The 72089-nt window shown below is 31.6% G+C and overlaps 2 protein-coding genes and 1 non-coding gene across 9 annotated transcripts; all 3 read right to left on the reverse strand.

The window, feature by feature from the left end:
* Nucleotides 1–13686: 13686 nt before the first annotated feature.
* TRNAF-GAA (transfer RNA phenylalanine (anticodon GAA)) lies at nt 13687–13759 on the reverse strand. The gene has a single exon. It is a non-coding gene; the product is annotated as a tRNA-Phe (tRNA).
* A 1304-nt stretch (nt 13760–15063) lies between these two features.
* Nucleotides 15064–20969, reverse strand: LOC110648843 (uroporphyrinogen-III synthase, chloroplastic). 6 transcript variants are annotated; one of them, XR_009142975.1, is made up of 10 exons: nt 20632–20969; nt 19302–19389; nt 18816–18882; nt 18013–18131; nt 17776–17859; nt 17610–17665; nt 16841–16926; nt 16285–16481; nt 15684–15750; nt 15064–15564 (listed from the first exon to the last, which is right to left on the reverse strand). XR_009142975.1 is itself a non-coding variant. In XM_021803205.2 (10 exons), exons 1-9 carry the CDS (start codon nt 20872–20874, stop codon nt 15730–15732), a joined length of 927 nt encoding a protein of 308 aa, XP_021658897.2. In that variant the 5' UTR covers nt 20875–20960; the 3' UTR covers nt 15064–15564; nt 15684–15729. The 6 variants fall into 6 exon arrangements, 2 of the variants coding, with proteins under 2 accessions (XP_021658897.2, XP_021658895.2); XR_009142974.1 differs by having other exon boundaries at nt 17764–17859; nt 20632–20965; XM_021803205.2 differs by having other exon boundaries at nt 16331–16481; nt 17764–17859; nt 20632–20960.
* A 1148-nt stretch (nt 20970–22117) lies between these two features.
* Nucleotides 22118–27476, reverse strand: LOC110648842 (polyadenylate-binding protein RBP47). 2 transcript variants are annotated; one of them, XM_021803202.2, is made up of 6 exons: nt 26722–27476; nt 25454–25922; nt 23339–23406; nt 23130–23260; nt 22922–23018; nt 22118–22553 (listed from the first exon to the last, which is right to left on the reverse strand). In XM_021803202.2, exons 1-6 carry the CDS (start codon nt 27079–27081, stop codon nt 22398–22400), a joined length of 1281 nt encoding a protein of 426 aa, XP_021658894.2. In that variant the 5' UTR covers nt 27082–27476; the 3' UTR covers nt 22118–22397. The 2 variants fall into 2 exon arrangements, with proteins under 2 accessions (XP_021658894.2, XP_021658893.2); XM_021803201.2 differs by having other exon boundaries at nt 22118–22563; nt 26722–27475.
* Between the last annotated feature and the right edge of the window lie 44613 nt (nt 27477–72089).

The raw sequence follows: 72089 nt of genomic DNA on the forward strand, positions 1-72089 counted from the left end.
TTCTCATTCACTAATGGAATCATAATCACAATTTTCTTGAATTTGGCGTTTATATTTATTTTGTCATTTAATTGTGTTGATTTGTCTATAAGAATCTCCAATAAATATTAACAATATTAGTATTTAATCAAACACCAGAAAATATAATTCTGTTAATAGCTCTTTTAATAGAAACAAAAATACAAGTAGTAATTGTTACTGTAATTAGTAGTTAGGTGACTATGTTCATTGAGTGGCAATGGATACAATGGTGATTGCAGCAATAGTTAAACGGTGGTGGCAGTAGCATGCCAATGGCCAAATGATGGTAATAGTGGTGGTGGTAGTCGGGAGATTATAGTAACAAGGCAATGATGATCGGGTAGTGATAGTAATTATAGCGATGATCGGAAAGTGATGATAATAGTAATAGGGATAATAATAAATAAAATAAATCAAAATAAATAATCGTTACTATATTTAATTTTTTTATGTAATGATATTATGTTAAGTAAAATATAAATAATTATATTATATTATTATCATTACATACATTAAATTTTTTTATTATCAAATAAAGTAAATTAAATATATAATATAATCACACCTTACCTAAGAATTTTACTTAGATCCTAATTAATGGCAATGTAATTGAGGTTTTATTTTAAACTATATAATCAAAAGATAAGCATTTAATGAAGTAAAAAAATAATAATAATAATTTCAACTATTTTAAATTGGAAATTATTATTATTATTATAAAGTATCTTAGCATCCACATTCCAAAATCACTAATATTCTCTCATATTCAACTTGATCACAATCAAAGGGTTATAATTGTACTTTTATTTATAAAGTATTTAATGCTATTTTTAAAGTTTTTATTTAATATTTATATATATTAAATTTGAGAGATTTAAGTTTGACTATATGCATATAATAAAATTACATGAGAGAGGAACTAAACTCATAACCTAAAATAAAATACTTACATTTCTTATCATTAGATTAAACACTCAAAATTAACATTTTAATTACATAATGTTATTCTATTTATAATTAAAAAATAATTTTGATTATTATAATTACATTTCATAATAAATTATAAAATAAAACTTATCAAGTTGATTTAATTTTCATTAATTTAAATAATTTTATTGTGATATAAAATTTTATTGTAACTATTTTTTATCAGATTAACTTGCAATTTGAGATTATTGAATTTACTTTAATAATTTATTTAAAATTTAAATAAAATTTACTAATTCCAATATTTCTTATTTTTATGCTGCTATTAAAAAAATATCTCTTTGACTATATTAGTTATAAAATATTAAAATAATTAATTAGAATAATTTTAAAATAATTTTTTCAAAAATAATTCATTTGAAAGTTTTTTTTTTCCTCCAACATCAACCCAAGGGCCTTATTTCATATAAAAGCTGAAAATGGATGGTTCCTCCTTTCTTTTATTGATTGCTGTGGTCTTCGAAACAACAACAATTTGATTAGCAGATGTGATGATGGTGCTCCGGATTCCTTAAGAGCTCTACCCCACAAGTCATCCCCTTATTTCTTTGCAGAAACACAGCTACTCATCCATATATATATATTTGTGGCTTGGCTTTTAAAAGCTTTTCATGTGGGGACTTGGGTGATGAGTTGGAGTTGATGGCCAGGCCACCAGAATGATTGCACTGCTTCTTTACCTAAAGCTTATCTTTTCCTCTCATATGATCTTTTTTCTCTGTTTCCTGACCCCTCCTCTTTACCCACCTTGTACTCTTTCATATAATATGAATTACAACAGATATTTGTTCCTGATTTCTTATAAATTCTTACAGCACAATAGAATCTTCAATGGACATAATGCAAGTAAACTGATCTTGCTATTTGAATTTAATAACAGAGATGATCAAGTATTTCTAAATTTGTTTACTCAAGGCATGCAAGTGTCTGTCTTTGTTGGTCTGGTTCTTTCATTTCAGGTGTCCTTCACAGATGACAATAAGATTGATGCATCAAATGGAATGGTTAGAAATCAGCAAGTTAAGAAGGACCAGAAACTGGCAGAGAATTCCCAAACAGGACACTATCATTGATCAGATTAGCCCATATAATTGTATTAGAAAATGGGAATGATGATTAATTTTGACTGTATATGTATATATATAAATTCAGCATATAATGGATGAAAAATCTAGGACATATATGATTCCCTAATACAAATAATCATGGGATGAAGCCATGAAAGTCAAAAGGGCATTGGCTTTGAAGCGGTCCTACTATGTTTGGAAGCTGGTGGCTATGGCTCTATGCATGGGTTTCTGGTGTCTAAACTTTATCTGGGCAAAAGGCCAAAATAGAACATGGAAGCAGTGGCTTTGGCGGTGCAATCTGATGAAAGGGAAAAAGCAGCTACATGCAAAAAGTCTCCCTTTTCATCTTCATAGGTGAGTAGTGAGGATTAAAGAGCCACTTTAATTAGCAACTGGGGGACCTTGAATTTTGATGCTTGAATGGATTAATTGCTGTTTCACTTTCTTTTCTTTGACCCCTCATTCCATTTAAAGAGATATATCAGACACCTAAAAATCTCCATTATTGAAGAATAAATCTTAATCATTCTAATGTAATGTAAATATAATTCATGGTGCAATCAAAATGGAGCAAGCAAGAATTGGGCATTATTTTCCCCTAGACCCTATTTTGGCTCGCAATGAGATTTTGTTAATTGGGTTGCCAGCTAGCCTTCTGGGGCATAATCTTCCTAGAGGCCACTAAACAGGATATCTATAACCATAAAGATAAAGAATGCATGCCTCTTACATATGTATTGTGTAACCAAACATACTAACTTCTATTGTCATACATTAAAAATAGTTAAGTGAGCATTATGGTACCATGAGCTACCTCTTCAAAAAATAATAAGTGGCCTAGCATGATTTGATATAGTTGCTGAAAGCAAATTACTCACCTGGCAAGTGCCAAGTTCAAATCTCCACTCTCTAAATTTCCTATAGAAAAACATAGTGATAATAATAATCCAAACCAGATGATTCAGGAGATAATAAAGAGGAATTTGGAATAAGCTATAAAGATAAACTTTTTATTCATATTAGATCCATCAATCCATACCATAACCTATCCATGCCATAGATCTACCATGGACTATTATTTACTTGTAAAAACTTTAACTCATGTATGGACTATAGAGAAAGAGTATGAAAATTACTGGTTGAAGACAAAAAATGAGACAAAAGCACAGACACAATCGAATAGAAATCTAAAGAGCTGGATGGGAATTTTAATAGAGTAGTGAGTGTCGGCTGCTCTCTAGATTTAGGTTCAGCCATCAGTACTTCCTCAAGATTTGGTGGGTATACCCTCTTCTTTGTGGTTCATCACTTGAACTATAAGAATTTCATGGACTTCCATGTGCATCCATTAGACGATCCCATGAGTTTTTTTAATAAAGTATTCATTCAATGATGATAAAAATGCGAATTTTATTATATAGAGGAAAAATGAAGAAAAAAAAGTTCTCTGGTTCAAATACTGATTGGTTTTTATTGTTCATGTAAGCAACTAGGAATGGAATGATGTGAGGAAGAAAATTATTGATGTTACAGTAATGTGTGCACGCATAGTTCAATTCTGGAGTACGACAAAGACTTGAGCATGGGAGGGCCATCCCTCATCTCAATACCAAATTTAACAGTGGATTTGCACTGCAGAAGCTGCTCCATTATGCCCCAGAAATGACTCTGATGCCTTTGATCTCATCATGCAAAGTCCCCAAGCTGAAAGCATAACAGTCTTCATAATAGCACTAACACAGAACTAGAGGTCGTTTTATATCATGATTAGTAAATAATTTTGCTAGCTGACAGCTTTTTTTTTTTTTTTTACTTCCAGTCATAGGATATATGGAGTTAGTTTAGGCATACTAAAATTAATTTCTCTATTCGAGTCTTACATTGAAAAAATCAAGAAATTGAAAGTGAATATAGAGAGAGAGAAAGAGCAAAGCCCAATTGGTTTAAACCATTTTGATAGAGATAACTCCGAACTCAATTCTGAGCTCAAGTAACTTTCATATTATTTCTCAAGATATTCAAACCCTAGTTTAGAAGCGGATACTCTCTCATTCTTATAAATTTTTATTTACGGTATTTGCGTTTTTTCTTTTATTTAAAATTATTTGTTGTATTTAAATGAATATTAACTATTTTTTTCTAATTTTACACTTTATTTTCACTAAATATAATTTTCTAAGTGAGATAAAGGGTAATTTAGTAAATTAGTAATATTTTCTTTTATAAAAATTAAATTATCTAATTATTTTCTTAATTATTGTATAAAATCTAAATGCGATAAATAAAAATAAACTAAAGTAGTATTTTACAATAATATGAAATTGAATTACACAATCTTTGTAACACCCCTGATTTTTTTATATATTATTATTGGGCTTCGTGTAGGTATCCTCAATTCGCGGAAATTCGCGGTTGTGGGATCGTGAATTTCGGAAAAGTCTCCGAATTGGATCTAGGTTTTGGCTACCCCACCATTGTCAGGCATCCCGAGCGCGTTCCCGAAGTCGGAATCGGCAAAGGTAAACCCGAACCTTGCTTTTTCGTAATTTTCTAGTGCTTGAATAGGATTAAAAATCCATAAAATATTCGTGGTAGCTTAGAAAATTACGATTCTTTTTGCAATAGCTTAGTAATATTGCTAAGGACCGCGGGGCAAAGTTTTATAATTTTTAGAGTTTGTTTGGGCAGTTTTTGCAAAAATGAACAATAATAAGGACTAAATTGAAAGTTTGCGTATTGTGATGGATGATTGATTTGATGGGCCCAGGAGGGGCTGTGTGATATGATTGAACTGTTGATATATGGATTGTGAATATAGAAGTGCGTTTTTAGCCCTTTTGCAGGTTGGGTATGTCCTAGGTATAGGGAGATTCGGATTTTCGCACGACTTAGGACGACTTGATCTTTTCTTTGTTTGTATTGAGTCAAATTTATTAAATAGATGTAATGTAATTGTCGGTGAGCACAGATACCTTCTTCCTCCGCCCCGCCACGGTAATTTGTCGTCAAGTTTGTGAGTAAAATATTAATTTTAATTGTAATTTCGATATTATTATATGTTCGATGCCCATACATCACTTATATGCATATATTTATGTAGTTAAACTCTAGGCACGATTTATGTTGCATTCATAATCATAATGTGCCATGAGTGTTGTTGTGGTAATTTGGAGCAGCGTGCGTTGGCGTGCGTGTGATGTGGTGTGGACTATGGATAGGACGGGTAGTCACGGCTTGAGTTCTTGGGACCCGTTCCTTCGAGGGGTAGTCACGGCTTGAGTTCTTATTTGGGACCCTCGATTTGGTTTATTAAGCGAAAGTCCCGCTTGAGTTCTTGGCACCAGTTGGATTTAAGAGAGTCAGATAGGATCGGCCCCAATATATTATGATTGATGCTACGAGTGCGTGAGTGCTCCAAATTACCTTTTGATGCTATGATGTGAATATGATGTTGATGTTGCATTTCACTCTACAGGGTGCATTAGTTACAGATAGTTATAGAGATTATGGTTAAAATTGATATTTTACTCTCTGAGTCGAACGCTCACTCCTGTTCAAAAATTTTTACAGGCCGCAGGAGGATATTTTATTCTGGGTTAACCTGCTTTTATACTTCGCAGGTTGTTTATCGATATTTGTGTAATTTTATGTACTCCTAGAATTTCCGCATGTGTTAGCAGTAATTATTTGAATTTGGTCTGTAATATTATTATCATGTTGGACCTGTAAACTTAATATTCTATGTCTGTTTGATGGATTGGATGAGGGAGCTGAGCTCCCATTTATTATTATGTTGATGAGTATGTGGAGGGTGAGCTGAGCTCCCCAATTGACTATATATTGTGTTTACAGGTCGGGTGAGTCGAAAACTCCCCGTTGGTAAGTCCATTTTATGGCCGGACTCTGTCCGTTTGTTTTCTTGATATTGGGCCCAAATGGGTCTTAGAGTTGGGTTAATGAACAGTTAGGCTTACTACGGGCCTCAGGGCTTTAAGTCGCCTGTGTCCTAGTCTGGTCCGGCCCATAGGTTGGGTCGTGACAAATGTGGTATCGAGCTTAGGCTCAGTTCATAGGGAAAAATTATCTAAGTGTTGGGAAGAGTCTACTAGGAGTCACATGCGGAGTATAGGATTACATTTCGTCTTTTCTGTAATTCTTTGTTTCTAGATTCTACGTTATACCTCGGAAATATAAGATTACCTCGGTTAGTGTCTTGATTTTCGTGGAGTACAAATGTGAAATAGAGTTAGTAGACATGTGAGATCTATCATGAGGATACGTACTCAAGAAATGTTATATTTTTGTCGGTATGGGTTGAAATGGTGTGCCCATTTCTGTAAGACACGAGTACATAAAAGTGAGTCTTAAAAATACAGTTGCCTAGATAAGGATGAGGATACCACTAGATGACCCATGTAATAAGTTTGTGATAATAGAAGATTCAGGAGAGATAAGAAATTAGGAGACCTAGTCTGTCAGGACGTATCGTAGTAACTATACAATATTTTCGATGTCTGCTCTGTAAGCTGCAGATTACAGTACCGACATGAGATTATTGTGTAGAGCTGCGTGCATCCCCGTGGTGCTCCATAATGAGGGTGTTTGAGATGGCTTCTGTTTTGGTACAGTTATGCCGTAACGAGTTCTATATTTGCAGAGGAGTTGGGAACTCCTGGCTAAGAGTTTAGAGTTAGAATATTGAAAGTTCACAGTTGGGTGATAACTAGAGTCAGTGACTCAGTTACCCCAGCATGAGCTAGAGTTTCATCAAGAGTTGCCATCAGACCAGAGGTTTCGGACTAGTTGCAAAGTAAAGGTGACACTTATAGAGTGAGAATAGTATACCTTGTATGTATCAGTATGGAATAAAGTACAACTCTACTACCTAGAGAAGGTCGAAACTATGAATTGATGATTTATAGAGCTATGATATGATAAAAGAGTCATTAACTTGACATGGTTACGGCAAGGTGGTAGATGTAGTACCTTTGTTGCAGCAAGTTAGGATATAGTCCTATCTTTCGTAATGGATCGAAGGTTATTAATGATAATGATGACTTATGGAATAGTGTCCCGGATGGACGTAGAGTGTGGTAGAGAGTAGTTGGCTCGGGTATCCCGGAGAGGATACAAGTTCCATTATAGGAATCATATATAATCGATCACGATGGATGTAAATCCTTTGAATTGGATGACGGTTTGGGTGCCCGAAATCTTAAGTTTTGGAATTGAGTAAACATGGAAAATAATAATAATAATAATAAAAATAATAATAAATAAAATTACTGCAGAATCAGTTCTCGAGGTATTAAGGGTATTATGTAAGTTAAAGGATAAGAATAGAGATCATACAATAAAAGTATGACTGTAATTTGCTGAGTTCCTTTCTAATTTCAAATTATTCAAAACAATAGTATAATCTAATTATAATAGTGTTAAGAGTAATAAATTAGCGAAGATAAATCACAGAAGGCCAATGGATAAAGAAAGTGCAGAATGAAAGTTTGGGCAATTGATTGCAGATGCAATATAATCTAAATGCTAGTGGAAGTACTAGCTAGAGTGGTCAAAGGACCAAATCTGAGTAGCACAGACATATGATAACGCGATAGAGACTCTAAAAGATATAGTTAGCAAGTACAGCTATTATGTTAGGAAGAAGAATGGAACCAGGGATAGAATAGTCAAGTTCTATTTTGGGTAAGACAAAGGAAATAAATGAAAGGACAACCTAAAGAGCGCATAATAAAAGAAACAAAGTTAAGATATAGGATATGCTAAGTGTTATTCTTGGCAAGGAGAATGACAAGGATGGAAAACCCAAAATGGGATCACATTAGTGAGAAAAGTGATGGAGGTATGGAATACAATAATAATGAGTAAATGTTAGAAGGTGTGCGATGGTATTGCTGACTACCTAAATAGGTAGAGAAAGAGAAGTTAGTAAGCAGTAAGTTGAATAAAAGTCAGTCTAAGGGATCAAATTAATGACCCTAGATAAGGGTGGAATTAGTGTTGGAAGAATTTATTAGTGAGAGAAATCTTTCAGGAATCAACAAAAGTTAAGGGCACAATAAAAACGATGATAGATATGAATCATAGGTCGAGTATAAGTAAAGTTAATAAATTATAAAATATTATGTCAAGAAGGAAAATTGTACGGTAAAGGGTTTATGCAGATGATAACTTATAGGTAGAGCATAATTGTGCTAGGAGATGATGAAATTTGGAGATAAAGACCAAGAAACTTAGGTGAAACGTTATAATATGACAATCGGGTGTAGTTGAATATAAGAGGATATTTTCTTTCTTTTCAAGTTTAGCTTGTGCTTTTGGTTCTAGAAGGTTATATAAGGAATAAAACGAGTCAAGGAGACCTAGTTATTGAGAGTTTAGTAGGCACAAATTCATACATAATTTCTGATATGAGAATGACAAGAAGTGCATACCTAGTATTAAGTATGAAAGGACGAACAGAGTAATGACAGGAGTTAAATTGAGTTAGCTACTAAGGCTTGCAACTGCTTTTAAACTATGAGTGGAGGAAGTACTATTTATGGTTGAGATTCAATAGATGAAATTGTTCTTGATGGGTAATTTGAGGTTGAAGTTTAGAAAGCTATGGGCAGATATATGATTATATTAAGGAGAATGAACACGTGAAGTATCTTGTTTGGAATTAAGGCATGACACATATTTCCTACAAAGTGTTAGTTCAGATGGAACTTATAGTTTATGGGGCTCATATTCATCCAGATAAGCAATTTCCTACTAAGGTGATAGGGAATGATAATGTTCGATAGTTAAGTTGGAAAAAGGGGATACAAGAAAAAAAAAATTTTTATGGGTAATTATAAGTGTTACATAAGGTGAAGAAGCAGGTTGTAGGAGTAAATCATAGGGTTAGAATTCTTGAAGTAATGAAACTAGTATTCAAGATAAGACTAAGAAATAAAAAGAAAGTTAAAGTTGATGATGAGATAGACATCTTTGAAGGAAAAAGGTGTAAGGATGAGATAGGACTAAAATTAAGGAATAAGTACAGCAGATTGAAATGATACCAACAATACCAAAAATAGGAAAAGGGAAGTGGATAAGATGCAAAGGACAGGAAGAGAGCTCGATAGAGTCGCTTATAATGATGAGGATAAGGAGTGTCTAACCACCGCGTGTTAACACTACCTATGAGCGGTGAAGGATACACCGTGTACTGTGATGCCTCTAGAGTTGGCCTAGGGTGTGTTTTGATGCGGAATGGAAAAGTAGTGGCTTATGCTTCAAGGCAGCTGAAGAGGCATGAGCAGAACTATCCCACCCATGATTTGGAAATGGCGGCTGTAGTCTTTGCACTTAAAATCTGGAGACACTACCTGTATGGTGAAGTGTGCGAGATATACACCGACCACAAGAGTTTAAAGTACATCTTCCAACAGAGGGATTTAAACTTGAGACAGAGGAGATGGATGGAGCTTCTGAAAGACTATGATTGCATCATCCAGTACCACCCTGGGAAGGCCAATGTAGTAGCAGATGCTTTAAGCAGAAAATCTTTCCGCGCTTGGCGCACATTTCACAGAGAAGAGACTGTTGATTCAGGAGGTACATGAGTTGATAGATCAAGGTTTAATCCTAGATCTTTCAGATGAGGGATACGTTGGCTCACTTTTCAGTGAGGCCAGACTTGAGGGACAGAGTTAGAGTTTCCCAGCACAGAGACCAACAATTGATGAAGATCATAGAAAGAGTACAGCAAGGTGAAGGTGGTGAGTTTGGATTTGCCAATGATGGCGCCCTAGTGCAAGCTACTAGGATATGTGTGCCCGATGTGGACAAACTCAGAAAAGAAATCATGCGAGAGGCACACTACACAGCATGCTGTCCACCTGTGTTCCACCAAGATGTACCATGATGTGAAAGATAGCTACTGGTGGAATGGCATGAAGAGAGACATAGCAGACTTTGTGTCCAAGTGCTTGACTTGTCAGAAGGTGAAGTTTGAACACCAGAGACCGTCAGGAAAGTTGCAAGAGCTCCCTATCCCAGAATGGAAGTGGGAAATGACCACTATGGATTTTGTGGGTTGCCTGCATCACGCGAGGATATGATTCGATATGGGTAATTGTAGACCGCTTGACCAAATCACTTCTTACTCGTAAAGACTACATACTGTGGGCACAAGACGGATCTACATTCGAGAAATAGTCAAATTGCATGGAATTTCGGCTTCCATAATATCTGACAGAGGGCCCCAGTTCACTTCTCGGTATTGGAGAAAATTACAGGAGGCACTTGGCACACAGTTGAACTTCAGTACGGCTTTCCACCCTCGCATGCACGGACAATTGAAGGACAATCCAAACATCGGAAGACATGCTTCGCATGAGTGTTTTGGATTTTGGAGGTCGATGGGATGATCAACTAGCTTTGGTGGAGTTTGCCTACAACAACGTTATCACTCCAAAGATAGGGATGCCACCCTATGAGGCACTATATGGAAGAAAGTGTAGGTCTCTCCGTGTTGGACGAAATGGGGAAGCGAAGGTGCATGATGTAGACCTAGTGCAAGACACTTGAGAGATAGTTCCTTTAATCGAACGATTGAAAACATTTTCAAGTGTAAGAGTTATGCAGACCCCAGACGGAGGGATGTGGAGTTTGCAGTGGGCGACTATGTATTCCTGAAGGTTTCTCCAATGAAGGGAGTCGTGATATTTGGAAAGAAGGGCAAGTTTGCACCTCGGTATATTGGACCTTTTGAGGTTACTGATAGAGTTGGAGCAGTTGTCCACCGGTTGGAACTACCACCCAACCTTTCTCACGCTCATCCCGTATTTCACATCTCCATGCTCGTGAAGTACATCCCAGATCCTCCCCATATACTACGGCAGGATGTAATAGAGCTAAAAGAGAACTTGACCTTTGAGGAGCAACCTGTAGCCATAGTGGACTACCAAGTGAGACAGCTAAGATCAAAACAGATCCCTATGGTTAAGGTTTTGTGGAGGAGTCAGTCAGTGGAAGAGTGCACTTGGGAGTTAGAACGGGACATGCGTAGCAAGTACCCTTATCTGTTCAATGTATAATCATGTGCTTTATTCTGCCTTGTGTAAAATTCGAGGACGAATTTTCTGTAAGGGGGGAAGAATGTAACACCCCTGATTTTTTTATATATTATTATTGGGCTTCGTGTAGGTATCCTCAATTCGCGGAAATTCGACAGTTGTCCGGATCTGTGAATTTCCGGAAAAGTCTCCGAATTGGATCTAGGTTTTGGCTACCCCACCATTGTCAGGCATCCCGAGCGCGTTCCCGAAGTCGGAATCGGCAAAGGTAAACCCGAACCTTGCTTTTTCGTAATTTTCTAGTGCTTGAATAGGATTAAAAATCCATAAAATATTCGTGGTAGCTTAGAAAATTACGATTCTTTTTGCAATAGCTTAGTAATATTGCTAAGGACCGCGGGGCAAAGTTTTATAATTTTTAGAGTTTGTTTGGGCAGTTTTTGCAAAAATGAACAATAATAAGGACTAAATTGAAAGTTTGCGTATTGTGATGGATGATTGATTTGATGGGCCCAGGAGGGGCTGTGTGATATGATTGAACTGTTGATATATGGATTGTGAATATAGAAGTGCGTTTTTAGCCCTTTTGCAGGTTGGGTAGGTCCTAGGTATAGGGGAGATGGATTTTCGCACGACTTAGGACGTACTTGATCTTTTTCTTTGTTTGTATTGAGTCAAATTTATTAAATAGATGTAATGTAATTGTCAGGTGAGCCGGGACAGCCTTCTTCCTCCGCCCAGCCGCCACAGTAATTTGTCGTCAAGTTTGTGAGTAAAATATTAATTTTAATTGTAATTTCGATATTATTATATGTTCAGCATGCCCATACATCACTTATATGCATATATTTATGTAGTTAAACTCTAGGCACGATTTATGTTGCATTCATAATCGTTAATGTGCCATGAGTGTTGTTGTGGTAATTTGGAGCTGGCGTGCGTGTGATGTGGTGTGGACTATGGATAGGACGGGTAGTCACGCTTGAGTTCTTCGGGACCTGCCTTCGAGGGGTAGTCACGGCTTGAGTTCTTATTGGGACCCTCGATTTGGTTTATTAAGCGAAAGTCCGCTTGAGTTCTTCGGGCACCAAAGTTGGATTTAAGAGAGTCAGTATAGGGATCACTCCCAATATATTATGATTGATGCTACAGGTGCGTGAGTGCTCCAAATTACCTTTTGATGCTATGATGTGAATATGATGTTGATGTTGCATTTCACTCTACAGTGCATTAGTTACGAGATAGTTATAGAGATTATGGTTAAAATTGATATTTTACTCGAGTCGAACGCCACTCCTGCTCAAAAATTTTTACAGCCGCAGGAGGATATTTTATTCTAGGTTAACTCGCTTTATACTTCGCAGGTTGTTTATCGATATTTGTGTAATTTTATGTACTCCTAGAATTTCCGCATGTGTTAGCAGTAATTATTTGAATTTGGTCTGTAATATTATTATCATGTTGGACCTGTAAACTTAATATTCTATGTCTGTTTGATGGATTGGATGAGGGAGCTGAGCTCCCATTTATTATTATGTTGATGAGTATGTGGAGGGTGAGCTGAGCTCCCCAATTGACTATATATTGTGTTTACAGGTCGGGTGAGTCGAAAACTCCCCGTTGGTAAGTCCATTTTATGGCCGGACTCTGTCCGTTTGTTTTCTTGATATTGGGCCCAAATGGGTCTTAGAGTTGGGTTAATGAACAGTTAGGCTTACTACGGGCCTCGGGGGCTTTAAGCTGGCCCAGGTCCTAGTGCCGGTCCGGCCCATAGGTTGGGTCGTGACAATCTTATGATCAAATTAAGCACTAATTATATGAGTCCTCAATTTATAAAACGAATCTTTACCATCATACATAATTAATGCTATTAAATTTAGTTAATGTCATAAATTAAAATCATGATGTCTCCTTATGAAAAGAATACCAATAATAAAGAACAAATTGATACAACGATTTGATGCCAAACAATTTTTAATTATAACTTCCAAAAAAGAAAAATCATTAATATATATGGAGAGTGCGTTTATGAACAAAAATGTTGGTGGTAATATAATAAGATTGCTAAACACGCAAAAGGGAAGGAAAATCTTGTTTCTCTCTGGGAGCCACAGAAAGAAAAAGGACATACTTCATCTGCACATTGCAAATGTTTAATGTATTCTCTTTATTATTATCATTATTATTACAAATGACGAGAAATATGTAGCACGTGCACAGCAATTTAAAAGCTGATGAGGAAAAGAAGAGAAAGTTTAGGTAAAAGAAAAGAATCCTGGGACAGACATAAAAATCCGTAGCAAAGGGAGAGTAAACTTCTGATGGCAGAGCTTTCTTCTTTTGTTGATTTTGCTTCTGGATGTTTATCTACCTGAAACCTGTTTAATAAGACATTAAATTTTAATTATTAAATGTTAATTGATGCCCATTTTACAGGTTGCTTACTTGGGCCTGGATCTACAAGTTCTAATCCACCAGCCCCAAAGACTAACATCTCAGGCCTGGGCCAATCCAGCAAAACTTAAAAAATTAGAAAAATATAAGTTTGCGGTGAGCGTGGATCGAACACGCGACCTTCAGATCTTCAGTCTGACGCTCTCCCAACTGAGCTATCCCCGCTAAATAACGTTACGTGCACACTGAGGACATCCTTTAAACTAGAACCGATGACGAATTCTATTTTCATCGTTTTGATTTCACTCTTGTTGGCATCCTCTACTGCTATGGAGGGAAAGATTTCCACCAGGAAGAGTTGTCCAAGGAAAAGCTTTTTTTATGGAGAATCAAGATGGACTGCTTTTGATTCTGATAAATCTGAAGGATACTCTCTGGTGTGGATAGGTCCTCAAGATGGACTAAAATAGAACGACAAGATTAAAAGATTGCCAGGACAATATGAAGCTGATGGAGTGGACTTTGTTTTGAAGACTACTCAGGGTATGTGACTGTGGATCCTATTGCAGGGCAAGCCTTGTTTTATTATTCTGTCGAGTCACCTCAAAACTCTTCTTCTTGTATTGTGGATTAATGGAGTTGATGCACATATTTGCTAACATACATTTTCCTGAACCTGTAACTCTTTGTTACTGAGCATTGTGGCTTTGATGGGCAAGGACTGGTTGCTTTTCTTTTGGCAATGGAGCAATGATGGAACTGGGGCCACTCAGAGTTAACAGAGACCGCAAAACGCCTTATCGAAATGAATACGCCTGGAATAATGGTGAGTCTTTTCAGTTTTTGTAAAAGCCGCGAATGCTCCTTTGAAATCAGTATTTCTACAGCTAAACCTGTCAAGGTCCGGTTCGAAACCAGATTAGTTCAATTTTTGAACAACTTCCAGATGCTAACATTCTCTTCCTAGAATCCCCTGCTGGTGTTGGATTTTCTCATTCAAACACAACATCTGTCTACGATTCAAGTGAAGATAGTACAACCGCCCGAGAGTCCTTTTCATTTCTAGTCAACCGGTTAGACAGATTTCCCGAGTACAAGACCAGGGAATTTTTTGTAACTGGAGAAAGCTACGCAGGCCATTACGTTCCCCAGCTTGCTCAAGCAAGCGACTGATGCCGCCGCACCGGTGGCATCGATCCTGGGATTTATGCTGCCTTGTGCTATTCTCCCTTGAATTTCAGCTCTGTTAGTGCAGTGTTCTCTGTGTGTTTACATGTACAAAAGCTAACCAATCAAAATATAAGAAAAGGTTTTTACATTTGATCCCTGCTCTACATGCAATGCAAATGTTACTGTTATTCCTTACCCATGGAAATCCTGCAGGTATCATTTCATATCATACAACTACTATAACTACGATTTGAGGTTTTAACAATAAGTTCTTCATTAATTATTACTTTGGTTCTAACAATCACACGTAAGTGGCAACACAGACGGTGCTTTACCAGGAACATGCACAAGATATCCCATTAACAAACTGGAAACACCAGTAACATGCACAAAATCTTTAGAAGCCTTCAGGTGTTCATTGGCTATGATACACAATGATATAAGTGACAACACTAATAAAAATTTCCACTTCTTGTCAGCAGCTCGATAAAGAGTGCAAATATTCCATTTCAGTGTTAATAAACATGCACTGATTGTTATGGAGTTATAATGAAAAATTAAAAAAAAAAAAAAAAAAAAAACGCATATTACAAATTGAGAGGCTTCCTTGCTGGCAATATCATCTCAATAGCTTTCTTTCCAGCGACAACCTCAATGGTCTTCAGACTGATTTTCAAATATAGCTGTGATGACTGTACTTGATCTCTCCAAATATCAAAACATTTGCCACCTTTTTGCTTGCTGCTTGAAATAATTTTATCCTATCCTGCAACCTGCTTTTGCAGCCCTTGACATTTTAGGAAGTGCATCGATATTGTGCCTTAGACCTCCTTGTAAGCCTGACGAGGACTTGCTGGAAACTAAAGAAATAAAATTCAAAGAAGACAAGGTCGTTTAATATAGCGACCAAGGATGAATAAAAGCACTAGGCAGTGGTGGGTTGGGGGGAGAAATAAAGAATGAGAAAAGCAGAAGCTACCTGAAAAGTTTTCAACTTCTAGGAGTTATCATGTGCCCTCGATGCTTCAAGGATGCTCCCTACCCACCTGCCAAGGAAAAAAAGGAAGAGTTATCATGTGAAGAATTTGTTTAACATGCCCTGTCTGGAAAATTATCTATTGGACTGAAGGAAAAAAGTGGCAAAACAAATTTATTCCTCTCATGAAATTAAAAATAACATCAAATCAAGAAAGTAATATATATATATGTGTGTGTGTGTGTGTGTGTGTGTGTGTGAGAGAGAGAGAGAGAGAGAGAGAGAGAGAGAGAGATTGTAACAAAATATCTGATTGCAGTCAGATAGATGTCTTTTACATAAAAAGATATCACAAAGACAAGAAGAATGACGAGAATGACACAGAATGCTTTGGACTCTAGTTACCATAACTGCTTCTGCTATAGGACCACAAGGCTTAACATTTAAGAGCTAGGGACATTCACTACTTACAATAAAAGCATGCTTGTCTTGTGACAGAACCTCAATCTGCTGAGTCAATTTAAAGGTCTAGAACAACAGACATTATGAGATCTTGATGCAAGCCAGTGTTAATGCTGTAGCTATGAGATGGATATCTAAATACCAGTAAACAATATTCCAGAGAGATTGACACAAGAAAGAACAGGTACATTGAGTGAGGAGTACCCTTCAAAACCTGGATGAGTTGGAAAGTACACATTTTTCAATCCCAAGCTTTTTGCTGCTGAAGCAGTTGTCTCACCAATGCAGGCCACTGAATTATTCCACTGCTTTGATTCTGAAATAAGATTGAACCAGGCACTGTGCAATGAAGGCATATGAACTAAGTACACAGAATTGAATACTTGGTCAATCTGATTAGCTCAAAGTGGGGTGGGGGACAGAGAGTGGTTTCCATGAAGTTCTTATGATATCAAAAAGCACCAAGAAGGTGCCACTACCATAAATCTGTAATGACCAAAGGTATAGGGTAGACAGAGCAGCAAGTTGGATTGAAGAACGTCCTTATCAACAGGGGGAAAAAAAAAAAGAAAGTAATTTCAATAGACTCTATCTCAGGGAACTGATATCCCAATCCCCCACCCCCTTTGCAGAGTCCACAGCTACTCAGGCAGCTCCAGTCAAACTATCAAATTTTATTAAAAATGCAACTGACTTACCGAACTGCAGATGGAGAAGCAACTGCAATGACTGGGCAAAAAAGTGCCTGCTTCAGCACCATTTGGTCAACATGATCAACAGGTACCTGAAAATGACAAAGTGACAATTACAAATGAGGGTACCTGATGACACATATCACTAATTTATCCATGACATTCCTATCTAATTAGTGCATTGGTATCACAGATAAAGACAAGGATAACAAAGCAACACTCTTAAATACAACAAGAACAAGGTGATAAAGTGGAACTCAGAGGTTAAGGACTACTAAAATATGCTGCTGACCTTTATAAGGATGATCTTTTGAACACAACCATTCAATTATTCTGCTACATGTCTCCATCTAGCTTAATCAATTCCTAGGTTCTTAGTCAGTTTATGAACTGAATCTTGATTTTTAAACTAAAAGGGCAGAAATGACCTCAAGTCAAGGAACATCTAAGGCTGCCTTAAAACCCAAATAAGGAGAGCCACCCATGATGAACCTACTGATGTACAAGCATCATAGTTAGGTCTGAGGAGTATTGGCCAATAAATCCATGGAATTCTTGATAAATATTAAAGTTCAGGAGGCCTACCCTAGCAATAAAGATTACCCAGAAGGCAGTTGCTGGTCAGTCATCAATTAATTTAACCCCATTTCAGATAAGAAATTATGAAACTAGCACAAACAAAACCTACTTTATGAGTTTTATCAATGCACTCATTTTCTAAGTATTGAAGTAAAGTTAGAAGAGCACAATGAAGTGCTAAAATTAAAATCCTTACTGTTGAGTATGCATTTAGTCTCACAACCTCAAATCCACGATTTGACAGGCCTTCCTCTGAAACATAAGTAAAATTTTCAAAATTATTCTTTCACAGCTTCCCACATATAAATAAATTTTTGCAAGCAAAGCATACAACCAGAACGATTAAATACCAATCTCATTACTTGCTTTGGCAGAAGCTGGATACAACACAGTACATCTTCCATTCTCGCTCTTTGGAAGTTCTGATGCCAAAACCTTGCCTGTTGCTGAAGAGTGAAAGAATTCATGAAAAAGGGAACATGAGACACTTTGCTAGGAAAATCATAACCGTTTGGTGATATGGTGAAGCATAATAAGGAAAAGCTCAATGCAGGCATATATTTATATTATTGCCAGCATATTTATACATCTGTGAATACCTTTAGACGGTGCAAAGGCAATATCAAGAGATTGCCCTGATGATTGTACCACTTCATTAAAAATGCTCGCTGTACCTGCTCCTACAACCCCTATCTTAACATTTGGGGTACCAGCTGCCCTAAGGACCAAGTTAAGGACGAGTTTATTGATTTATATTAACTTCTCTGACAGAAAAATAAAGAGAGGTATGCTGTTTAGATAAACAAGAATGAACAATAGTTCTAGTCTATATGTCCTTTAGATACACTAATTTAAGACCTCGCTACTAACATTTAGCATCCTACATATCTGATTCATAACAAGCACAGGTTTTGCAAACTCTACGTCCAGTATCCAAAGAATACATTTGATGCTTGGGATCACTGAAAATAAAAAATCCTGAAACGATGCAATTCATTGGAATGCTTTTCTGCTTTACTTTTTCAGAGAGAGGGAAAGGTACAAATCCAAGGAAAAGAAAACAGAGGAAAGAAAGGGGATGAGGATTTGATAGAAAGGGAAAATAGCGATGCATGGCCTTCTGCTATTAATATGTTAACATAAAATTAACTACAACAGAAATTCTCTGCAGTCCACAGATTAAAGCATACATCCCAGGGTGACAACAGACCAGTGCATTTGCATATTTATCAGACGAGCTATTGAAATGCAGAGGAACAAGAGACATACATTCAAAGTTACATTTGAGCATCAAAGATTTTAGTAGTAACAAAAGAAACCCCGTTAGACTTTGTAGACAAAATTCAAGGAACTACTCATATCCAAAATGGACACTATCTTGTCAAAAACTTCAAACACATACTTCCATGCCTCCAGAAACACCGAACCCGCTTCAGGGGAAGTTATGACAACCCAGTCAAATGAAGTATCTGCAGAAATCATTACAATAAAATAATAAGAAAATACAATATAAATAGCACAATTGTAGTTCAGACTAGGGAAAGCCATGATAGTAATTACAACAAACATGCACATGAAAAAAAAAATCGATAATCACCTTTTTATAAATTAATAGTGAGGAGCACAGAATACAAAGTATCAACAACAAAATAACTATATGGACAACAAGGAATTTATATATGTAAAATATCAGGCTAGGAATCAGCAAGGACCACTCAGAGCCACCATGAGTCTGAGAAATGGCTCCAGCGCTGACCCTAAATCATGTCTTTCTATGTTCAAGGGTCAAAATATAAAGGGCTGATAAGCAAGAAGTTGGCAAGTAATGTATAAAATAACATGTGTTTTATACCACCATAGAGCTAATTCATCAAGTTAGAGAAATTACTACTTAATACAGAAGGGAGTCTATCCAAATCAGGTCCTTCAGTATGCTGAATTAGAGGAAGCTCCAAGCAATTGATACCATGTTTGGCCTGAAAAAAATGGAAAATCTTTAACTATATACTCTGTCAAACATATGCAACAATGGAATCATTATCATATTATTTCGCATCAAATGACCAACATATGCCCATTATACCCGTACTCATATGGTCTAAAGCACTAGTATCAGTAACAGCACTCCCCCAACCCCTTCCCCTATATAGAAGATCAGCAATACAATTTTTCCACACTTACAAAGCATGATGCACAAACAATAAATACTAGACTTTCAAATAGCAAGTCACCCAAAAGCACGTAAAAATAATAGAAATTGACCAACTTACAGATTTCTTAGCTACTATCATGACTGCTCATTTGATTGCTGCAAAGAACTGTACATTGAATAGTTGAGACACTCTAGACCTTTCATTGCTTAAAAAAATATTAACTGTGGATATATTGTTCCAGTACCGATGTGTAATAAGTAGTGATAAATTAGTGGTGAAATGAATGAGGAGGGAAATGGGGAGATCTAAAATAACGTGAAAGAAAGTAATTGATTTAAATAGGGAAAAAGAATCTATATAGCCAACCCCTGGGGCTTGGTTTTTATTGTTGTTGATTCAATTAAGACTCTGTAATATTAGTGGATCATTGCAGCATGCATTTGATATACTTTTGCAGAAGATGCATTTTTGGTAAGTACTCGCGAACAGTTTCAAGAATACTCGAAGTTTACTTAATTAGTAAACTTATTAATTAAACAGGTAAACCACATCTAAATTTCTTTTTTCCAATTATCCAAACATAATCTCCGCTTTGAACACCATAAAATCCCCACAAGCTCGACTTATCTATTTATGCCTTGCGCATCAAACAAGTTTTTACATAAGATTCAAACATCACCTCTACTTTTGACCAGCTCAAATACTGTTTACAAGAGTTCAATAATTGAAATGGTCATGTAAGATTCCATTATCGCCATATGGCAAGACTCAAGTACATTAGTTGAATCAAAAGTAAAATGCTGAAAATGAAGCGCGACTCTTCCGCATTTAATCAAACACTTGACATGAGAAAATTTTTATTATCAAAAACAATTCCGAAAAATTCAACACGTTATAGAGTTCCAATCCAATATAAAACAAAACAACACAATGCAATTTATATAAAAAAAATTGATAAACTCAAAATCTCAATAAAATGCAAAAATCAAATGCTCCACAAATGCAAATAAGAAAAAGAAAAATAAGAAGAAGCGAAAGAAGACAAAGAGGGAGAGAGAACGGCACCAGAGCTTTAATGAGCTTGCCATTTTTGCCTCGTTCTCTTGTGACGACGACTTTCGGCTTTGCAGCTGAAATAGAAGTTGAAGACGAAGAAGAACATGCTCGAATTTGAAAAGACGGAGTCGGAAAAGAAATTCGTGGGTGAAATTGCAGACAAAAAGGAGCAGACGAAGCTGAAGGAGGCAGAAGAGCAAGACAGAAGTGAGAGAGTTGTGCCATCGGCGACGTGTTGGACAGAGACCCCATACCCAATGTTAACAAATTAAGCAGCCGACCCCATAATTATTATTTTAATCAAAATATCTCAACGGAAAGGCGAAAAAGAAATCATAATAAAAATTCAAAGCCCCACAATTTAATTTAATTTAATTTAATTTGATTTATATAAAAATATATAATTTATTAATAATTAAAAGTTTATAATATGTATAAATAAAATAATTGATTTTTTATTTTAATTTTTATATAATTTTTTTATATTATTAAATCAATTTTTATATAATTAATAAATTTTAATTAAAAGAGGACAGAGTATTTTTAAGATTGCAATGGATTTTGTTGACTCGACTACCGATAATGGAATCCATTGGCGTGTGGTGGCTCTGATAACAAGAACACAAGACGCTGGCCCAAATGGATTTGTGGGTCACGTGCAGGACGCGGTGTGGCTGGGGACCACAGATAGATTACGGTGCGTCCTTTTCCCGATTTTAAAATGGAATTTCTAAGCAATTTCAGAGTGGTAAATTATTTTATATAATATGAAATTATATATATATATATATATATATATAATATTTTAAATGTACATATATTCTTAATTAATTAAAAAAATAATTTTAATTCTACATAATATATATAATTATGTCATATCATAGCTTAATTGGTCTTCCTAGCTTAAGTGGAGACAATAAAGATTTTTTCATCTAAAGTTATTTTGTTGCGTGACCCATTAAATCAGTTTTAAATATATTACACACCTTCAACAAGATAAGATCACATAAAGCGTGTCTGGATTTTGAGCTTACTCATCCTCACAGACATTACGTCAAGAATCTTGAAAGAATTAAAATAACTTGAAAACTATGGGCAGTGATTTCACAAAGTTACAACACGACAACCAGTGTGAGATCAACAGGGTCAAACCTGAAATCCCATCCCCATACTGAATTTCAAAGAAGATAAACTTGTCAAGGACAACGCACCCAAAAATCATGCCAATTTTGAGCAACTGCTAAACCAAAAAGCCCTAGTGGCCTCATATAATTTGAAAAATAAAATCAAAAATTTCATGAAGAATTTCTCTCCCATTTGAGAATAATAAGACGCAAAGTTGGAAACTTCAATGAAGAAAATTCAAATCAAAGCTGGTTAGACCGTACTTTAATACGTTGCCCAAAAATACATCTAAGTTAGGTGAAATAGTAAGCATGGAGGTATTATAGAATATATCTAGAATAAACATATGTAACACACATTAGACCACATGTTTTATTCATGAAGCACTCTTGCCACATGACACATTCACAAATTCATGCATTCCAATAAATAAGTTTTTACCTCAGCCACCGTAATTCTAAACAAATGATTAATTAAATCCACAGAAGACTTCTCAGGTCATCAAAATTCGGTTCCTCTCCACAAATTGGAGGGATTTATAAGAATTCTACAGAACCAATAGACCTAGGGAGAAATGAGACAGTTTTGTCTCTTCTAGCGTGACAAATCCAGATTGCTAGAACTATATGTTATGTTGCGATTCTTTCAGCTTACTTGCTGTTGATGGCTACCGTACACAGGGTAAGTGCCATATGCTGCAGCTGTTGCAGCATACATACTTGGATCATGAGGTGGTGGTAAAGCATATCCATAGCCATCGTAAACCTGCCCTCCGTAGTATGCCCCACTCCATTGGTTGCCAAAATCTGATCGAAACTGTCAAATCCTCAAAATAACAGAAGAAAATAAATAATCTAGTAGCATATTTAACACAATTCATTTCTAATAATGGTTGGTTCCACATATACTTTCAGATCACTTCGATTGCTGTAAAATAAATTTCCATTTTTGATGTCAAGACTACAATTTAAGTAAAACCTGATTAATTCTAACAAAGCTGCATCAACTACTTCCTGGGAAATTAAAGATCCCAGAAAACTTAAGAATGAAACCTTTGAACTGCTAAAACTCATTCAAACTGTTTCCTCCAAGATAATTACACCCTGGAATCCGCAATGTTCATAAGTTGAAGTTTTCTTATTGGGAAGGAGGCACAAGGAACTGACATACATACCTGCTTATTTGCTGGATTGCGACCCCAAGAAAGACGCACTGTTTGCTTGCCAATTACTGTCCCATTCAATTTTTGCAATGCCTCCTCAGCATTACTCCTGTTGACACAAGTTAGATGGAGGGTATTTAAGAACTCTATGAAGAAATAACTGAACTCAATTTTTAGCATTTCATTCACAGGCGATACAGAGCTGAACTACAAGTTTTACCTGTTGCCAAATTGTACAAATCCACATCCTTTACCAACTGGAATTTTAACAGAAACTATCTCACCATATTGAGAAAAAGGTTGCTTGAGATCTTCGTCCGTGACATTAGGGTCAAGTCCTCCAACAAAAATCTACAGAGAAACATGGTTTAGTCAGACAGAAGAACATGGACCATCTAGTGGTTAAACCACATGAAGATGGAAACTCACTGTTGTGTTAGTGGAATCACCATCAGATTGAAAGCCTTGGCCAAAGGCACCATTTGATGCATATCCACCTAAGAAAAAACAGAAGAAGGGTTTGACACAAGTCCAGATTCAAACTAAATTTTTAACCGCCGTATGAAGGAATTTATTTGGCAGAAGATCAACAGGGCAAAAATAAAAAAGGAAATAAGAACCAAAAGCAACTACAATCAAACCACTTATGATGATAAGAGTCAACAGAATGCATGGCATGAATAACTTCTATAAAAATTCCATGGAAGCTAGCATTTTTGAGAAATCTACTGTTCCATTATGTGATCACTGCCCAAAAAAGGGTGTTCAGATCTTTTATATGATACCGATCACGGTACAAAAGAGATCATCATTTAAACTCCAGGACCAACATAACACCTAGTAGACTTGACTTCATTAAAAGTAAAAAGTTCCGGAGGAAAATCTAGCAAGTCACCAGCTTTTATGAAGTAAAGAGAAACATGAAATGAAAAGATCAGAGCTTCACACAGAAAAATTAAAGCAAGGAGAAACAACAAAATGACATTTCAGACGAAGAAAAATCCCTACTTTGCCAACATAGATACTTAAGCATGGAGAACACTTAACCAGATTACCACATGAAATGATTTAGCTCACCTCTGCAATCCAAACCTAAAATGCAACCTTCAGTAAACTTTCAAGGTATTCAGACACTCGTATGGATTACTTTAAACACTGATATAAAGTCTTCTGCTGGATTTCACAATTCTCATACTATAGAACCATTCTAAAACACTATAAACTAACAGCAAAATTGCCCATTGATCGCACTTAAAACCATAACTCTGCAAACTTGGTCTCAGAATGCACTCTTTTAACTATTTTGCATCTCATAATAAACAAGCCAAGGTCATATATAAAATCAAAGAGCTATATCATGACAATTTGGAAACTTGGGCATTCTACAACTGGGCAACACTCAGTAACTTCAATAATAAAAGTAACAGCCTAATTTTTAAGAAAAAAATTATGACTAGACCTTACTCAACATACAGAAACCTTCAAAAAGAACACAAGATTCTTCTATGTATTCAAACCGCCCCCATCCCACAAGAAACGTATTTTCCAAGTAAATGAATTCCAATGTTCCTGTTCCTTTTCACTATCATCAGTGAAGAATGAAAACACCTTTTATGATTGTTCAGAATTAGCAAGTTGACACATGAAAAGCAGAGAAAATAATCCAATCAACCATTTCTAAGGTCACAATTAAAATTAAAGGAGCATACACATTGAACTTTCACCAAAGTACAAATAATAACATAATCACACAAAACTGAACATGTCAAACTAGCACAGAGTAAGGAAAAGATGATGGTTGAAACTTGCATATGAGGAAACAAAATAAGAATGTAATTATAGATCACTTATCACTTCTTTAGTTTGATGAGTAAAAGTAGACAAGTGACTTCCAACATGGCAAGGTACTGCTTCAACAATAATTACATTTTTTCAGAGTGGCACAACAATATGACCATCGCCACAATACAAAAGGGTGAACCAAATTCTTTTCAGGTGCAGAGATGGCATTTGAGGGGGGAGGAAAGGAATCTGAGATCAAATTTGAGCATGTATCAAACAGAAGAAGATGTATGAATTAAATGAGTTGCAGTGCTGAAAATCAAAAGGAACCTCCTATAGAGCACGTGTCTCACATCCTTATCCAATATATAATAGATTATTTTCCTGATAAAGAAACTAGTAGATTATAGAGGACTTCAAAAGAATCCTTGAAACATATTCCTCAAGGTGAAGAGAAGAAGCCTATGTGTTGATATGCCTTTTTTATTTTTGTGTCTGTCGCCAACAGTGCATGCGCGCGTGCGAGAAAGAGAGAGAGAGAGAGAGAGAGAGAGATTAGAATAGTATATGAAATTATTACGCAAACTGAAATTGTAAGGCCTAAACAGCTTATTTTTATTATCCAAAATAAGATAGTCAAGAGTATTTTGAACAGTCAATGAAACTATTATGAAAAATTTTTTAGAAATTAAAATAAAGCACCAATATCAACAATTAAATTTGGATGATGCAAATCCAAAGCAAAACAAAATAACCAGATACCTTGTTGCTGATATCCAGAAGACTTCCTGGGAGTTGCGGCACCAATACGCATAGGCCTGCTTGAACAATATACACCATTCATTTCTGCCATGGCCTGTGCTCTTTCACTATCATCTCCAAATCTCACAAAACCATAACCTTTTGAACGCCCAGTATTGGCATCAAATACAACTTTAGCAGCTTTAACCGATGGATATTTACTAGCAAAAGTTTCATGCAACACACTATCAGTAACATCAGCTGCTAAATCTCCTACAAAAATAGAAAGATCAGGTGCATTTTCTGATCGCTTGTCACCCGAGCTAAATGTTGCCCAGTTGAGACGGAAAGGCTGTTCTGTATTAGGCATCAAAATGCCAGTATAGCTCTGCAGAACCTGCTCGGCTTCTGCAGGTGTAAAAAATTCTACAAACCCATAGCCCTCAGACAAACCAGTCTGCTTATTGCGAATAACCTTAATGGAAGCAATCTGTGCAATAAATAACACTAGTCATCAGAGTGGTAGTCAATCAAACAAACAGACGCAAGAAAATTGAGGTATTGTGTGGCTTGCCCTAGAAATGGAAATTGGAATAGAATCTCATTTTATACATTACACAAAAAATCCAAATGTTGTATTTGTGCTTAGCTCAATCTATTTAGGTGATAAAAAAATCCACTTCCTAAGAATAATATTCAAAAGTCATACTTAGGATGGCTCCATGTGTTCTCCACAAAATTAAATTGGCATATCTATATATGCAACTTCTATTTCTATTCCATTCCATTTTGACCCTAACAGGCGATTTTTCTTGATTACCATATAAAAATTACTATGCTTTGTGAAATGCTTCATATTATGCAAAAATTTTGTTCACAAGAGTCCTACCCTCAATCCAAAAGAATAAAAGCGGGCACATATGCACGCCACCATGATATATATATACCAGGATTATACTTGAAAATTTTTCTTTTTCTTTTTTCGTTTTCTTTCCAATGCAATGCCATAATATGTATAAAGATAGACTTCCTAAGACATGTTGCAATCAATTTTAAATTTGCCTCCCTCAATTCGAGTCCATATTAATAGTTTCTTATAAAAACAAAACAGACAGCTCCACCATGATAAAAACACACACAGCGATCCAGGATTCACTTAATAATTTACCCAGCGCATCCATATATGGAGACATTAACAGAAAAAAAAAGGGAAAAAAATACAATATTCACAAAAAATGCATTCATATATATGCAAAGAGAGATAGATACATAGGGAAAGTCCTTTCTACCTCGCCGGCGGAAGCAAAACATGTATGGAGATAATTTTCGTCCATCCAGTGATGCAAATCACCGATCCAAATAGTTTTATTCTCACCGCTAGATCCCTGATTTTGATGATGTTGCTGCAGCGGTTGTTGTAGGTGCGGATGGTGCTGGTGGTATTGATGGTACGCAGCCATGTAGTGCTGCGGCGGTGGCGGCGCGTAATGCTGAGGTGGAATCATTTGGTGCTGCATTACCATAGCAGTCGCTGGATACTGCATCGCCATCCACTGCTGCTGTTGTGGTGGTGGCGGTGGTGGAGGCGGCGGCTGTTGCTGGAGTTGTTTCTGCTGCTCCAGCTGCGAATCGGAGCCGTTGGATTGCATCTTATTACCTTATTTATTATCTAAAAGAATATAAATGAATCTGAGTTTGAAAAGAGAGAGAAGTTAGATATGAATCTGAGTTCTTGGTTAGAGAGAGAGAGAGAGAGAGAGAGAGAGAGAGAGAGACGGTTAGCGTCTAGGGAGAGGATTTATGTTTGTTTGTTAAAAGGGATATGAAGAGGGAAGGGTTCATGAGTTGGGTCTGCGAACGCGGTTGTCGTTAGGGCCGTTGGATTGTGGGAATGAGGTTAGATCGTAGCCGTTGGTTTTGGTGAAACCGGAGGATAATGCATGTGATGCTACTTTGGTTTTCTCTCCTCTCATGGATCCGCCGCCAGCTGCTCATTCATTGGTTTTGTGGGTAATCTTCTCTCCTTTCAGTAGATATTTTCAGTTTTGCTTCATAGATTTAGTTTTGGATTTTTTTACTGGGAATGGTAATTTTCTACGTCGCGGTTAATCCATCAAGTACTAGTAAACTCTCCTTACTTCTGACCAAATCCTTGTTGCAGGCTTGCAATAGCCGCCTGAAAAAGGAAACCTATATTTAAGGTTGTATTTTTGTGGGATTTAGGTTAGTGTATTTTTAAGGTCCCTAAGTGTGGGTGTAGTAGAGGACTCATCTTTCGAAATCCCACGTCGTATTATGAAAATACGTGTATATATAAATTATATAAAATCAAAGATTTTATTAAAATTATTATAATTTTAATAATAATTTAAATTTATTTTTAACTTAAATTTAATAATAAAAAAAAAAGATTAGTGTACGTAAGACACAAAATGATTTTAAGTTTGAAATTTAGAATCAAATCAAATAGTTCCTTTTGATTTCAATTTTAATTTTTAATTTGAGTTTGATTTGATTATGATATAATTTATTTGATTTATTCAAATTTGACTATGAAATTCTTTTAAATTTTTATTTTAAAAAAACTTATTTTTATCTAATCAAATAAATAAAGTTAATTTTATCTAATTTTAATTTAATTTAAAATAATTCTGATTAATTCTAAATTTAATAGATTATAATTTTAAAAAAAAATTAGTAATCCCATTAAAATAGAAAAAATTAGGAGCTTATATATTTTTTTTTAAATAATAAAAAATAAATTTTTAAAATCTCAAATTGTGAATAAAACATATAAAAATACTTAAATTTAAATATAATAAAACAATTAAGTTTAAATGTTATACCCTTAGTGAGTGATCTGTTAAGTTTTAATGCAAGACAGATTAGGAAAGGTTAAATACCTAATTAGGGTAAAAACTTACACATTCAACTCAATTAACATTTAGTTGTAATTTGTGATTAATATGTTACTGCAAGCAATGATGAGTGTTTCTTCTACTTTATTTCTTAAATGCTAACTAACTTCATTAACTCAAATTAATTTGTTTTAATGTTTTTTTGAACAAAAATGTGTTTCTCCCACTTTATTTTTTAAATGCTAACTAACTTAATTAACTCAAATTAACTTTGTTTAAATATTTTTCTTAAACAAAAACTTGTTTAAATGTTAATTCTTTTCTAATTGAGATTTGGGAATGTGAAGGTATTTTACCAAAAATTATTTGTTATTTTGAGAAGATTAAGAGTAACTCCTCCATCCCATTTTAAGTGTTGTTTTAAAAAAAAATTCCCACAAAATTAAGAAAGCATTAATTTTTTTTTTTCTAATTTTATCCTATCAATTATTATTCTTAATGCATTTATCTTTTTTTTATCATTTTTTTACATTTTGAGGGCACTACAAAGCTACTTTATTCAATTATTAGTACTTTTTAATAAAAATGAGGTTATCAAATTATTTATTTAGTTATTGTACAAAAACCTTAAAAAGTATTTCAACAATATTTCTATAATTTTCTAAAATCCATCTTATAATTTTTCTCTATCTTTTAATTATGTGAGACAAGGGTAATTTAGTCAAATTATAATTATTTTATTACTCCCTCCATTTCACAAAGATAGGTTTAATTTTCTTTTTTAATTATTCCAAATTATAGGTCATTTTCCTTTTTGAAATGGTAGTTTATTTATTAGCTTCCTAATATGCATCTTCTTAATATGTATTAAAAAAATAAATCCTATTAGTTTCAATAATAATTTAGTAATATGAATTATTTAATTTTTAATGAAGTAATGAGTGGAGGGTATATTAGGAAAATATTAAATAAAATTTATTATTTTAATTATATTAATTATATTTTTTTTATCCATATGAAAATAGAATCAAATTTATTTTTATCGGATGAAAGGAGTATAATTTAAATGATTTAATTATTTCTTTGATTGTTATGAGATAAAAATAGATGAATATAGATGAATGAATGAATTATTAAATTTATAACTCAATAATCAAATGAATGATTTTCTTTTTCTTTCATGTGTGTGGACATGTTTTTGCACATGTACAAGATGTGCAAGTTTTGGGCCTATTGAAAAGAGTTAAAAGATAACATGCAAGACTTGGATTGGTGGCCCAATTATAAGCAACAGATATTAGCTAAGTTAAAATAAATAAATAAATAAATATATATATATATATATATATATATATATATATATATAATTAATAATTAAGGTCCTCTGTTTTATTTACATTGACAAAATTGAATGAGTATGCTTATGGGCTATATGTGGGGTTTTTTATTCAACAATAGAAACCCATCTCATATATAGACTAGGTTCAAAGAATAAAATTATTTTTACTTTGACTTTTCAACCATCCATGATGCCACAATATATTTTTTTCAATTTCAATTTCCTTTCAAACATTTTAATTTGTAATTTTTTTTCTATTATTATAATAATTTAGTAATTGAATAAAAGATATATTTTAATATAATTCACTCTAATTGAATTTAAATTCAAAATCTCATCATTTTAAAAACAACTTCAGTTAATGCTTATTAACAAATAATAAATAATTTCACTATGTAAAAGTTGTGAACAGTACTCATTGAGATAAATATTTAATAATTTATAGGGATGGTAACAGATAGGGTATTCACAAAAATTACATTACTATCCGAAGTCAATTAATATTTCTAAAACTCAAATTCATTTCAAAACCAATTAAAATTTTTTATTAACTACTTGAATCCATCTTAAACCTTATTATTATTAGCCGAATAATATCTAAACCCATTTAATTTTATATATTTTAATTAATGACTAAAAATTTATTTTTTTAATAATTTATATTTAAAAAATAATAATTTCATAAAATACCTAAATTTTATTTTATTTAAAATAAAAATATATAATTTATAAATATTATTATAAAAAATATATGTCACGACCCAACCCATGAGCCGGACCGGCACTAGGACCTGGGCCAGCCTAAAGCCCCCGAGGCCCGTAGTAAGCCTAACTATTCACTTAACCCAACTCTAAGGCCCATTTGGGCCCAATTTCAAGAAATCAACAGGACAGAGTCCGGCCATAAAATGGACCTTTCAACGGGGAGTTTTTGACTCACCGGACCTGTAAACACAATAAATACTCAATTGGGGAGCTCAGCTCACCCTTCACATACTCATCAGCATAAAAATAAATGGGAGCTCAGCTCCCTCATCCAATCCATCAAACATGCATAGAATATTAAGTTTACAGGTCCAAAATAATAATTTAGTTTACAGACCCATATCAAATAAACATTTCTAACACATGCGGAAATTCTAAGATTTAACAAGTTTATACAAACATTAATAATCGACCTGCGAGGGAGAAAGCAGGTTAGCCTAAAAAATATCATCGTGGAAAAATATTGAAGAATAAAATATTAATTTTAACCATAATCTCTATAACTATCTAGAACTAGTGCACCTTGTAGAGTGAAATGCAGCATCATCAATAAATTCACATCATAACATCAAAAAGGTAATTTGGAGCACTCACGCACCCAGCAATATCAATCATATATATATGGGAGTTGATCTCCTATACAGCTCTCTTTATTCCAACTGTGCCAGCGAAGAACTCAGCTCGGACTTCCACTTAATAACCAAATCGGGGTCCCAGCGAAGAACTCAAGCCGTGTCTACTGAAGATCTCCTGTCTACCGTCCTATCCATAGTCCACACCACATCACCCAAATTACCACAACAACATACATGGCACTTTCACAGTTATGAATGCAACATAAATATTGCCTAAAGTTTATCTACATAGATATATGCATATAAGTGATGCATGGGCATGCTTGAACATATAATAATAGTGAAATTACAATTAAAATTAATATTTTACTCGGAGGAAGAATCACGGACCACCCGACAATTACATTACAATTATTTAATACAAATGACTCAATACAATCAAGAAAAGACCAAATATGTCATAAGTCGTGCCGAAAATCCGGCAGAGTCTCCCCTATACCTAAGACCTACCCAACCTACAAAATGGCTCAAATCACACTTCTATATTCGCAACTCATATATCCACAGTTCAATCACATTATACAGCCCCTTCTGGGCTCATCAAATCAGTCATTCATCACAGTATGTAAAAATTCAATTTAGTCCTTATAATTGATCATTTTTGCAAAAACTGCCCAAATAAGCTCTAAAAATTCTAAAACTTTGCCCCGCAGTCCTTAGCAATATTACTAGGCTATTGCAAAAAGAATCATAATTTTTTAAGCTACCACGAATATTTTATGGATTTTTAATCCTATTTAAGCACTAGAAAATTACGAAAAAGCAAGGTTGACATCCGACAATGGGGGTAGCCAAAACCTCGGCCGGAGACTTTTCCGGAAACTTGAACGTCAAACGTCGAATTTCCGCGAATTGAAGATACCTACGAAGCCCACGACATGGGGTTAGTACATAAATTTTCAGAATTTTCTAAGCTCATTTAATGCTCAAAAGACGTGGGACCCATCGGAAAAATTCGAAATTTATGTCGCGAAGCTCTCGATGAGTGGAGCGATTCAGAAATCTAGCACGAAAGTCAAAATTGGCTAAAACTTCGCAAAAATTAGACAAACCGCCGATGGATTTGGCGTTCTTGGTGTCTATGGAAAGCTCTCGACAAGTAGATGATTTTAGACACAAGACGATTGGTGGCGGATCGACCGGATTTTGGGGAGGAGTTCGCGCAGCCGCTTTGGGGTGGTGTGGTGGGGCTGGGGGGGGGGATAGGGGGCTCGCGCCGCGAAATGGGAGGCAAGGGAGGTGGTCGGGAGGAGAGAGAAAGCGGGAGAAAGAGAGAAGGAGGAGGAGGGAGGAAGAAAAAGGAAGAGAGAAATACAAAATTTTGAATTTCGAGGTCCAAAATTTCAGAAAAATTCGTAGATTTTAAATATATTTTTAGTTTTGCCACGTGGTCTTTAAATTAATTTTTAAAAATCATCAAAGTTTATATTTTCGGAAAATCGAACCCGATTTTTAAAATCCGAAAAATCTCAAAAAAATTCCTGAAATTTAAATAAAATTAAAATACCAAAATTGCTCATAAAATAATAAAATTTAAAATTTTGGGGTGTTACAATATATATATTTTATATTTAATTAAATATTCATATAAACAGGTTAGCGTAACAGATAATCAATATATAAACCTGAATTGAACTCAAACTCATCACAGATATTATTTTTTAAATTCTAACCAGTTCAGAATCCAATTATGTATTATTCAAACCCATCTTATTAGGGTTCGGTCAGATTGAGTACTCACAAAATTCGACTCATTGTTTGAACCTAGTAATTTCTATTTTTAAAAAAGAAAATTAATGATTTAATTATATCACTTTTAACTGAGTGCAAAATTGAATTTCTTAAATTTAATTAAAAAGGGAAAAAAATGATATTGGGTATCTATCATTCCATGTATTTAATATGTTAAATAATTTTTAATTAATTTAAATCATTTGTACGAGGAAGTGGAGGATCCAACAAGAGTAGTTTATGATGAAGACAATGATAATTGAATGGTCAAAATTAAATTAATTAGGTTCTCTCATATTTATTGGGAAAATTCTGTAACCACAAAAGTTGAAAATTGTTCATAGAAAATTATTATTTATCATCTTATGAGAAAAGTAATGTCTCTCATTTTATGATTGCAAGAAATTGTTTAATGTCTAATTAGCAGCAATTGCGTTTGGCATAGCCACTTTGGATGATAGTGCATGGTGTTAACATCTCTACCACAAACTACAGATTCTAATACTTGGAACCTTTTTTAATGTTATTAGGGTACATTTATTAAGAAATGTAATTAAATTAATATAATTAGTCATATAAAGAATATAATATAATTAATATTTTAATTCATATTTGATTATAAAATATATATACAAATATAAATAATATAATAATAATTTTTATTTTAATATTTAACTTATTTATAATGATAATAATAAGAAAACGAGAATCAATATAATAAATTATTGTTAAGTGGTGGTAGTGACAATGGATTAATAATAGGTAGGATGAGAGCAGTGATGATAGGCTCAACAGTGATGGTTATTGAATACTAGTAATGATTGTTGACTGATTAGTGGTGGTGATCACGATCGTAGCGGCCAAGTAGTAGTTAGGGTTGTGTAGAATTTGGGTAAAACCGAAAAACGAAACTAGATCGAATCGAATCAATTTGATTGGTTCGGTTTTTGGGCATAAACGGGTTGGTTTGGTTTTTCATATTTAAAAATTTCAGTTTTTGGTTTGATTTGGTTCGATTAAAACTGACAAAAAAACTGAATAACTTAAACCAAACTGTTTACATATATATATATATAAGTTTATGAAATGTAACCCTAGCCCTTCACCCTTAATATTTTCAACTGCCTACCCTTCTCAGTTCTCTCTTGCTTTTCTCTCACTCTTCAGTCTTATTCTTGCACGATCTCTGACCCTTCACTCTGCTCTTCTTGAGTTCTTCCTGTCAGTAGTATGCCATAGAGTATATCATTTAGTATGGATCTTGTACATGTTTTATTAATAAAAGGCATTTTCACTTTTCCGTTTACATAATATATTTATGTGTAATAGAAAATGTCCATTGATATTTTGTTAGAAATTCTATTCTTAAACTGTTAAGAATATGAGTGACAGTATTTATAGCACAAAGTATCATAAATTGGTTCATAATCGAGGATACTTCACACAGAACATGACTTATCCAGAAAGATTGTATTCATGTTTGTTCCCAATGTACTTATATGAGATATAAATAAGATGAAATGGTGAGTCTCATGCCATATAACAAACATGATAGGCACTTATGCATGATAAGTAGGCCGAACCAGTGACATTTATGACAAGCAGATGGAGTTTACTCTTGTCAATGCATTGTCATAAACAATATCAGTGCATATAATATTTAGACCTGAGATAGTACAATTATCTTGTATATAGGTGGTTTGAGTTTGATACTGCTTTTATACTTGTACTGTGTATGGGTATATGGACATGTGTTGGCTCCTACTAGTTACATATGCAGGTAGGTGTTGATCAAGATGGAATCTGTTACCCTAAGTAAATAGAGATAAAATTCTATGTTCATTTAATTGTTCTTGATGTTTCAAGTTCCTGGCTAGGACATATAGTTTTAATCAGAAAAGAGTTTATGATGAGAAAATCTTTTTAATCAAGAACTGAAATTAAAAGAGAACATAATATTCATAGCAAATGGGGTTTGACATTAACCATGACTCCAGCTTGAATTGGGATTTTGTAACAGAGAGATTTTAGTGCATGGTAACATATTATTAAAGGTTCATTTAAGGTATTTCTTATTACTAATTGGGTGGCCATGGCATGCTATGCTAGGTGTTAACCATGGTCTATGAGGTGCATAAAATGATTTAGAGAAATCATTTATGGTAAGAAAGAGTTCTAATGATATTAAGAGTTGATATCATATCTCATTGCCAATTAGTGATGAGCCTAGTGAGTCACACACATACACAAGTATCATCAAGTTAAATGTGAATTAATTAATTAATTAAAGAGTTTAATTGATTAATTAAATAGGTTTGGTTTGCAATTAGATTGCAAAGTCCCTAGCATGGCTAGAAACCAAATCTAGATTATTGGATGTATAGTATAAGTTAAATTTATATTTAAAGTGCTTAAATTTGAATTTAATTATAAGAAATTAATTCATAGAGATTAATTAATTAATTTATATTTGATATAAATTGATTAGAAAAAGAGAAATAATTATAATGAGTTGAGAACTCAAAATTAAGACACAAGGGTAATTTGGTCATTTCACAAGGTGACATGTGGCACCATGAGATGGTGACATGTGGCACCATGAGATGGTGACACATGGCACTACACATAAGCTTGTTATTTATCTTTTAATCATGTAAGATGATCAAAGTCAATATTAAATCTAAGTTTGACACTTGGCACAATGTGATTGGGTCAATTAAACTAAGAGCCAATTGACCCAATCAGAAGATGACATGTGGCAAGGGTTTTAAGTGATGACCTAGGGAAAGGATGAAAGAACAAAAATGCAATATGATTTTCTTTCATTGTGTGCCGCCACCTCTCTTCCTCTCTTCTTCTTCATCTCTCATTAATTCAAAGAGAATTGCCAACATTCTCTTGAATTAAAATTACTAGAAATCGTTTCTGATGTCCTATATGCATCTATAACATCTCTAAAGGCAAAACCTCAATTTCTAATTGATTAGAAAGGCTTGAGAAGTTGTTCAAGGGGTTGCCATTGGTGATCTTGATGTGGACAAGCTAGAGGGACAACATCTGGTGTCCCAGGTGCATCCCAAAGGTACCAAACACAACTACAGTGCATCAAAAGGTTAGTACACATGTTCTTGATTTAATTTAGGGTTCTAATGAATTAATCTGTTAATTCTAAAATTTTAAATAACAAATGTAGATCCAAAAACATATTAAAAATGTTTTAATATGCTATTAAACATTGAATCAAATAGGTAAATAATGAATCTTGCATGATGCATGAGACCCTAGAAGAAAAATTTTGAATTCAATGATCTAAACTAATATTTTTCATGCTTTCGCTCCTTCACTTCCAACTAATCCTCTATTCCTCCTTACAATCAACTTCTTCAATCATCCATTCCTCTCTAAATGGCTCTTCTTCAATCCTCACACTTGGTAGCATTGTCTCTATATCTCATATCTAACATATCAAAATCAGTGATAGGAGACCTTTAAAGGACCGCCAGATTGCATCATGTCTCCAGTCCAAATCCACATGCATAAGCAAGCTTGATTCTTGAAGACATCGAGACCCACATCCACAAGGATGCTGAGACCCAAGCAGCTAACAGCTCTATTTTTTCGCTTTGTGATTGCTGAAATTGTTTTGGCCATGAGTCTTAGTTTGTTTCTTAGACAAGGATTGTGATGTTATTTTGTTGTGACTCTACCCATGTGGAATTTTGTTTTCATGTATCTACAAAATATTTGTGAGCTTTGTATGGATTGCTGGGTAGATGTAGCACATTTGGGAATTCTTTTTCTTTTTTAATTCACTTTGAAAAACAATGTTGAAATTGTGATGTTCTTACTTTGTTATTGCTCTGTTAATTCTATATATGATTGCTCTATTTCTTTTATTCAAAATAATTGCTTTGTTTCTTATATTCTATCTGATATTAATTTTGTTTGGTTTGGTTTCTAAAAATGATCCATTTTTTATTTTTGAGAATGAATAAATCTTGTAATATAATTCGATTTTTCAGTTAACTGAACCAAACCGTATAATGTCAGTTTGGTTCAGTTTGGTTAATCCTCCTTTATCGGTTCGGTTCGGTCACAATATTTTTAGCTATTCGGTTTTCGATTTTTTCAGTTCGATCAATTCGATATCGAACCGACCGAATGCTCCACCCAAGTAGTAGTAATTATTAGGTGGTAGTGTTAGTGACAGCTGGATAGTGATGGTAACGAGTGGTGGCACTGATCAGATGATGATTGACAATTAAGGAAATAAATCAAAATAAAAAATCATAATTACATGAAATCTTATAAACAATGATCATTACATTATTTAAAATATAAATAATTACATGATATAATTATCATTTAATTACATTAAGTGCTTATTATAATTGGAGCTTCTATTAAAAAATATTTTTAAATATATTAATTATAGATATTAAAAATTAATTTAAAATTAAACTTAATATATTCTAGTGATAAGAATTCAAAAGATAATTAAATAATTTTTTCAAATTACTTTTTTAATAATATTTTCGTTCCAATGTTAACTGCACGCTAAGTTTAAAAATAATTGTAATTCCTTTAAATTTTTGATTACGCTAACATAACATTAGTGATTACTTCTAATTAATTTATGATCACTCAAACAATTATGCCCCCTACATTAATTTATTATTCATTAAAATTAAACTATATAGTTGCTAGACAATAAAATTATTATCTAATCTTATGCATATGCATTATTTTTTTTTCAAAAGTACTTTATGATATTGGTGCATTAGCAATTTTCAAGTGCTCAAAGCCACATATAATAAAGAAAATATTTAATTATTTTGGACAACTCATTAATAATTTATGACAAGCAATTTAAGTGTATATATATGATAAATTTTTATTTAAACTCGATTTATTATGCATTTAAGACGACATAAACATGTGGGACTCATATATTTAATATATAAGTCTTATTATATATCTTGTATCTTAAATTTATGATAAATCATATTTAATTAAAAAAAATCCATATGTAGTTTAGGACAATTTATTCTTATTTAAACTCGATTTATTATGCATCTAAGACGACATAAACATATGGGACTCATATATTTAATATATAAGTATCACTATATATCTTGTGTCTTAAATTTATGATAAACCAGATTTAGCTAAAAAAATTCATAAGTAGTTTAGGACAATTTTCTTTTGGTGATTGCTGCATGTAAAATTACTATATGATCCATATTAAATTTTGAACAAAGACATATACCTTGAAATGCAAATTTATTGATACCATGATGTACATACATACCATGGTGAAAGGACATACGAATACACATATAGAAAATGACAGAAACACATAATAATAAGTCTTGCCTCCTATAGCTATGGGCATGGGAATATGTAACAAAGCCATGTGAAAACCTATAGTTTTTTTTTTTTAATGAGTACAATATTACACTTATTAAGATTTATTAAATATATTTAATTATTATTAATATTGCATCAAATGCAATATTAATAATAAATAAATATATTTAATGAATCTAAATGCAATATTGCATTCATTAGAATCACCGACAAAATAATTAATGTCCTCGGCTAGGGCCATTAGAATGACCAGCGCCGGGACTGTGGCCTGGATTTGTGGGTCGAAAATCGTCGCTGTCTCCGTCCATGTCCACTAAAAGGCTGCGGCGGAAGTTGAAATTCCGCGTACTCATGCTCTTATCTTGGATCTTCATCAACACCCTGCCCTCTGTGGAAGTGATTCCACAAGATAACACTAGTGCAATGACCAAAACAACGGTGAAAATGAGGTTAACTTTAGCCATGCCAAATCAAAGACTGGAAAAGAACTAAAAATTGAGAGAAAAGGAGAAGGGCTAGCTAGGACTAGGAGAGGCTTTGAGAGTAGGGAGAGGTTTTGGTGCCTTCAACCTATTGCATTGTTAGGTTTATATACACTTTAGAGCGTTGAATAATGGTGCAAATTACGTACACTAAATAAATGGGAAATTTGTGAAGTGATCGATGATCCGCTGGATATTTCAAAGTTTTTCATGATTATGTTTCCCGAGATTCTCTGTGTTGTATATTTTTGCATGCCCCATGCAACCATATTATATTCTAATTTAATACAGTTCTTTTCTATTTTTTCATCACTTCTTGCTTCATCAAAAATAGAGCTAGTGATTGAAATTGAAAACTTGCATCTAACCCATGAATATTAATTCAATAGCACAAGAGTGGTTTTTAAAACAATGAAATATTGAGTTAGAGTTAAGTATAAAAACATTAAAAACTTTCATATACTTGCTTTTGTTGAATTATGAGACTTATTTGAGCCATCCTTTATTCAGGCTTAGTACCGACGTGTTATGCTAAGTTTACATAGGCGAATCAAGATATATATATATATATATATATATATATATATATATATATATATATATATATATATATATATATTTTGGATACTGATATGAGTTTAAGGCCTAATAGAACTGAATGATGAAAAAATATTTATATAATCGATCTCAATTAATTGAGTAAAGTTTAGTGTTGTTGTGTCCCACATAATAGTTAAACTAATATTGTGATCTTAATATTAATGTAAAAGAATTTTTTTTTTTTCCTTTCAAAGTAGCATATATAGCATATGGATCCCCATAGACCCTTATAGTTAGACTTTTGAGTTCTTCAAATTTTCAATACATTCTCTTGATTTCAAAGAATGATACTTACTGAATTTGACTTGTGAACTCACATTCGGTGGCTGCAATACAATGTATATTGCTGCAATACAATCACATAATAATTAATGTGCATAAATTGCCATTGTTTGCTTCGCTATGTAGCAAGTGCACGAAATCTCAACTAGAGAGATCTAATGGACCAATGGTTATTATGATAAGAACCAAAGGCAGGACTAGTGGGCTGCTTTATATCAAGTAAATAACTCCTTCCATGTGTAAATTTCAACTTTCTAACACCTGTACCATTTTCTATTCAAGCACAAGCACGATTAGTTTGGTAGTTTCGAAATTCTAGAACTTTTTAACACCTACAAGGTTGGAAAAATTATAAAATATTATTATGATAAATCTCATGTGACTCCTATCATAATCAATAGTAAAATATATAGGATATCTAGGAAAATCACCTTACTCAAATTTAAACTTAATTAATATTTTTAAAACTCAAACCCTTTCCAAACCAGATTAAAATCTGTTATCAACTAACTTATTCCATCCCAAACCTAATTATTATTATTTAAAAAATACCTAAACTGTTTAATTTTATATATTTTAATTAAAAATTTACATAAAAATTATTTTATTAATAATTTATATTTTTAAAATTTAATAATTCCATAAAATATTTTAATTTTATTTTATATAAAATAAAATATATAAAAATTATAAATATTATTATAAAAATATATATTTTTTATATTTAATTAAATATTTATATAAACAAGTTATATAACAAATACCCAATATGTAAAACTAGAAGTCTATCTGAACTCATTACGAATATTAAATTTTAAATCTGAACCTGTCCTAAATCCAATTATATACTACCCAAATTAACCCATCTATTCAAGAATTGGTCACATTGGGTTTTTGCAAAAACTCAACTCGTACCATCCCTATTAATACAACAATTGCATGAAATAATTTCTCAATGAGGGAAATGTCAAAGGTTTTTGAATTCTATCCCTATGAATTATGAGGTAAATTATAAATCACTGAATTGTTGAACCGATTAATTACACATATGCCAGATTAAGAAGTATTTTGTTTACCTTTTAAGGTGTAGTGAAATCAGAAGCTAGCTAAAATTAATGCATGTCAACTTTTAAAGAAGGTGACATGAATACTAAGTTTGGTAATGAAGCATAATTTAATTAGTGATATACAAGTGTTTGAAAGAGATGAAAGATTGTTCATGAATCAGAAAAATAAGGCATATGCAAATCTTATAGCTCTTTCTAAGTTTGTAGTCATCATCACTTGAAAAATGTGCCTAAAGGCACCATAGATGGTTTTGGAAAAAGATAGAAGGAATATCCAAAAGGAGAAGCTAGCTAGCTTCAATATAATTGTTAAATCATGATTAAGAGAGAGATTAATTAGCATTAAAAATGAAGATTTAGTGAGCAATAATTGAAGATCTTGAAGCATTATTAAAGTGGCAAGTGATCGTGACAAAGTGCGCACTAAAATTTTCAAAGCTTTTACCAAGCAAAGAAAGGTCCATAACCTTTCGAACCCCACAGAAATCCGCAACCTCCATGCTTGTCTATGTTAGTGTGTTTCTGTACATTATAATAATAAACAATGACTCATAAAAATTTTAATTTTTAATTCGGAGCAAGTTGAATATAAATATATTTAATAGATTCTAAAATTTAGCTTTTTAAAAATTTTTTTAACAAAAATTTAAAAGTTTTTTAATGAAGCAAAATATTCATTAAGCTCTTACAACTTAAAATGTTATTTTTTTATTAGTTTAATTAAATTATTTTCATAAGCATTAGTTGTGAATAAGAATAACAGTAAGTAGTGTATTTACAAAAATATTATATCTAAACCTGAACCCAATTGATATTTTTAAAATCTAAACATAATTAAAATTCATTATTAATTATCTGAATCTGTTGCAAACCTGATTATTATTATTCAAAAAATATCTGAACTCGTTTAATTTTTTATATTTTAATTAATAATCTATATAAAAAATTATTTTTATCAATAATTTATAACTTAAAATTTTAATAATTTCATAAAATATTTTAATTTTATTTTATATAAAATAAAATATATAAAAATTTATAAATATTATTATAAAAAATATATATTTTATATTTAATTAAATATTTATATAAATAAATTTAAATAATAAATATTCAATATATAAAATTTAAATCTATTAAAAATATTAAATTTTAAATTTAATTATATATTATATAAATTTATTTTATTAATTACATATAAAAATTTGATTCGTTACCGACCTTAAATGTAAAGTCAAAGAAGAAAAACAACTACAACAGCATCTAATTGCGGTTAAATGAATGCAATGATGAATCACTGTTATGATATGTTCCGTGTCCAAACTCTTCTGATTTTACATTGTAGTTGAAAACAAAGTGGCTGGTTGGCTCCTCAAGTTGGGGAAGTTCACTTCCCCACTCAGTCCATTTGGACCTTAGAGAATGGGCAGCACAGCACCAGTAGTCACTAAATGGGATCATATCAAAATGGGCGATGGGGAATTTCTGTTGAAACACCACTTATATCAACTGTCAAATCCCAACCGTCCAAAGAGATGAAAAAGAAAAGAAAGGAAAATGACAGGAATCCTGCTACAAAGTCAAGGAATCCATGGAATCTTTGAAAGAAGCAACAAAAGATTTAATTTCCATGGTCCGAGATGGATCATTTTAGCTGGACAAAGTTTAATAAATAAATAAATGGAAAATTATTATTTAAATTATTTATTTTAATAAAATTAATTACTTAGTATTTTAATTTTAAAAAGCGTTTAATTTAATATTTATAATTTTTATTTTATTTACTTTTTATTCCCTTCAATATTTTGAAAGTTAATTTAAATTTCATTCGATTCTTATAACTTAAAAAATATATATAAACTCTTTATTTTTTAGGTCTTAAAATATTTAATTTTATAACCATAATTTATTTTTCCTCTGAATATATTAATTAATAAAAAATTTAATTTAAATAAAATATAAAAATTAATTAATATATTTTTAAAAAATTAAATAATTAATCTCATTAAAATAAAAAAAAAGTTAAATAACAATTTTTCAATAAACAAAATTTAGCTATGGCATATATATTTAGGTCCTTTCAGTAATAAGTGGGACAGCTACTGAAAATAGGATCATTGTGCTGCGTGATGAATGTGAAAAAGTTTTGATTCCATAATATTATTAAGTTTACGTGTATTGAGTTTGGAGGTTTAAATTATATTTTTAAATAAATTATTATTTTAAATATTATTTAAATAAATAATTTAAAAAAATTATTTTATTATTTTAATATTTTATTTTTAAAATTTATTAAATTTAATTTTAAATTATTTTTTAGTATTTTTAATTAATATATTTAAAAAAATAATTTTTTTAACAGTAATTTTTTAATAATAATATCAAATAGGTCTTATGTTTTAAGTTATATTTATACTTTAAATTTTAATTTATTTTTAATTATAACTTTGCCAAAAAAAATTATATTTTTAATTATAACTTTGCCAAAAAAAATTGTTTTTTAAATTTATATTTCTATATTATAATTTATTTTTTAATAAACAAATTTATAATATATACAATAATTTTAAAATAAAAAATTAAAAAAAAAATCAGGGAAAATCTACCACTGACCTTAATTTTTTTATGGAGCAAAAACTGGGAACCATCTCAACCCCTAACTTTCCCATTGCCCTTAATTCATAATTAAACTCATAAAATAATTTTGAAAAAAAAATTCATAAAATAATTATAATGTCATAAATCGTGAAGCAATAGAGTGCAAGAAGGTGGATTTTCATTTTTTTTTCTTCTTTTTTGTTAATTATCCACCCAATTGAAATGGATAGAAATGGTATCCCATTTTAAAATTAATAATATTATTCTTTCTAAAATAAGAGATTTAAGAGTAAAATTTATTTTTTTATATATTATTGTTTTATTTTTTTATATATTATTGTTAAATATTATATTATATAATTACATAAATTATTATAAAAAATAATTATTGAATAAATTTTTTTGAAAGGATTAAATTAAAATTAAAGCCTATAAATAAAATCAAAAGTTATTTACTTTTTTTTATTTTCCTCGTTCATCATAATTAACTTTTTGGTTTTAGAATATCATAATCAACGGACAATATCTAGTCAACTCCTACATGCAAAGTTACTCGACTAGTAGCTAAGTTGGAATAACACAGAGTTTAAAAACACTTTATATATATATATAATTTAAAAAATTATTTAATAATTTTTATGATTAAAATATATTAAAATTATTTATAAATTTATTTCTAATATCATCTAATTAACATGTGTAAAAAATATTTTTTTTCTCAATAATAATTTAAAAATAATATCAAACAAATACTTAATATTTTCATTGTTAAAGTTTGACATTCAATATTTTTTATTTAATTAAAAAATAAAATAAGTTACTAACAAGTTGTCACGACCCAACCTATGGGCCGGACCGGCACTAGGACCTGGGCCAGCTTAAAGCCCCCGAGGCCCGTAGTAAGCCTAACTATTCCTCAAATCTATAACCAGGCCCACAATTTAGGCCCAATATGCATATAAAATAATTTAAATCAAACTGTTATAATTTCATTTCGGGCCAACTTAGCCTGAAATTTTGAAACTAAAATCGGGAGCCAGCTCAACCCTGTTACCTCATTTACAAACTGTTTAAATACCATACAAATCTTCATTTATTAATCTTAAAAATTTAAGTTCACACAACCTCTACCAAGGTCCACACTATTTCTAACACATGCGGAGTTCTAGATTTTTAATTTAGAAAAGATAGTAAAACAATTAAATAATTGACGTTAAACCTGCGAGGAAGAAAACAGGTTGCTCTGTAAAATAACTCCTCGTGGCTGTAAAATTTTTGAACAGGAGTGAGCGTTCGACTCAGAGAGTAAAATATCAATTTTAACCATAATCTCTATAACTATCTAGAACTAATGCACCCTGTAGAGTGAAATGCAACATCAACAACATTTTCACATCATAACATCAAAAAGGTAATTTGGAGCACTCACACACCCTGTAGTATCAATCATAACATATGGGGTGATCCTATACTGACTCTCTTAAATCCAACTGGTGCGGTAATTACTCAAGCTCGGACTTCCACTTAATAACCAAATCGAGGGTCCCAGCAAATTACTAAAGCCGTGACTACCCCTCGAAGGATCGGGTCCCAGCGAATTACTCAAGCCGTGACTGCCCCGTCCTATCCATAGTCCACACCACATTACACGCACGCCAACGCACGCACACTGCTCCAAATTGCCACAACAACATACATGGCACTTTAAAATTTATCAATGCATCATAAATCGTGCCTAGAGTTTAACTACATAAATATATGCATATAAGTGATGCATGGGCATACTTGAACATATAATAATATCGAAATTACAATTAAAATTAATATTCTACTCACTGTACACCGATGACTATTGTGGCTGCTGGATGCAGAAAATAGCTGACCTCGATCACCTAATAATTAAATTATAAATTTATTAGTACTAAGTTAAAATAAAACTCTAAAGAGGCAATAGACAGCCTAATTCATGAGTCTCCCCTATACCTGGGACCTACCCAACCTGCAAAAATGCTCAAATAACACTTCTAAATTCTCAATTCCCACAATCACATCTCATCAATATCACATGGCCCCTCCTGGGCCCTCCAAATCAGACAATACTCAAAATCTTGAAAATTACGTTTTAGTCCCTATAATTGACATTTTTAAAAAAAATCCACTCAAACAAGCTCTAAAAATTCTAAAATTTTGCCCCGCGGTCCTTAATAATATTATAAGGCTATTGCAAAATGAATTATAATTTTCTAGTCACCCATGAATATTTTATTCAAGAATTTTACTCAATTCCATAAGTTTCCAACAGCTAACATATTCCTAATTCAACCCAATTAAATATTCACATATTTAAACCTCCATCCTCAAGCTTCAACCAATTATATAAAATTTAATTATCTTAATTTCAATTAATCTTATATGCCCACATGCTAAAAATATAACTAAAATCCATCCATATTTCTCAAAAATATTATACGATCACCCAAAAATTCAACTAACACCACAGAATATCTCCAAATAATTTTACTTTCATCATATATTTTTCTTAGAATTTTTCTCCAATTTTTCCTGTTTAAGAAACACTGTATTTATGCTCCACAGACAGAGAAATAATAAAAATTGTCTTACCCGAAGTTTATCTGTGTCTCAAAAATTCCAAAAATTTATGAGGAAGCCTCTGGAAGTTGAACCATCTCCATAGCTCATCGGGCCATCACGCACCACCGCCGCGGTGGCGGCCGTCACCGGCGACATTTGCCGGATCTGATCATACCATCATGTTCCTCTCCTCTTCGTCAGTCCATATGTGGTCTCAGATCGTCGATCCAACGGTCGGATCGTCCTAGATCTGACGAAAAAGCTTGAAAAACCGAAACTTCTCTCATCCATATCTCACTCATCCGACCTCCATTTGCTTCAAAATTGGTGTCAAAAGAAAGCTCTCGGAACAAGCTTTCCAACGCCACCGGAATCGCCTCGATCGGACGTCGGATGAAGCCGGAATCACGCCGGAAAGCCGCCTTTGTGCGCGCATTTTCTCTCTCCTCTCCCTCTCTTGTCGCCGTTCTGGTGGTCTGGTGGTCGCCGAGGGTCGCCGGCCGGTGGGGAGCTGCTTGGGACGTCGCCGGCGGTCACCGGAGAAAGGAAGAAGAAGAAGAGAGGAAGGAAAGGAGAGAAGAGAAATGGGGAGGAAAGTTCCTCCTCCCGTTTTTGAAATTTTTTTTTTTTTTTTTTTTTTAATAATTGTTGGCTTGTAATTGGGCAAACCCCCGGCCACACGCCAACAGTCAGATCACTTTCTTTTTTTTTTTTTTTTTTTTTTCTTCAGGGTTGTTACATTCTTCCCCCCTTAAGAAAAATTCGTCCTCGAATTTTCGAATAAACAAGAAATATGGAAAAGAAGATTATCGGAACAAGTGCTATCATTACTCCTCCAGCTATGCAGAGATGGGTAAAACATTTATTCTTCAAACTCTTCGTATATTATATATGGCATTCTCGCCTCCGATTCTACTATAGTATCCTATTTGTCATCATCTCTTTCTAGAGATGCTCTTATCTCGTAACTATTCATTGACCATTTTTCTGACATTTCAAGTATTCGCTATACCTCACTGTTCTTGACTTAATGTCTCATAACTTCAATCAACTTTGGTGCTTACCTCACTTTTATTACGCCCTAACATGTCTCTTGGTGACTTGGTCATCATTCCTTCGTTTTAATAATCTCTGATTTCTCCAATGACATAACTTATGTTCCTTATTCCATGATATCCTATGACTAGCTTTCCTGTAGCACCTAATCTAGGCATCTTGTTCGAGATCTTCACTCTTCTTATGACTTGATGGTTAATAACTATAAATCTTCTCACTCCCATTATATTTTAAATTTTTAATCTCTTTTGTGTCATTAATAAGGTACTTAGACCAAACTCTATCGATCTTATGTAACTAGTCAGGTAGAGTCTCCTCCAAGGGCCAAGTGAATCATTTATCAATATAGGAAAGAAAACTGGGTCTCTCCTTCTAGGTAACAAAAGTGTTTATATTCTCTGACAACTCAACCCATGCGACTTATCAATTTTCACTCCTTCTCTGAAATATAAATATCTAGACTTCTTCCTATAGCTTCTTAGTATGTGGCCTACTTCTGACACATTGGCACTCAGATCGAGGCTCTACTACTCCTTTAATCTATCATCTCATAATAACTTGTTTTAAACATCTCTTAGTGTGTTCCTAGCATACCTATTCTTCCTTATCCTCATCATTATAACTAGCTCTACCGAGCTTTCTTCCTGTCCTTTGGATCTTATCCACTTCCTTTTTCCTATTTCTAGTATTGTCGATATCTTTTCAACCTGCTGTACTTATTCTTGAACCTTTGTTTTCTCTCATTCTTATACTTTATCCTTCAAGGATGTCCATCCCATCATCAACTTCAACTTTCATTTTATTTCTTAGTCTTATCTTGATTACTAGTTCTATTACTTCGAGAATTCTAACCTTACAATTTACTCCTACCGGCACATTCTTCACCCTTTGTAACACTTATAATTAACCATAGAAAATTCTTTTGGTATCCCCTTTTTCCAACTTAACTATCAGAACATTATCATTCTCTACCAGCCTCAGTAGGAAATTGCTCATCCTGGATGGATAGGAGCCCCTGAAACTATAAGTTCCATCTAAACTAACACGGCTGTGGGAAATGTGTACCATGCCTTAATTCTAAATAAAATACTTCATGTGTTCATTCTCCTTAATATAATCACATATACTGCCTATAGCTTTCTAAACTTCAACCTCAAATTATCCATCAGCAACAATTTCATCTATTGAAACTCATCCATAAATAGTACTTCATCTAGCTCATGGTTTAAAACAGTCGTAAGCCTTAGTAGCTAACTCAATTTAACTCCTGCCATTACTCTGAACGTCCTTTCATACTTAACATTAGGTATGCACTTACTGTCATTCTCATATCAGGAAATTGTATATGAATTGGTGCCTACCAAACTCTCAAATAACTCGGTCTCCTTGACTCAGTCTCTGTTCCTTATATAACCTTCTAGAACCAAAAGCACAAGCTAAACTTGAAAAGAAAGAAAAATACCCTCTTATATTCAATTACGCCCAATTGTCCATATAACAACGTTTAACCTATGTTTCTTGGTCTTTCTCTTCAAATTTCGTCATCTCCTAGCATAATTGTCCTTTACCTATAAGATATCATCTGTATGAACCCTTTACTGTACCATCGTCCTTCCTGACATAATATTTTATAATTTATTAACTTTACTTATACTCGACCTATGATTCATATCTATCATCGTTTATATTGTGCCCTTAACCCTTGTTGAATCCTGAAAGATTTCTCTCGCTAATAGATTCTTCTAACACTAATTCCACCCTTATCTAGGGTCATTAATTTGATCCTTGAACTTTCTAGTGATTTATAATCACCCAGACTTGTCACTTTTCGTTCTACCCCTACTATTGTCCTATCGTTATTGCTTCACTACAAAGTGATTGTTGATCACACTAAAGACGCGTTTGCACGACATTCATAACGAACCTCTAACTACCTTCTCACTGTCTCAAAAGTCAAACCTAAAGCCTCTGTGTCATTATCTATCATTCTTTTCCTATCATCATACCTATCTGATCCCTTAGATTGACCTTTATTCAACTTACTACTTACTAACTTCGTTTTCTCTACCTAATTAGGTAGTCCGCAATACCATCGCACACCTTCTAGCATTTACTCATTATTATGTTATCCCATACCTCCATCACTATTCTCACTAATGTGGTCCCATTTTGGGTTCTCCATCCTTGTCATTCACCTTGCCAAAAATAACACTTAGCCTACCCTATATCTTAACTTTGTTCCTTTTATTATGCGCCCTTCGAATTGTCCTTTCATTTATTTCCTTTGTCTTACCCAAAATAGAACTTGACTATTCTATCCCTGGTTCCATTCTTTTTCCTAACATAATAGCTGTACTTGCTAACTATATCTTTCAGAGTCTCTATCGCGTTATCATATGTCTGTGCTACTCAGATTTGGTCCTTTGACCACTCTAGCTAGTACTTCCACTAGCATTTAGATTATATTGCATCTGCAATCAATTGTCCAAACTTTCATTCTGCACTTTCTTTATCCATTGGCCTTATGTGATTTATCTTCGCTAATTTATTACTCTTAACACTATTATAATTAGATTATACTATTGTTTTGAATAATTTGAAATTAGAAAGGAACTCAGCAAATTACAGTCATACTTTTATTGTATGATCTCTATTCTTATCCTTTAGCTTACATAATACCCTTACCACCTCGAGAACTGATTCTGTAGTAATTTTATTTATTTGTTATTATTATTATTATTATCCATGTTTACTCAATTAGCCAAAACTTAAGGTTCCGGGCATCCAAACCCGTCATCCAATTCAAAGGATTTACATCCATCGTGATCTGATTATATATGATTCCTATAATAGAACTTGCATCCTCCGCAGGATACCTGAGCCAACTTCTCTCTACCACACTCTACAGTCCCATCTACTATTTTGTTGGTCACCATTATTAGTAATAACTTTCGATCCCTTCTGAAAAGATAGGACTATACCCTAACTTGCTGCAACAAAAATACTACATTTACCACCTTGCCCAAAACCATGTCAAATTAATGACTCTCCTATCATATTATAACTCTGTGAATCATCAATTCATAGTTCCGACTTTCCCTAGGTAGTAGGGTTGTACTTTATTTCATACTGATACACACAAGGTATACTATTCTCACTAAGTTCTAACCAAATGTTTGTCATACTGCAAAAACCATCCAAAATTCCATACTGAATACTAGATAATCTCACTCTATAGGTGTCACCTTTACTTTGCAACTAATCCAAACCTGCAGTCCGATGGCAATTCTTATTGTAACTCTAGCTCATGCTAGGGTAACTGAGTCACTGACTCTAGTTATCACCCCACTGTGACCTCTCAATATTCTAACTCTAGACCCCTAACTAGGAGTTCCCAACTCCTCTGCAGATATAGAACTGCATTGCGGTATTCTTTGTACCAAAGCAGAGGCCATCAAAACACCCTCATTATGGAGCACCACGGGATGCACGCGACTCTACACAATAATCTCATGTCGATCAGATCTGCAGACTACAGAGCAGACATTGAGAACATTGTATAGTTACTACGATACGTCCTGACAGACTAGGTCTCCTAATCTCTTATCTCTCTTGAATATTCTATTATCACAAACTTATTCTAACTGGGTCATCCACTGATGACTGCCAGCAGTGGTATCCTCATCCTTATCTAGGGCAACTATACTTTCAAGACTCACCTTTATGTACTCGTGCCTTGCACGAAATGGGCACACCATTTAAACCCATACTGACAAAATATAACATTTCTTGGAGTACGTATCCTCATGATAGATCTCACATGTCTACTAACTCTATTTCACATTTCTGTGTACTCCACAAAAATCAAGACACTAACTGAGGCACTTTTATATTTCCCGAGGTATAACGCAGAATCTAAAAACAAAGAATTACAGAAAAAGACGAAACAGAATCCTATACTCCGCATGTAACATCCTAACAAGACTCCTTTTACACTCCCATGTATATTATTTCCCATGAATCTAGAGCCTAAGCTCTGATACCAACTTTGTCACGACCCAACCTTTGGGGCCAAGACTAGGACACAGGCGACTTAAAGCCCCCGAGGCCCGTAGTAAGCCTAACTATTCCTCAAATCCATAACTAGGCCCACAATTTAGGCCCAATATGCATATAAAATAATTTAAATCAAACTGTTATAATTTCATTTCGGGCCAACTTAGCCCAGAAATTTTCAGAAACTAAAATCAGGGGAGCCCAGCTCAACCCTGTTACCTCATTTACAAACTGTTTAAATACCATACAAATCTTCATTTATTAATCTTAAAAATTTAAGTTCACACAACCTCTACCAAGGTCCACACTATTTCTAACACATGCGGAGTTCTAGATTTTTAATTTAGAAAAGATAGTAAAACAATTAAATAATTGACGTTAAACCTGCGAGGAAGAAAACAGGTTGCTCTGTAAAATAACTCCTCCTGTGGCCTGTAAAAATTTTTGAACAGGAGTGAGCGTTCGACTCAGAGAGTAAAATATCAATTTTAACCATAATCTCTATAACTATCTAGAACTAATGCACCCTGTAGAGTGAAATGCAACATCAACAACATTTTCACATCATAACATCAAAAAGGTAATTTGGAGCACTCACACACCCTGTAGTATCAATCATAACATATGGGAGCTGATCCCCTATACAGCTCTCTTAAATCCAACCTGGTGCCAGCGAATTACTCAAGCTCGGACTTCCACTTAATAACCAAATCGAGGGTCCCAGCGAATTACTCAAGCCGTGACTACCCCTCGAAGGATCGGGTCCCAGCGAATTACTCAAGCCGTGACTGCCCCGTCCTATCCATAGTCCACACCACATCACACGCACGCCAACGCACGCACACTGCTCCAAATTACCACAACAACATACATGGCACTTTAACATTTATCAATGCATCATAAATCGTGCCTAGAGTTTAACTACATAAATATATGCATATAAGTGATGCATGGGCATGCTTGAACATATAATAATATCGAAATTACAATTAAAATTAATATTCTACTCATCGCATAATCGATGACTATTGTGGCTTTGGATGCGAAAATAGTGACCTCGATCACCTAATAATTAAATTATAAATTTATTAGTACTAAGTTAAGATAAAACTCTAAAGAGGCAATAGACCTAATTCATGCAGAAAATCAGTCTCCCTATACAGGACCTACCCAACCTGCAAAAATGCTCAAATAACACTTCTAAATTCTCAATTCCCACAATCACATCTCATCAATATCACATGGCCCCTCCTGGGCCCTCCAAATCAGACAATACTCAAAATCTTGAAAATTACGTTTTAGTCCCTATAATTGACATTTTTAAAAAAAATCCACTCAAACAAGCTCTAAAAATTCTAAAATTTTGCCCCGCGGTCCTTAATAATATTATAAGGCTATTGCAAAATGAATTATAATTTTCTAGTCACCCATGAATATTTTATTCAAGAATTTTACTCAATTCCATAAGTTTCCAACAGCTAACATATTCCTAATTCAACCCAATTAAATATTCACATATTTAAACCTCCATCCTCAAGCTTCAACCAATTATATAAAATTTAATTATCTTAATTTCAATTAATCTTATATGCCCACATGCTAAAAATATAACTAAAATCTATCCATATTTCTCAAAAATATTCTACGATCACCCAAAAATTCAACTAACACCATAGAATATCTCCAAATAATTTTACTTTCATCATATATTTTTCTTAGAATTTTTCTCCAATTTTTCCTGTTTAAGAAACACTGTATTTATGCTCCGAATAAAAAAAGTTAAAAAAAGTCAAAAAAAGTCTTGAAAATTCCAAAAGATATTGAGAATCTCTCCACTCCCCATCCACCGGGCCACCACACCACGCGCCATCACGGGGGCACCGCCTGGCCTGCCCGCGGGTCACCCATCCCCGCTCCTCATCTCTTCCTCTCCCTTTCCTTCCTCTCTCTCCTCCTCCTCCAGTCCGGTCATCGGTCGGATCAGATCCGTCGGTCGTCAAATCGAAAAAGAAGAAAAAAGCGAAAAATCGAAACTTCTCTCTCCCTCTCCATCCATTCTTCACTCATCTTGCTTCAAAATTCTCTTCAAGCTCTCGCTCGATCACCTCGAACGCCACGCGCCCGCTCGTCGGACGGCGCGGAATCGGCGGATCGCGCGCGGACGCTCGCGCCTCGCTCTCCTCTTCTCTCTCTCTCTCCTCTGTCCTCTCCTGGGGGTGGGCTGGGGGTCGGGTGGTGCCGGTGTGGGAGGTGGGGGCGGCTCGCCGGGAGAAAGGAAAGGAAAGAAGAAGAGAAGAAAGAGGAGAGGAAGAGAGAAGAAATGGGGAAGAAGAAAGTTCTCCGTTTTTTTTTTTTTTTTTTTTTTTTTTAAATAATGCATGTGTGTGGGAAACACCACACACGCCATACGATCAGATCACTTTCATTTTTTTTTTTCAGGGTGTTTTTACAAGTATTGAGTACAGTAATATGATAATAAAAAATGTCTTACCTGTTTGTCTGTGTCTCAAAAAAAAAAAAAAAATTGAAAAAGGAAGCCTCTGCTGGACTCCAAACCATCTCCATAGCTCATAGCTCGGGCGCCACCGCCACCACCCGCCGCCGGGTCACCCGCCTGATCGCATTTGATCATATCACCACACCCATCCTCTCCTCATCCTCCTCCTCTCAGTCTTCGTGGATCCGGATCGTCGATCGTGATGTCGGAAATCGTCGAAAAAAAAAAAAAAAAAAAAAAATCTCTCTTCTCTCTCTATCTCATCATCTCCATCCACCAAAATTTCTCAAAAGAAAAAAAAAAAAAAAAAGAACAACGCCACAAACGCCACGGAATCATCCTGATCGGGGATCGGGCGCTCGCGAAAAGCGAAGAAAGCCGCGCCCCGCGCGCGGCTCTCTTTCTCTTCTCTCTCTCTCTCCTGGCGGTGGTGGTGGTGTGGGTGGCGCCGTCGGCCGGCCGGGGGAGCTGCTTTGGGATGTCGCCCGCCCGAAGGAAGAAGAGGAAGAAAGAGAAGAGAGAGAGGAAGAGGAGAGAAGGAGGGGAGGAGGGAGGGAAGGTCCTTTTTTTTTTTTTTTTTTTTTTTTTTTTTTTTAATAAATGTTGGGGGGAAACCCACACACACATGCAACAGTGAGACTTTTTTTTTTTTTTTTTTTCTTCAGGGTTGTTACACAAGTATTGAGTACAGTAATAAGATCCATTTAGCAAAAAAAAAACTCAAATTCAATTATTAAAAAAAAATTATTAAGATAAATAACCACAAATAAAAAAAATTAATTTTCTCTTAATTATAAAAAAGTTATATATATCGTGAATTAAAAAAAAGCCCAAAATAAGTCTTATTGATCCTTTAAACCCAACAAATATTTAATGAAGATTGAAATTTGACTTCATTTAAAATTATTATTAGGAAATTAAAAGTTGGTTTGAAAATATATTTTAAAATATTTTGAAAGTAAAATTTAAAGAATATATTTTAATATATAATTTAAACTATTATTTTTTTATTTTAAAATTTTTATTATTAAAATATATTAAATTAAAATTATAAATTAAATTTAAAATTTCATAAAAGAATTCTTATATAATAATTTTTTGGAGCTTGTTTAAATTGAAATGGACCTTAATAAAATATAAAATTCAAGATCCCAAATTTAGTTGGGCTAAGCCCGAAACTGTTGCATTTATTTATTTTTTAGTTCAAAATTTTAAAAACTATAGTTGCGTATTTTTTTATTTTAAAAAAACGTATAGTCTAATTATTCATTAATTTTCAAATACTTCATTATCAAAATATTCTTAATTCATCAGTTTGTCAATCAAATTTCCATCTCCAAAGAATTCTATGTGGAGGTGATTAATAATGTTTCTAGTTATTGTAGTTTGATAAAATTACAGCCGCTTATTATTGTCAAATCCTATCTGCCATATAGTGTTAAAATTATTCAAATAGCCTCAAAATACAGATGAGAATATACTTGCCTCTTTCATTGTGATGATATCCTACTCAACCACGATCAACCTGTGACAATGGGAATGAAACCAACTTCATTTTTGAGTTTTTAGAGACAATTAACCACATGATAAATGGTAACTAAAGAAATAAAGAAATGAGATAAAAGAAGAAAAAAGAAACTAATAAAAAATAAAAAAAAAAGAAAAATTAATAAATAAAATAATAGAATTTAATCTAAATTTTGACCTATTTAACAAGTTGAAGAAAATTAAATTCAATTTTAAATATTTATTCTTAATTGTTAAAATTAAAATATTTAAATTAAAATGTAATTTAATGCAAATAATTAAATTTTTATATAATTCTGTAGCCCAGCAATGGCAGTAAATGAAACAACTTTCTACAACCACAAACTCTAAAAAATTTTAACTTTTAATTAGAAACATATTACATGGAAGTATGTTTTTAATAGATTTTCACATTTAGCCTAAAAAAATTATGCAAAATTTAAAATTGGCACAAGTAAACGACATATTTAATTAACTCATATTTAAAAATCTTAAAAAGTTTTTTTTTTATTTGCCCAATTAAAATAAAAAAAATTAAGAGTTTATATTTTTTAATTTTTAAAAAAATTAAATTTTAAAAAATTTTAAATTGTGAGTGAAACACATTAAAACAACTAAATTTAAATGTTATATCCTCTCTAAGTTTAAATACAAGACAGATTTGCACTAGTGATTAAATACCTAATTAGGGTAAAAACTTGCACATTTAATTCAATTACCATTTATTTGTAATTTATGATGACATGATTATTGATAAATATATTTATGCAAGCAATGATGAGTGTTTCTTTTACTTTATTTATTAAATTCCAACCAACTTAATTAACTCAAATTAATTTGTTTAATTTTTTTTATGTAAAAACACATTTTTCCCACTTTATTTATTAATTGCTAACTAAATTAATTAACTTAAATTAATTTTTTTAAATATTTTTTTAAACAAAAACTTGTTTAAATGTTAATTTTTCTTTGGGGATGTGAAGTTATTTTACTCAAAATTATTTGTTATCTTGAAAAAAATTAAGTAATAATTTCTCCATCCCAATTATTAGTATTGTTTAAAAAAAAATTGTCCCACTTATTTACCATTTAAAAAAATTAAGGAAACATTATTTTTTTTTTAAATTTATTCCTGTTTATTATTATTCATAATATATTTATATATTTCTTATCAATTCTCTACTTTTGTAGGGTGCTACAAAGTATTTTATTCAATTATTATTGTTTTTTAATACAAATGACCTTATCCAATTATTTTTTTAGTTATTGTTAAAAATCTTAAAAAATATTTAAAAAATATACCCTTAATTTTTTAAAATTCATCTTATTACTTTTCTATCTTTCTTAATTATGTAGGATAAATGGTAATTTAGTCAAATTAATGAATATTTTATTTTTCCCTTCATCTCACAAAGATGGACTTTTTTTTTTAATTCCCAATGTATAAGTTATTTTTTTAAATGGTAGTTTATTTATTAGTTTCCTAATATGCCTCCTGTTTAATATTTATTAAAAAATGATTTTATTTATTTCAATAATAATATAATTTAGTAATATAAGTTATTTAATTTCTAATAGAGTAATGAGTGAAAGATATATCAGAAAAACACTAAATAAAATTTATTATTTTAACTATATTAATTATATTTTTTAATCTATATGAAAAAAAATAAACCTATCTTTATCGAAAGAAAGAGTATGAATTAAATAATTCAATTATTTTTTAAATTATAATGTAAAAATTTTAAATAATATATAAAGGTGGATAAATGAGGTATTAAATTTATAACTCAATAATCAAATGATTTTTTTTTTTCCTTTTCATGTTTGGACATGTTTTTGTACCCATACAAGTTTTGGCCCTATTGAAAAGAGTTGAAAGATAATATACAAAACTTGAATTGGTGCCCAATGAGAAGTCAATATTAATTAAGTCAATATATATATATATATATATGAAATAAATAATACCACTTAAAGTCTAAAGTTTTTTGATTAATAATTAAAGCCGTCTGTTTTATTTGCATTGACAAAATTGAATGAGTGATAGAGTAGCAGAGAGTCAAATCTCAAATTTATATAAATATGCTAATGAGCTCTATGTGGGGATTTTTATTCTACTGTAGAAGCACATCTCATATATAGATTTAGTTCAAAGAATAAAATTATTTTTGCTTGATTTTTCAACCATCCATGGTGCAACAATATATTTTTTTCAATATATTCTTTAGTTTACTATTTAGCTTCTTGTGATTACAAGAGAAGCTTTTATCTAGATTTTATTTATTTAAAATATAAAAAATAAGATAGAATTTATTTATTAAATATATAAATTATATATATTTATATGTTAAATTTATGATAAATTATAGTGTTCTGAGGTCAGTTAATGGTACTTTTGTTACTCTGGTGCATGCTTTGCCTAACTTCAATTTATGTTTTGATAAAAAAAAATAATATATGTAATAATTCAATTTTTGCATTTTCTCTCATATTATTTACTGATGATAGGGTTGATGACACAGTGTAAAGTCCTGCACGATATTATGGTTATTTTTTTAGATTTATTATATTAACATAATTAATAAATAAATAATATTTATAATGAAAATATGTTCAATTCTATTCTATAAAATATAAAATATTATATTTATTTTTAATAAATAAAAATATTATCTATTAATAATTATTAAAATTATTTAATCAATTTAATTATAATAAAATTTTAATAATTCATTATATTATATATTAGTTATGTGTATATTATTTAATTTAAGATTAAATAATATTAATAATATAATATTTGAATAGTTAATGTGTGTATATATATATATATATATAAAGGCATACTCATAATTACTTGAGATTTTTTTTTGTAAATAAAATGTTTTCTTGATTTAAGTTTTATATTTAAATAGTTAATCTATTTATATTTAAATAATTACAAGTTATAATAATATATTTAAAGATAATAAAATGTTAGCCACTACTGCATAATATATAAAAAAATATATATATATTGGAGAAGAGAATTAACCGAAGTGAGTGAAGGGAAGGAATTAACAAAATTAAAGCATATTCGACTGATCTTTTATGGAAGAAAAGTATTATTAAAAATGTTATTGAATGGATTTTCATGAGTAGTCATACGCTTACGTGCAAGGGTAAAGTCATAAAATTATTTTTGAGAGAATCAATATTATTAATTTAATGTATTATTTAATTATATTTATTATTTATATATTTTAAAAGGTTAATATTATATATTTAAAAATACCATAATAGAATGTAATTAAATTATAATTTTTTTCAAGAGTGCTAATACTTTAGAAAATTTTTTAATATATAATTAAAAAAAATAGCAATACTTTACATTATTTATATCTTAATAAAATAATATAATTAATTTTTTGGGAGGCCAATAACTAAAATAAAATAATTTTATTTAAAATAAATTATCTCCCTCTCTCTCTCTATATGTATATAAAGAAAATTTTTAAGGGTCAAGGGCACGAGACTCCCCCTAGTCCCCCCTACCTCTGCCCCTGCTTACATGCTTATGAAAATACCACTCTCAATAGCGTTTTCATAAACATTCTCCATCCAATAATTGTGTTATACTTAATTAAAAAAACTCTTATTAGAATGACATTTTTTATGGCAATTTTTCACTAACCCTAAGAAAATTATACTAGGATTGGCGTTTTCTTAAGTACAACGTTATTTTGGTAAATTATTTTGAATTCACATTATCTTTGTAAGTAGTTTTTTTTATATTATTTTAATAATTAATCTCATTTTTAAAATTTCACATTAAATTAAAAAACAGAACAAGCTTCTAACAATTGTTAAATGTAATAATAGTAAGGCCATTACACTTTTAAAGAAAAAACTTAGATTTAATCATTGTAGAAGAAGGATAGCCATGAACTCTGAAAAAATTAATTTTTTATAGACCATAAAACGGATATAATGGGATATTCTCATAAATTAAAAAAAAAAAACCCAAAACAAACCTTATTGAGCCCTTAAACCGGACTAATATTTTTTGAAGATTGAAACTTTTGACTTCATTTAAAATTATGATGAGGAAATTAAAAGTTGGTTTGAAAGTATCTTTTAAAATATTTTTGAAAATATAATTAAAAAAATTTAAAATATAATTTAAACAATTATTTTGTTATTTTAAAATTTTATTATTAAAATATATTAAATTAAATTACAAATCAAATTTAAAATTTCAAGAAAAAATTTCTTATATAATAATTTTTTTAATTAACAATAGTTTAAACATTAATATCAAACATAAAATTAAAAATTTAAGATAAGATCTCTGGATTTAGGCCTTGCCTTAATAAAATATAAAATTCAAGGTCCCAAATTTGGTTGGGCTCAGCCCAAAACCGTCGCATGTGCCTTTTTAATGGCTCATTATTAATTCAATTCAATATAAATATTTACTTTGAATTGCTAAAATTAAAATATTTAAATTAAAATATAAATTCATGCAATTAATTAAATTTTAATATAATTTTGTTGCCCAGCAATGGCAGCTTTCTTTAATTTCAGGGGTTTTGATTAAGTAATGGGGGGAGCTGGAATGTATGCTGCTCATTATGTGTTCCTCCTAGAATTCGTATGTTTATGTGGAGACTTACGTAATGTATTTTGCCTACTAAACTTGCTTTAACTAGACGTGGCATGTATATTTCTTCTTTATGCCCTCGTTGTGGCTAGAATGAAGATTTTGAGCATGTTTTTCATAAGTGTTAGTGGGTTAGAGTATTCTGGCTCATCAGTGCGCTGGGTCTCCTTATTGATGCTGTTTCGATTACATAACCCCTTCAGTGGATGGATTTTTTCAAGAAAAATTTACCAGAAAGAGGTGCTGCTCTTGCCATGGTTTTGCTTTGGGCAATTTGAAATGAGATGAACAATCTGGTTTTCTTGATGCAGGTAGAAGAATGTAGCTATTCTGTATCTTATTATGAGAGCTCCCATTCATACACGGCTCGGGTGTCCCCTATCGTGGGTTGTTGGACTCCTCCTCCAGTGGGCAGCTTTAAGATTAGCACGGATGCTTCATTATACATTGTTTTATTGTGGGTTTTTTAGCAGCAGGTCCAACGACTTGGGAGAGATCCTCGATAAGCCTGCTTTATTCTGCAGTTGAATGGTTTGTGTTTCTTTATTCTGGGCTGTGGGGGATGTTATCAACAAAATGTGCTCGATAACTCTAGCGTCATGAGATGATCCGACTGGCTCTTACTCTTGCTGATCAACTGGAGTTAACCCTTAAGGCTAGATGAGCGCTAAGAGCTCTACCGTGCACAATCACTTTGAAGACTTGCTAGTTCTGAAAATGACTCAAAGGGTTGTTGGGTTCGGGCCATGAATGGGAAGAAAAACTTGGTTTTGCTAGATAATCTTTAATCGAGGTTGAGTTTCTCGAGTAGGAAAGATCTTGTTTTTCCCATCTGGTTCTGCTATTTTCACGTTGCTGGAGACACTGGGTGGCTAGTCTTTATCGAGATAGCCTCCTCTGTTTCTTCCTTAGCTCTAGGGCTCTGTCATAGCTGGCTTTAGTTGTTTTGTAGCAAGTTTAGGTTTGTATAATATTTCTTTTTTCTTCTGAAAAAAAGTCCTCAAACCATTTTATTTTTTCAATATTATAATTTTGATAATATTTTTGTTTAAAAAAAAATTTTCAATAATAAAATATTTTATAATCATATTTAAAGTTAAACAATTACTAAAAGTTTTATAGGACAACCAGGTAATTATAAAGTGAGATTTTCAAAAATTTTGTAAAATTTAAATTTTAAAATTTTTACAAAATTTAATAAAACCTTTAAAATTTTAAATTTGAAAAATTTTGAAAATTTTCTTTTTAATTGATTTTATGTCTCTTCTATTACTAATTAAATCTATTAATACTTAAATGATATTAAAAGTGAATTTCAATGGATTTTTATGCCTAAACGAAAATAAGAACAAAAAAACAATATTTATTTTTTTCATGCATTCTGTGAAAATTAATTTATAATATTATATTATAATTAATATTGTAAACAATATTTAATTTTAGCAACATTAAATCATGCATTATCATGCGAATATTATTTAAATTTATTTTAAAAAATAAATAATAAAAAAGAAAAATTTTTTATGATAGGAAAAAATCATAAAAAAGTGATTTTTCCAAATTATAATTTACAAAGAAAATATTTAAATATAAAATTTTATTTATATAAGAGTTCTTTTTTTAATCTAATCAAAATTATAAACATTAATAAGTTTAAAAATTGTACTATAATAAGCAATTTATATATTTAGTTAACTTTATATAATTTGATTAAATTTAATAATAGAATATCATTTAAATTTATTTAAAAAGACAAATAACATAAAAAGAAAATCTTTTACATATGCATGGAAATGTGTATATATACATAGCTTAAGACAATAATAAAAGTTTGCTTGGCATTAACATTAAAACTAGTCATTTTATTTGAATATTGTACAATTTATTTATTTTTTATTTTAATAATATAATTTAATATTATTTATCGAAAATTTTGTTTATACTATATAAAATTCTGTTAATTATAAAATTCTTAGTTAATTATTTAAATTTTTATTAAAATTATGAATAATTGTTTTTTTTCAATTATTTTAGTAATAAAAATTAAATAATTTAAAAGAAATTAAATTAAAATGAGAAAAACAATTTGAATCTTTCAGATTTTGATTTTTAACAATTATTTAGTAGTTGTTAAATTATTAAACCGTAATCATTAATTGATATAAAATTTAGTAGCCAAATTAATATTTTTTGCAGTAAAAATAAAATTTATGATAAAAAAAATTTATTACAAAAAGAAAAAAAAATAAATTGAGAAATATAATATCAATTATTTAATTTTTCTAATTTGTTCACCACTGATTAATTTAGAAATTAAGATTTGGAAATAATTTTTTTAAGTTTTATTTAAAAGAGGGAAAATTTTATTTGAAAATTTATTTTTTAATGATTGATCTGTTAGTAGTATGCCCTAGATCATATCATTTTGTATGTATCTTGTACATATTTTATTTAATAAAAGGCAATTTTACTTTTTTGTTTACATAATATATATAAGTGTAATTAAAAAGGTCCATTGATATTTTGTTAGAAATTCTATTCTTAAGCTGTTAAGAATATGAGTGACAGTATTTCTAGAACAAAGTATTATAAATTGGTTCACAATCAAAGATACTTCACAAAAGACATGATTTATCCAGAAAGATTGTAATATTGTTTGTTCCCAAAGTATTTACATGAGATATAAATAAGATGGAGTGGTGAATCTCATACCACATAACAAACATGATAGGCACTTTTACATGATAAGTAGGCCGAACCAGTGACGCTTATGACAGGCACATGAAGTTTACTCTTGTCAATGCATTGTCATATATCATATCAGTGCATATAATCTTTAGACTTGAGACAACAAAGTTATCTTGTATATAGGTGGTTTAAGTTTGATACTACTTTCATACTTGTACTATGTATGGGTATATGGGCATGTGTTGGCTCCAATTAGTTATATATAGAGATAAGTGTTGATCAAGATGGAATCTGTTACCCTAAGTAAATAGGGATGAGATCCTATGTTCATATAATTATTCTTGATGATTTAAGTTCCTGGCCAGGACAGATAGATTTAGTCAGGAAAGAGTTTCTGACAAGAAAATCTAATTAATCAAGAATTAGAATTAAAAGAGAACATAATGTTCATAGCAAATGGAGTTTGACATTAACCATGACTCCAGATGGAATTCGAATTTTGTAACGGAGAGATTCTAGTATATGGTAATATATGATTAAAAGTTCATTTAAGGTATTCCTTATTATTAATTAGGTGGCCATAGCATGCTATGCTAGGTGTCAACCATGGTCTATGATGTGCCTGAAATGATTTAGAGAAATCATTTAAGGTAAGAAAAAAGTTCTAATGATATTATAGGATAATATCATTTATCATTGCCAATAAGTAATGAGCCTAGTAAGTCATATAATTATATAAGTTAATCACCAAGTAAAATATGATTTAATTGATTAATTAAAGAGTTTAACTAATTAATTAAATAGGTTTGGTTTGCAATTAGATTGCAAGGTCCATAGCATGACTTGAAATCAAATCTAGATTATTATATATATAACATAAGTTAAATTTATATTTAAATTGTTTAAATATGAATTTAATTGTGAGAAATTAATTATTGGAGATTAATTAATTAATTAATTAATTTGAAGAGGAGAAATTATTAATTTTGAGTTGAGAACTCAAATTAAAAATTATAAAAATTAAGATTAAATCATATGGTGACATGTGGCACCATGAGATGTTGACACATGGCACTATATAATATTGCCACTTGTCTTCCTATGATGGAAGACCACTTTACATGATTTAAAGGGAGCTTAACACTTAGCTGCATAGGATTAAGTCAACCAAAAAGTAAGATAGGATCTTATGGTGACATGTGGCAAGGGTAAGTAAACTTTGACTTTATTATATAAGGGAAAAATGAAGAGAAATAATTCTCTTCTTCTTCTTCTTCAAGAGTGGACGGCAACTCTCTCTCCCCTTCCTCTTCATTTCTCATCTCGATTCAAAGAAGAAATCCTTGTTCTTCCTTGAATTAAAATTGCCAGAAAAGGTTTCTAGTGTTCAAAACACCCTTTAACCTTCACTAAATCACTAAACCCCATTTTCAAGTGTTTGAATTGGCTTGGGAAGTCAACTAGAGGCTGCCATACTTGATCCTTGGTGTGCTTGTGGTGGACAAGCTAGAGGGACTTCAATTGGGGTCCTAGAAGAATCAAAGACAAGAAGGATACATCAATTGTGCAACAAGAGGTAAGTATCCAAAAACCCCCATTTTAGTTAAGGTTTAATTGAATTAAATGTTAATTTACAATCTATGATGGCAAATGAAAGTTTAAAGCATGCTATAATGTGATTTAGTATGCAATTGGGGCATTGAAAATTGATTAGGACCATAATACATATATATGATGTATGAAACCCTAGAATTGGTTTTGAAATTTCATTGTTTTAAATGCCCTAAATCCATGCTTCCACCCCTACATGATCATCGACTACCATTAAATTTGAAGATGGAAACTACAGCCATTCGGAACAAAAACACTCACATTATTTTTCAATTAAAGAATAAATACAAATGGTTGGAGTGTAACATTAATCTAACTAGTTATTTTGGTAGTAAAGTAATTCAATTACTTATATAAGTTTAAATTAAAAATGAATTAATATATAATTTGTCCAATGCTCTCTCTAAATTTAATACATATTAATAATAATGATAATAATAAAAAAGTAAATAAAAGATTTTAGTAATAAATAAAAAATAAAGGAATCATAAATTAGTATTTAAAAGATAGAAAAAAAGATAGCAAAAGCTTGATTATTTAAACTAAAAAATTATGATTAAATGAGAGTGATTAATTTTATTGAATTTGAAGTTAATTACATTTTGCAACTCACATTAATCATCATTTAGTCGATCTTTAATTTTATTTTTAGGAATTATTTTCTTATTTTTTATTATTACATATAAAATTAATTAAAAATAATAAATAGATATTCTTTCAGTAATACAAACATAGATGGAATAAGCATATTTTATATGAAAAATTTATCAAAAATCTATTTCATTAGAATTTTGTTAAATTTTAATTAATATTTTTAAAATGTAAAATCTTTTAAAAATCTTTTTTTTATCAACTCTTTATGATTTATTTTTTTAATATATTTTTTTGTTTTGAATTTTGGAGATATATTTATCTAGGATAGTGTGCTGTTGAACACCTCCCCTCTCACAACCAGTAAAGAGTTGGATGCCATGTTTGATAAACGCTTACTCTTTGAATTTGTGAGTGGAAGTGAGCCATCGTGGATGCAAGAGAGTCAAGCATGTCAGGGTGAGGAGTGGTTAGGGATGGCAAAAGTTTTCAAACTTGACCTGACCCACTCCGAACCCAATCGATTTTTTTCAATCCCATTTCGACCTCGATTTGTGTGGGGCAGGGATGGAAGACCTTTTCCCCGCTCCGAAATCCTGTAACCCGCTCCGCACAGTAATATATTATTATTTTTTTATTAAAAAATAATTTATTTTTATATATTTATATATTTAAATATTATAGTTTTAACAAAATATATAAATATATGGTTAAAATATATGTAAATTTTATATTTTTAATTATATTTTATTTTTTAATAAATAAATTTATATTTTATATTAATAAATTAAGATAAAAGAAATAAAAAGAAAATTTTCACAGGAAAACTCACCCAGCCCCACACTCCGACGGGAAATAACTTGCCCCAACCTCAAACTTTTGTGAAGCGAGAATGAGAGAAGTGATCCTTGCCTCCGACCTAACCCACTCCGTTACCATTCCTAGGAGTGCGAGGCAATGGTGATGCATACCACACACACTAATCCAGCCCCAAAACCCAAATTCATCATCTCACCACCATCTCCATGAAGATGGTGTCATAGCCACGTGTCTCATTTTTGTCCCTTGATCATCATAGCCACGCAGTTGAAGAAAATAATAGGGGTAAAATAGTCTTTTTACCATCCTTATAATAGTAATTTGTCTTCAGAATGTGCCGCATCTCACTGAATTGCAACTCAGCATCAATGGTTGATGATTTCTGGAAACTTTAAAATATGCTTTTTAGTAATTTTCCTGCATCTTTATTAATCTTGAAACCCTTTCCCTATTCTGCAATAGTGGTATGGTAAGTTAAATCAATATTTGAAACATTTTTATTATTTTGTTTGACCTTGTTTTTGGTACTTGCAATCAGTAAGGTATCATTAAGTTAACTTATATATTCTTCCTGATGATCTTAAATCCGAACTCTCCAAACTAATTTGGGACATTCAAAATTTTTAAATAAAATTTAGTAATGTTTCTTAATAGAGTTAAACCCTAATTAATGAAAAATAGTACTTTTATTCTTATATACTGAATTAATCCTATTGGTTTTTTAGTTCAATTTTGCAATAGTTTGTCAAATTCCCAAACACTTCCTACTTAACTAATCTTAAGGAGTTTTTAGACAAAAAAACTAATCTTGAGGAGTTGATGTTGTTGGCTAATATGGGTAATGCAATTACAAGATGTTAAGAATTATTTTGATTTAGCTTCTCTCTTCTTAGTTTTTCTAAAGAGAGAAATTTCTCAAAGTTATTTATTTTTTTTTAGGGTTAGTCCCTTTTATTTATTGTTCAATGATTGTTCCTTGCCCCTTTTCGAGTAGAGGATGACAATTGGTACTTGAGTAATGAAAAGCCAAGGTTTTAAGCTCCCTATTTGACTTCGGGTAGTCATGCTATGTGTTCGAGAAGGTAGTAGTGGTTGGGGTGGAGATGAGGTTAGGTCTACAACAAGTGACAATCCATTGTTTTATGAGGAAGAAAGTGGTGTCAGGGTTCTTGATATTAAGGATGGTGAAGAGGTAGTAGGTAGTCGACTTTGGGGTTAATTATTTAGTGCATGGGATGGAGACGTAGGTAATGATGGGATAGGTATAATTGCATGTGAAGGTGGTAAAGAGGTATCCATTTGAGGAAAAGCCAGCTGTGAGATAGTTGAGGGATATGAGCCAAGGATACCATCATAAATGGGAGATAAAGTTGACATGGGTTGGTAGGGTGCAATAGGAGGTGGCAAGTGAACAATATATTATCGTAAGCTTGATTCAGGGAGAGCCAATTTCATCCTTACACGTAAAGGGAAATACTTGCTCATAGAAAAAGGCATGGCATGAGATAAAGGTTTTTCCAGTAAAAGTATCTAGCCAAATATAATATGTATTTTGCTATAACCCAGGAACACACATTGTTTAGATTTTGGGTCCAATTTATTTTTAGTGTACGGCTTTAACCAAGGATAGCAAAGGCAACCAAAGACTTTCAATTCATTGTAATTTGGTGGTGATTTGAACAAAATTTCATAGGGTGTATTTGGCTTTATATGAACAGATGGTATTCAATTAATAGTGTATACAGCAGTAGTAAAATCAAAAGTCAAATAATTAATAGAAACAATAGTATGATGCTCGTCTAGTTTCAACAATATGCCGATGCTTCCTTTTGGCACAACCGTTCTGTTTAGGAGTATGAGGACAGAAAACATGTTGGCTAATTCCATTTTCTTTGAGATATTAGTTATAGCCTAAAATTCCTAAAAACTTTTAATGGGACAAACAAAATATTTTTCAACCAATTTACGAAATTGAATAAACACAGGAAGAACTTCATATTTATGTTTCAAAAAATATATCAAAGAATACCTATTAAAATGATCACAAAATAGAACATAATAATCAAATCCATCAACAGAAGGAATAGGGGAACGTCCCTAAACATCTGAATAAATTAATTCTAATGGTTGAAACACTTTAGATAAAGAACTAACAATTTGCAGCTTATGCATTTTACTAATACTGCAAGCATGATAAGGAAAATCAGAGGACTTATTAGAGAATGCTAACTTATGACTAGACAAAAGACGACTAATAGCACGATCATTGGCATGAGCAAGGCGAGCATGCCAAGTACTAAATGTCACCAAATTTGCTTCAGGAGACTGGGAAGATGATAACTGCAATGGAAAAGTGCAGAGATCATTGTCATTCTGGCAGTGGTAGAGTACCTGCTTTGTGAGGATATCCTTGATAACAAAAAAAGTGGGAAAGAATTCAATAGACACATTATTTTATGAAGTGAAAGCATGAATAGATAAAAAATTTCGATACATATCAGGAGAACATAAAATATTGTTAAGAATAAAAGAGACATTTTTAGTAGACATGATAGATTGACCGGAGTTTAAGACAGGAATTGTTGTACCATTGCCAATCACGATGTCATTTGTGCCTTGATAGGGAATAGGATGAGCAATATTTCCAGCATTTTTTGTAAGGTGGAAGTTGGCTCTTGAATCAACTGTTCAAGTTTGTGGTGTTGAGGTGGCTGACGAGGCCAGGTAGTTTATCAGTTGATGTATGCTAGAGGTAGTGTTGGTTTGCTTTAGTGAGAGGCATTGAGGTGCAACATGACCTTGTCCCCAACAGTTATAACAAATAATATTTGGATTTGAAGCCGAAGAGGAGTGTTGTTGGGAGCATCCACATCCTTCGCTAGAATTGCAGTTTAAGGAGGTACCACCCTGATGAAAGGATTTAGTAGCAAATTGTGCCATGGGTTGAATGGAGTCTGAAACTGTCAAAGAATCCAATTTTAACTGAGTTTCCTGGCTTATTAATAGAGCATGCAGATCATCATAATAGAGAGGAACATTGGGAGATTCAATAGCTCTAACAAATGGCCGGTACTCAGAACTAAAACCCTCTAAGATATCAATCACTAGATTTTCTTCAGTAATTGGAGATTGTAATGCAGCCAGTTGATTAAAAATTTGCTTAACTTGCCTCATGTAAGCATCAATGCTGTCAGATTCTTTGAAGAGAAGCTTCAATTGTTTGCGCAATTGTATAATTTGTGTGCGCAATCCGGCAGAGAAGATGGTCGCCAATTTGTTCCAAGCATCCCTAACAGTAGAAGAACCAACTATTTGAGGCAGCAACTACTTTGAAATAGAGCAAAATAACCAACTCAAAGCAATTTGATCTTGTCTATACCATGTAAGATAAGCAGGATTTGGTTGATTATCAATGGTTATTGGTGGTGGTTCAAAAGTAGAAGAGATATGGCTTGCAAGATTATACCCATTAAGTAAGGGAAGAATCTGCGCTTTCCACAAAATATAGTTGGAGGATGTAAGTTTTACTGTCAAAAACTAAGAGACATTCGGTATAGACTGAGAGAAGGAAGAAGATGCAGAAGATTTAATTAGGCTTTCCTTGGTGGCCATCACAAAAGGAGTCACAAGGCTCTGATACCATATGAGTGTTTGAACCAAGACTAGTATTCTCATTATAATAGGGGTGTATTTATATACAACTTATGGAAGAGATATGTATGAGCTAAACTAACTTGTAGGTGTAGGAGTTATAGTTACAATTGGATATTTAGTTATAATTACAATTGGATACATATACATCATGATAAACCTTTTCAATATTAAGCAATTTTTTTTTTAAAATTCTTTATTTTAATTAGTAATAAAATTAAAAACTGTTTAAAAAATAAAGACACTGAAAATAATAAATTACAATAGTGTAAAATCTTACCATTGTTAATAAACAGTGAATCACACTTACTGTAATTAAAATATTTTTAAATTATTTCAGTAATAAAAATTAAATAATTTGAAAGAAATTAAAATTAAAATGAGAAAAACAATTTGAATCGTTCAAATTTTGATTTTTAACCATTATTTAGCAGTTATTAAATTATTAAACCGTAATCATTAATTGATATAAAATTTAGTAGCCAAATTAATATTTTTTGCAGTAAAAATAAAATTTATGATAAAAAATAATTTTTTATCACAAAAAAATAAATTGAGAAATATAATATCAATTATTTAATATTTCTCTTTTTTTTAATTTTTCTACCATCACCGAATAATCTAGAAATTAAGATTTAAACATAATTGTTTTAAATTTTATTTGAAAGAGGGAAAATTTTATTTGAAAATTTATTTTTTATTTAATGATTTATCATTGACCTAAAAGGTCTCCTTTTAATTATATATAAACATGATTTGCCACGAAAATTAATTTTATTGAATTTACAGTTAACAAGTTTAAATAAATATTATAAAAATGTCTGTAAATTTTATTTTTTAATATTTTTTAGATAATAATAATTACAAAATTATAAAAAAATAATAATAAGGTAAATCAAAATTTTACTATTTTAAAATAGTGCTTATAATAAAAATAAAATAAAATAAGCACTAAAATTACTTTTAAAATAGATCAATAATTTATTGTTATTATATTTTTTTGCAATGAGAAAAAAAGTATGATATTTCATCAATATAATATTGATGTATAAAGTAAAATTTAATTTAACATAAAATGAAGTTATTTTAAAATTGATTTAATAAAGATAATAATAATAATTAATTAAAATTTAATAATTAAATAGTCAAATGATTAAAAAGATAAAACAATAATAACAAAAATATTAAAAAAATCATTTAAATTTGTTTATAAATATTTAAGTGATTTAAAAAATTAAAATAAAAAAATAAAATTTAAAAAATTCAATTAATAAATTAAACACTTAAATAAAAAACAAAATACGTGAGATAATATATCAAAAGATTTAAAGTTATATCTTGTAAAAATTATATTTATTTATAGTAATAAAATAAAAAATTATAAAAAAAATAAAAACACAAAAATTAAAGAATCATAGTAGGATAAATTAATTTTAATATTGTAGTTAAAATAGTGAGTTATACTTTATTAGAATTAATTTATTTTAAAATTATTTAAAAAAAAATAATTAAATAATTTATAAGTAATATATATATATATATATATATATATATATATATATATATATATATATATATATTTTTTTTTTTTTTCACAACAGACTTGAAGCAATTCATGAAATTAGAAAAATTAAAAAAAAAAAAAAGAAAAAAGCAATGAAATGATAAGGTTAAGGATGACTTACTGTTCTTAAGAACAGTAAAAGATTGTGCTGATTTAGTAATGTATAATATAATAATTACATTATGTAGCTCACGTTAATTATTATTCAGTTAATCTTTAATTACATTATGTAGATCCTCGATAAACCTGTTTATTCTGTAGTTGAATGGTTTGTGTTTCTTTATTCTGGGCGGTGGGGGATGTCATCAACAAAATGTGCTCGATAACTGCAATGTCATGAGATTGTCTGACTGGTTCTTGCTCTTGCTGATCAACTGCAGTTAACCCTTAAGGCTAGATGAATGCTAAGAGCTCTACCGAGCACAAGCACTTTAAAGACTTGCTAGTTCTGAAATTGGTTCAAAGGGTTGTTGGGTTCGGGCCATGAATGGGAAGAAAAACTTGGCTTTGCTATATAATCTTTAATCGAGGTTGGGTTTCTCGAGGAAAGATCTTGTTTTTCCCATGTGGTTCTGCTATTTTCTTGTTACTAGAGAAACTGACGGTAGCTATTCTCCATGGAGACAGCCTCCTCTGTTTCTTTCTTAGCTCTAGGGTTTTGTATGTGTGCCTAGGCCTTTCTTTTATGAGCATGTTTCGGCTAGGCCTGTAGCATGCTTTGGTTGTTTTATAGCAAGTTCAGGTTTGTATAATATTTCTTTTTTCTTTTAAAAAAAGTCTTGAAATTATTTTATTTTTTTAAGATTATAATTTTAAAAATATTCTTGTTTAAGATAAAATTTATCAATAATTAAATATTTTATAATCATATTTAAAATTAAACAATTATTAAAAGTTTTATAGGAAAACCAAGTAATTATTAAGTGAGATTTTTAAAAATTTTGTAAAATTTAAATTTTAAAATTTAATAAAACCTTTAATGTGTGTATATATATATATATATAGCTTAAGACAATATTAAAAGTTTGTTTGACATTATTATTAAAACTAGCCATTTTACTTGAATATTGCACAATTTATTTATTTTTTATTTTAATAATATAATTTAATATTTATTTTTTAAAATTTTTTTCATACTATAAAATTCTGTTAATGATAAAATTCTTAGTTAATTATTAAAATTTTGAATAATTATATTCACATTGAAATTAAATTAAATTTTTATTTCTTAAATGATTAATAATTATTTTCATTTAAATGTTATTTCTTAAAAATGTAATAATATAATACTTTTACAGTATAATTACATTTAAAAAGGCCATATATTATTAGAAATAGTTTATCCATAATAACAAATATAACAATGTCAAAATAAAATCTTAAATATTATGTAAATATTCAAGAAGAAATAATAATAATAATAATAATAATAATAATTTCTAAATTTATGATCCGCATTTTATTTTTCTCTTTTCTTAAAAAAAATAAAGATGATAAATTAAATTTTAAAATAATCGATATTTATGCCAAGTAAATTATAAAATATGATATGTGACAAGATTTTTAGTATATTAATAGTAAAATGACTTAATTTTATGAAGTCATTTTTCAACTTTAATTTTTATATATATTT

Source organism: Hevea brasiliensis, chromosome 2 (genome assembly GCF_030052815.1).
Source record: "Hevea brasiliensis isolate MT/VB/25A 57/8 chromosome 2, ASM3005281v1, whole genome shotgun sequence".
In the NCBI taxonomy this organism is placed as follows: Eukaryota; Viridiplantae; Streptophyta; class Magnoliopsida; order Malpighiales; family Euphorbiaceae; genus Hevea; species Hevea brasiliensis.

Bases quoted from the DNA above. Each gene is read 5' to 3' on its own strand.
- LOC110648842 (XM_021803201.2), bottom strand. From the start codon at position 27,081: ATGCAATCCAACGGCTCCGATTCGCAGCTGGAGCAGCAGAAACAACTC. The intron at 23,407-25,453 runs GTATCTGGTTAT...GTTTTTTCTTAG, and splicing joins TTCTGGATATCAGCAACAAG to GTGGATATGCATCAAATGGT. The intron at 23,261-23,338 runs GTGAGTTTCCAT...GTTTCTCTGTAG, and splicing joins GTGATTCCACTAACACAACA to ATTTTTGTTGGAGGACTTGA.
- LOC110648843 (XM_021803203.2), bottom strand. From the start codon at position 20,874: ATGGGGTCTCTGTCCAACACGTCGCCGATGGCACAACTCTCTCACTTC. The intron at 18,883-19,301 runs GTAATTTCTCTA...TGATTTCTGCAG, and splicing joins ACTCCCTTCTGTATTAAGTA to ATACTTCATTTGACTGGGTT. The intron at 17,860-18,012 runs GTATTCACAGAT...TTCACTCTTCAG, and splicing joins TGCCTTTGCACCGTCTAAAG to CAACAGGCAAGGTTTTGGCA.